The 72,089-nt window shown below is 37.1% G+C and overlaps 5 protein-coding genes across 8 annotated transcripts in view; 2 read left to right on the forward strand and 3 right to left on the reverse strand.

Annotated features, from left to right (window-relative positions):
- Positions 1-451: 451 nt before the first annotated feature.
- LOC134664492 (thiamin pyrophosphokinase 1) lies at positions 452-13,359 on the reverse strand. Of its 2 annotated transcripts, XM_063521167.1 has the most exons (7): positions 13,108-13,359; positions 12,460-12,616; positions 11,805-11,971; positions 11,155-11,241; positions 2,600-2,876; positions 1,600-1,722; positions 452-1,418 (listed from the first exon to the last, which is right to left on the reverse strand). In XM_063521167.1, the coding sequence occupies exons 1-7, from the start codon at positions 13,195-13,197 to the stop codon at positions 1,411-1,413; spliced, it is 909 nt and encodes a 302-aa protein (XP_063377237.1). In that variant the 5' UTR covers positions 13,198-13,359; the 3' UTR covers positions 452-1,410. The 2 variants fall into 2 exon arrangements, with proteins under 2 accessions (XP_063377237.1, XP_063377238.1); XM_063521168.1 differs by lacking the exon at positions 452-1,418 and having other exon boundaries at positions 1,604-1,718.
- Positions 13,360-13,578: 219 nt separating this feature from the next.
- LOC134664495 (charged multivesicular body protein 5) lies at positions 13,579-32,302 on the forward strand. The gene is made up of 5 exons (XM_063521171.1): positions 13,579-13,770; positions 16,158-16,309; positions 16,630-16,795; positions 29,422-29,545; positions 30,431-32,302. Exons 1-5 carry the CDS (start codon positions 13,702-13,704, stop codon positions 30,598-30,600), a joined length of 681 nt encoding a protein of 226 aa, XP_063377241.1. The 5' UTR covers positions 13,579-13,701; the 3' UTR covers positions 30,601-32,302.
- Positions 23,972-24,944, reverse strand: LOC134664494 (uncharacterized). Its single transcript, XM_063521170.1, has 2 exons — positions 24,462-24,944; positions 23,972-24,090 (listed from the first exon to the last, which is right to left on the reverse strand). Exons 1-2 carry the CDS (start codon positions 24,864-24,866, stop codon positions 24,085-24,087), a joined length of 411 nt encoding a protein of 136 aa, XP_063377240.1. The 5' UTR covers positions 24,867-24,944; the 3' UTR covers positions 23,972-24,084.
- A 255-nt stretch (positions 32,303-32,557) lies between the features above and the next one.
- On the reverse strand, positions 32,558-49,963 carry LOC134664497 (synaptic vesicle glycoprotein 2C-like). 3 transcript variants are annotated; one of them, XM_063521174.1, is made up of 11 exons: positions 49,769-49,963; positions 42,623-42,676; positions 41,097-41,258; positions 38,670-38,832; positions 37,597-37,718; positions 37,023-37,264; positions 36,551-36,756; positions 35,772-36,031; positions 34,640-34,799; positions 33,853-33,980; positions 32,558-33,031 (listed from the first exon to the last, which is right to left on the reverse strand). In XM_063521174.1, exons 1-11 carry the CDS (start codon positions 49,770-49,772, stop codon positions 32,976-32,978), a joined length of 1,557 nt encoding a protein of 518 aa, XP_063377244.1. In that variant the 5' UTR covers positions 49,773-49,963; the 3' UTR covers positions 32,558-32,975. The 3 variants fall into 3 exon arrangements, with proteins under 3 accessions (XP_063377244.1, XP_063377242.1, XP_063377243.1); XM_063521172.1 differs by lacking the exon at positions 49,769-49,963 and adding an exon at positions 42,798-42,994; XM_063521173.1 differs by lacking the exon at positions 49,769-49,963 and adding an exon at positions 42,792-42,994 and having other exon boundaries at positions 42,623-42,670.
- A 17,307-nt stretch (positions 49,964-67,270) lies between these two features.
- LOC134664568 (proton-associated sugar transporter A) overlaps positions 67,271-72,089 on the forward strand; it is a 21,928-nt gene continuing 17,109 nt past the window's right edge. Inside the window, exons 1-3 of the mRNA XM_063521282.1 lie at positions 67,271-67,513; positions 69,298-69,560; positions 70,042-70,281. Of these exons, the coding sequence (XP_063377352.1) occupies positions 67,311-67,513; positions 69,298-69,560; positions 70,042-70,281 (706 nt within the window). The 5' untranslated portion in view covers positions 67,271-67,310. The remainder of the gene's footprint in view (positions 67,514-69,297; positions 69,561-70,041; positions 70,282-72,089) is intronic.

Below are 72,089 nucleotides of genomic sequence, written 5' to 3' on the forward strand. Positions count from 1 at the left end.
TACTTATGTCATGACTCACTAACCAAACCAAACAAAACAAGCACAATGTTTCTGGCCCCTTAAAAAGTATGTTTAGGTAAAACACTTAGCTAAAGCCCCTTTTGAATGTATTGCATGTATGTGTAGGTACAATATATTAGATTTATAAATATATATCGATTATATTAATTGGCAGCTGTTCATGTGAAAAAGGATTGATCAATCTTCTTAGGGTCACTTGCACCATTCACTAATCCGGGGTTAACCGGTTAACCCTGGAGTTACCAATGGTTACCAGTACAATTTGATACTGGGTTAACGGTTTAACCGGTTAACCCCGGGTTAGTGGGATGGTGCAAGTGGCGCTTAGCAAATTCATTTAACCATGTAAGGTGTATCCAAACACTTCACTGCTACATAAAAGAAGGGCTTGAGCCAAGTTTCTTACCTATAAATTATCACTATTAAAACAAGTATAAGTTAATCATAATAAATATTGGTTTATAACTTGTCATCAGCAAACAGAGTCAATTCGTGTAACCGAGACTATATCGCAAAAACGAAATTTCACCTCTCTATCGCTCGAATATTCAAGAGCGATAGAGGCAGATATTTTTTTTCGATTTAGGGGACAGGCCCTCTATTTCTTCAACGATTAAGGTTTCGAAAAAAGCAAATTGGTAAAAATAGAGTTAACGTCTCAACTCTAATCGTAAACTGATCAGTAAATCGCATAACTGTTTGAGGTTTTGAGCTTTGCGTTTATCTTTCGTAAAATAAAGCACCTGTACGTAAATTACGTATTAACTACGTATACAATTCAAGATTAAATTATATTAGCTTTGGTAGTTATTGTGAAACAGGAAATTATAGGACTCAGTCCAAATACTACCCGTAACTATACTAACTATATTTTATGATGCATTAACTATAGTCTGTATCTTTAGGTATTTAAATAAAAGTAAACAAACAATTTGTAAATTTTCGGGTAGTTATAACATTTATTGGTTAACCAATCAATTACAAAACCGCCTGATGGATCAGTCACTGAACGACCTGTCTTTAACCTACATTATTTGATCGTGTAATGTTTTCATCTACCCTCAACTGGTTTAAGGAGCCATTTGAGCAGATCTTGTTTACTTTTATTTGAATACCTAAAAATACAGAGTTACAAGCCACAACCCTAATAATTTTTAATTAGACTATAGAATAAAATTACACGAAAAGCATAGTATAAATAATATACCTATACTTAAGGGAATTTATTTATGTTCTGTAGTCGATTTACTCAATTTGGTATCTTCCATGAATCCTTATGTACTTCTACTTTGTACTTGTAACTAAAAATCTACTTTTATATTATAACTATTTATTAGCACTTTGACATTTGTTCCTTTACTAATTTCTTTTCTATGTTAATGTTAAGTTTCAAGAACCTGAAACAGAAGTTATAATGTAAGAAACTTAGAGTAGGTGCAGTCGCCATCAGATATATCGGAGCGGCCAAGGTGCTCCCAAATATCTGAACACGCTTCTATAGTCAGGGCGTTATAAGTGCGTGTTGAGATATTTTTGAGCATATCGGCCGCTCCGATAGATTTACGTGTAGGTACTTACTTTGTAGACTGGGCACTTTCATAGACCACAGAAGGGGGTGGCTGCATTTGACCGTCACTGTGTCCGATTCCGTGAACGTGTTAGACGAGCTGACTAGCTTTCCGAACGCTAAGATCTGACTGTCTGAAACAATGGATAAAGTTAACTTAACAAATGCATCAGACATATACATATTGAAAATTGGAGTCAAAGATATGTTTACATTTTTCGCCTTATTACAAAGGGGGAAGGTGCAAAAGTGTAAACATATCTTTGATGTCGACCGATAAAAAATACAGAAAAACATCATGTGAAAATTTCAACTGTCTATCACGGTTCATGATGCAGCCAGACAGACAGGCAGACGGACAATGGAGTCTTAGTAATAGGGTCCCGTTTTTACCCTTCGGAATCCTAAAACTTAGAGATCTGACTGATCAAAACTTACAAACGTAGAAAATTAAACGTATAATTTTTCGGACGTACAACTTTTACGTTACTCACCCAAGTACCACGCGTTCGTAAGAAAAATTCTACAGGAAATAAAGGACACCAAGGTGTCTTAGCGCGCTGGTGGCCTAGCGGTAAGAGCGTGCGACTTGCAATCCGGAGGTCGCGGGTTCAAACCCCGGCTCGTACCAATGAGTTTTTCGGAACTTATGTACGAAATATCATTTGATATTTACCAGTCTCTTTTCGGTGAAGGAAAACATCGTGAGGAAACCTGCATACATCTGCGAAGAAATTCAACGGTGTATGTGAAGTCCCCAATCCGCATTGGGCTAGCGTGGGGACTATAAAAGCCCAAGCCCTCTCGCGCTCGAGAGGAGGCCTGTGCCCAGCAGTGGGACGTATATAGGCTGAGATGATGAAGGTGTCAAATGTTTCTTTGGCTCTTCTGGTACAACTATCATGTGATCACACGGAGACATTCAAGATACATTCATCAGGGAGGGACATGTTGTGAGTGCCCCACGATATAATAAGAAGACCCAATACATTGACTACCTACTGTACTCACCCAAATTCCATTTCAGTCCAGTAGAAGTAACAACGCAAGGCTCTCCAACAGGCACCAATGAACACCAAGCTCTTTTATGTTTCTTTGACTCCTCAGGTACAACTATTACATGATCTCCCGGAGAGAGTAACCAAGACACAGCATCGTCAGATATCAGGTACAGTTTGGTTGTGGGGCTGAGGAGCTGGTTCTCTTTAGCCAGGAACAATGTTTGTACGTTGCCGAATATCTGGTCTATCCTTCGGGACGATTGCGCTATTGCTATGACATGGTCCACCTAAAAGAAAGACTGATTTTATGTGTAAAATTATCAAATTAATGACAAACAGCATATGACATCAGGCAGGTAAAAACAGCGGAGGTTTCCTCCTCTCATCCACATCGATACCCAAATCTTCAGTAATTGGGGATGGATTAACGGAGATCGTAGCCCATCAGGACTTCAGCAATAGAATTACTAAATAACTTCTTAGCTACAGTCCAAAACGCAGATGTCAGATTTAGTTTAATATTATCGTTGATAAAATAGGAAATAAGGATGTAAGGCAGTATTTAATTAAGACTAGTTAATTATTGCTCAAAGTAATGTATTTATTATAGCGACAACTACAAGGTTTAGAATATGAAAAATGGTAGACATTATTTAAGTAATATATTTATATAAGCAGATTGTAAGTAAAAGTATATTGTAGGTTTACGGAACAATTAATCGGCTTTATTATCACATCATTCACAAAAATATTATTTTATGCGTAATAAATATTGGTGGCTTAATAGTTAGTACTGGCTACCTTAACGTACACACTTGGCATAGTTTAAAATAGTAATAAAGATCGAGCAATAAGCCACATGATGTATTACACCGTAATCAGTTGGAATATACGTTACATAGTAACTATTAAAAACTCATCAAAGGGTTATATTCACATTAAAGATTGTAACGTACATACCATCAGACTATAACACAAAGAAAACATACAGAAATTTATAACAAGTCATAAAAATCACAATTAAATAAAATTGACACTTAACTTCGTTCGTCGTCGTAGCTCTCCAACTGAGAAGTGACCCACAACTGTCAGACACCCGCTTATATTCGATTAGACTTCACCCCTTCTACCACTTCTTGGTGGGAATAACAAATAAGATGTTTCCTGCACATCCGGTTATTATAATAATTCAATTCAACAAATGTATTTGCTGCATTTAGTTTAATTTATTATAGAATAATTAACGCAAACTAATACAAATTTAATATCATGGCTTATTATTATAAAATACTTTATTTACCTTACTTATGTTCTGACAGTTATGGTCAAGAAATATACATGGAGGGTAGTTGTGTTATTGAACAGCAGTTCTAACTTATTATTTCGATATAAGTACGTATTAGCTTAGCAAAAGTGAACCATCTCGTAAAAATGTAAGTGTGATCTTTGTTTTTATACTACGTATCTCACACGGCCATACTGACAGGTGCTTCGTTCTCGAAGTACCTTATTTCTATATTTATTATTATTTATTTATTATATTAAACTTAGTATATGCAATGACTATTTTTTATTAGTCAGATACTATATCACATATCACATTAATCAAGTGAGAGCTCGAAGGCTCGGCAGCAATTATCCTACTTACAATCACCATACTACTGTTTCACTTATCACATCAAGTGAGCCTCAGTAGCATGTATCACCCTAGGTTGGCTACTGGTCCACTTATAACATCAAGTGGGGCACACAGGCTCTGCAGCAGGTCCCTATATTGCTACTTTTTCACTTACATCAAGCGAGAGCTCGCAGGCTCGGCAGCAATTATCCTACTTACAATCACCATGCTACGGGCACTTATCACATCAAGTCAGCCTCGGTAGCATGTATCGCCCTGAGTTGGCTACTGGTCCACCTATAACATCAAGTGGGGCACACAGGCTCTGCAGCAGGTCCCTATATTGCTACTTTTTCACTTACATCAAGCGAGAGCTCGCAGGCTCGGCAGCAATTATCCTACTTACAATCACCATGCTACGGGCACTTATCACATCAAGTCAGCCTCGGTAGCATGTATCGCCCTGAGTTGGCTACTGGTCCACCTATAACATCAAGTGGGGCACGCAGGCTCTGCAGCAGGTCCCTATATTGCTACTTTTTCACTTACATCAAGTGAGAGCTCGCAGGCTCGGCAGCAATTATTAATCGGTTATTATTTTGTCAAATAAGCTTTTTAACTACACTGGAATGATGTACACTGGAAGTTCTCAATCGATCGATAATCAACTCATGTCTCATTCACATAAGTAAACTTTATAAACTTTTTTTTTTTTTTCTTTTTTTTTTTTAATACATAAATTACCTTAAGTCTATAAAACTTCTTAATCCTAATAATTTTATAAATTAACCTGAATCGTTTAACAGAAATAAACATTTATCATTTTTTTTTCGTTCTCTTTTTTTTTTTTTTTTTCATTCCATTAGAACTTCCTACGTTGGGCACTCCCATGAATTATATAAACCTAATGTAACAGAATTTTAAACTCCGTTCGGCCATCCCACAAAACAACTATTTTAAAAGTCAGTGATCAGTATTATCTATAATGTATTCAATATGTATAGATCTATCTTTTATTTAGCTGAAGCTTCGGTGGCAAAATAAAAATGTGGTTACAAATAATAGGCAACGTATTTCTTTTTATGAAATGGTATTTTGGAGCTTCCATCGTAACTGTCCTTAAACCGCAGGAGATAACGCGATATTCTTCTAGTTGAATCTTAACTTATCGTACAAAGGCGGATTCATCTTACAAAAGTTGTTCTCTAGGATGGGTCTAGGATGTTTTGGGCTTCTGGGTAGGACACAATTAATTCGAAGACATATTATTTATATCAGTCATGCTTCATTATGGCAATAGGTTAGGTATAAATAAAAATAAAAATTGATGTTTGCTAAATACTATAGAATCAGGATTATACGATTCGTTTTATTCCTGAACAGCTCACTCATAGCAACAAGTGGCACCAAAAGGTTAATTCACCTATCTACCTTCCACTTGGCTTTATCAGTATTCCGGTGGTCTTATGTTTTCTTGTATGTACCAAAATTAAAACAAACATTAAAATGAACCAGAAGATCATAGGTACAAAATTGCCATTGTTATAGGCATTTTATTACCGCAGCATATTTAATTACCGCCAGACCAGGTAAATGGTGGTACATATACCCAAGGGCTTATGCGAGTTTACTACGAGAACTGGTAAAGTATATAACAGTTTAAAATATCGTATATACATGGTGTTCACAAGGAATGCGAAAGACCTTAACCACGCATTTCTGAGGTCAAAAGAGAGAAAATAATGTAATATGTGTATAACTGTATATGTCAATTTCGCCCAAAAAAAAAAATTTTTTTTTTTTAATGTACTTGTACATTAAAAAGTATATGTTATTGGTAAACATGTCACTTAAAATGCATTTTTACAAATTTTTTTTTTCGTAAATCATAGTTGTTGCAAAGTGTTACTTGTTACTTTTTGACATCTATCGATAAGGATATTTAGACTACGTCCCATAGTAGTAACATCGTCATCAAAAAGAAAACTAGTTTTTTTTTTTAATTTTTTTTTTTTTGTATTTGTATTAAATGAACTCTGAAACTAGGCGAATTTCAAAAAGGTTTAAAGGACTTTGTCTCTAAATATAATCAGGAATACGCTGCTAAAACTATTCGGCCCCCCCATGTTACACCGTGTATATATTTTTTTATATTCCTTACAGGTAGGGTTGCTAACCGTACTATATTATATCGTATTGTACTATATTTTGGCTCTTTGTACTATATACTTTTGGAAAAATATATAGTACGCTAAAATACTATATTTCCGATAAAAAGTATATTACACTCATGTTTAGTATTTTATCTAAAAGTACTATTTTTTTTTTTGAAATGTACTATGTTTTTGATGCCTTATTCTGGAAAATACTATATTCCACCAAAAAAAAGTTGGCAACCCAGTTACAGGTCACCTAGATGAATGGTCCTAAAGGAATACGTTTACTTTGTACACATTTATTGTACTCTATGTTGTATATTTACCCCTTTTTTTTTTTGTAAAGTATTTTTATTACCAAGAGAATATGTGCTTTTTATTTACTGACTAATTTGCATGTGCAAAAATCTTTCAACTTCACGGTTTCAAAACATAATTTACTAACACGGGACTTGAATTACCTCTGATTACCACAAGAATAATACTGACTAGTCTACTATTTTGTATGACGTAATTGTCTAAGGTTGTCACTGAGATATCCTTTTTTTTTTAGTCATTTAATATCCATCAATCAGTAAATTTATCAAATTGGAAGCATAGTTTCAAAAACGCTTTTATGCCAAACGCGTATTACTATCTGTACACAGAACTCGCAATAAGCACTGTAGGTGCAAAATTGTAAATAGCCGTTATTACTATTTATGAAAGTATCACGACTACCACCGACTGTTTTAATATCGATAAGCTTACGAGGGGCTTGTAACTGAAAACCAAAAGCGTGTTGACTTTATCCTTTACAGTTTTAAAACGACCTGACAGTTTAATATTGTTTACTGTTTTATACTTATTGAAATAGTTCCTTGATAAGATCCTGATCGGTGAGATAGAATCTTTAAGATATGTGCCTTCGATATCAGACTATTGAACCTAAGTAACTGGTGTTATATAAATATTTATTCGTATCAATCGTAACAAAAATAAGAAATAATGTGACTAAAAAAATTCAAAGGACGTATAAGGGTATTTCCACTTAACTGTATACCGTTAACGGCCGGTTAGGAAAAGTCACAAATCTGACGACAAATATCATAACCGCGACAATTAAATTAAGTATCAAATTCGTAACTAAACCGACAGCTGAACCTGACTTGATAAACGTACCTAACTTAAGACACGCGGTAAGTTACAATTAAAATGCCCATTGTTATTAACCGCCTAAAATTTCCAACGTAGTCTTTAATGCAGACCTCAAAATCTTATAATGAGATTAGAGTTGTAGCTAACTGATCACGATTAAAATATTTATCCAGGCCATAAATAACGTTATTCCAACGTTTGGATACTTATTCAAACCAAACTGCTTTTCTAAAATCCAATTTCACAAATAGCTTCTTTTTTTTTTTATTATTATTCGATTCAGTCATTAACTAAGTCGTCATTTAGAATAGTATAGATTAGAAAATATTTATTTATGCGTCATTATGGTTACATAACAGGTTATGAAAAGGACAGACGTTTACGTTTATCTAACTCTGTAACTATTCGATGTGATTCGATATCTAAACATACCTATACAGTCCTATTTTTAAGTGTAACCAAATTTTAACATACCAGAAACAACATCATTCATCAGTCATCCTTCCAGACAGGCGCCACTCCGCAGCGTCTCACAGGTGCGGCAGTTTCTGTTTTGCGAAGTACTTTTGAGCTGCTTGCTGCGGTTCTCCATAAAAAGCATCATGCTTAGTATACCAAATATCTTGTTTCACCTGGGGTTTTCACTGAAAGTGAAACACCAGTGTCCTTGTGTCCAGGATAGCGCGGCTTACAGTGTCTGTTTGGAGTTGGATGGCGTCCCGCTGTTGACTAGCATAAGCAGTCCTTATACTCGTACTGCTCCTGAAACATTAGTTTTGTAGGCATAGAATGTGTGTAATATCATCCCACTTCTGATGTCAGATTTAGTTTAATATTATCGTTGATAAAATAGGAAATAAGGATGTAAGGCAGTATTTAATTAAGACTAGTTAATTATTGCTCAAAGTAATGTATTTATTATAGCGACAACTACAAGGTTTAGAATATGAAAAATGGTAGACATTATTTAAGTAATATATTTATATAAGCAGATTGTAAGTAAAAGTATATTGTAGGTTTACGGAACAATTAATCGGCTTTATTATCACATCATTCACAAAAATATTATTTTATGCGTAATAAATATTGGTGGCTTAATAGTTAGTACTGGCTACCTTAACGTACACACTTGGCATAGTTTAAAATAGTAATAAAGATCGAGCAATAAGCCACATGATGTATTACACCGTAATCAGTTGGAATATACGTTACATAGTAACTATTAAAAACTCATCAAAGGGTTATATTCACATTAAAGATTGTAACGTACATACCATCAGACTATAACACAAAGAAAACATACAGAAATTTATAACAAGTCATAAAAATCACAATTAAATAAAATTGACACTTAACTTCGTTCGTCGTCGTAGCTCTCCAACTGAGAAGTGACCCACAACTGTCAGACACCCGCTTATATTCGATTAGACTTCACCCCTTCTACCACTTCTTGGTGGGAATAACAAATAAGATGTTTCCTGCACATCCGGTTATTATAATAATTCAATTCAACAAATGTATTTGCTGCATTTAGTTTAATTTATTATAGAATAATTAACGCAAACTAATACAAATTTAATATCATGGCTTATTATTATAAAATACTTTATTTACCTTACTTATGTTCTGACAGTTATGGTCAAGAAATATACATGGAGGGTAGTTGTGTTATTGAACAGCAGTTCTAACTTATTATTTCGATATAAGTACGTATTAGCTTAGCAAAAGTGAACCATCTCGTAAAAATGTAAGTGTGATCTTTGTTTTTATACTACGTATCTCACACAGACATATTCGCAGACAAGTGGCCGAATTTACAACATAATATCAGGATGTTTTTAAACTCAACCTATGTAAATTAGTATAGTATCAGGATTTACAAAGTAGTTCTTTTTTTTAACTCTACGAGCACCTATGTAGATTAGTATAGTTTCAGGCCTTTTTTTAATCTCTACATATGTAAAGTTAAATAAAGATCCTAGAGATAGTTATGACTACATTGACTACGAGTATGTATTAAGAGTATAAGTGTTTTGGCATATCTAGAGCTGTAAACTTATACTTGTATTTATTTAAAGAATAAAGAATCAGTTTCTCTTATACGATGTTATGCAATTTATTCCAATTTTCATGGCAGCATGAACTGAGGGCCTACCGCGAACCACGTTTGACGTGTTGCCTCTCTGTCGCACTTGTAAATTCGTACATAAGTGTGACAGGGAGGCAACACGTCGAACGTGGTTCGAGGTAGGCCCTTTGCTTTAGAAACTTTAATGTTGAGTGTGATGCGGACCTAATCATTCCAGCGCATTGGACTCTCCCCTTATATTTCTCCCTATTGGTGTATAGAACCCATAATACATAGTGGCCATGTTTTGAATGTTGTTCAAATATCTATATCAATAAACACTATTTCATGGACAAAACAGCAATTTAAAACAATAGGCTATTTCTTAGGACTCGATTCTCAAGCAATATGACAAGTGTAATTAATTAGAGTCAGTATTTTCTACATACAAAGTGTGAAACAGTAGAACACGATTCAATTGCGAGACTCGGGAATGTCGTGAGCATATAATTACGTCCACATGAAGCGATAATGGCTGGAGGTCACGCATTGGATATGTTGTCGCAAATGGATCTCAAATCACTTACATCAATACCACATCTATTTATAATATACTTATACACAGATGTACATAATGTTACGACATAGTAAGTACATTTAAGCTTACCGTACGGCCACAGTAATTCTTACACCACGTGATAGTTTAGTTTAGGCATTTCATCCATTGATTACATCACACGCTTAGAGGGAGGGGTACAAGAAAATGTAACATGTTGTGACAAGGGGAGTCAATTCTTGAAATTCGTGTTACGTATAAAGTATAGCGCCATTTACTTTTCACCCTCTCAAAGATAATCAATATACATGCCTAGAAAATAACTATAACTTTCATTGACCGAGCGAGCGTAAAGCGTCTCCATTTCAGCTTGGTTTAAACTGGTTTTCACTTACTACTCTCTAATCGAAGTGATTAATCAGGTCACGATTTAATTGACCATCTCCGTTTAAATAGCTTGAACTGATTTTACTAACTCAAAGAAGCTACCAAAATATTCATAAAACCACGATGTGTAGTGATAAAGGACCATGGGCAACATTGTATGGAGCCTGGACCCAACGCCAACAGAAATGAGAGTAAGGTCATTAGATAGGTATTTCTATGAGTACTTCATTTTGTTCTATGGGCACCAAGCGGAATTCCATTGCAGAACTGAGATATTGGTAGTTTAGCCAAAATGTCGTCACCCTTATTGCCTATGCAATAGAGACTGAGTAAGTAAATTAATTGCTACCGCCGCTGCAGGGTAGATGTTCGCGCACCGCCGGGCGAGCATGTTGAATAATTTGCCGCGCTCGCTCGGCGGTGAACTCTATTGCCTAGGTAATAAGGGTGACGACATTTTGACTAAAATACCAATTACTCAGTTCTGCAATGGAATTCCGCTTGGTGCCCATAGAACGAAATAAAGTACAGAGAAATACCTATCTAATGACCTAACTCTCAACTTTGTTGGTTTTGGGGCCATTTTGACGCATAGTCCTTTGGCATTTTGCATGAAATATGTAATAATAAATGCTGCACGCACATCTGTGTTGGTTTCCCGGCAATGCGTGAATAATTCCATCAAGGCCTTGGTGAAGTCCGTGTGGTTCTGGTCTGGCGTGTGTGCCACCTGCAAGACAATGGCATGTTAATTACGCTTACAATTGATGGTGATTGGTAACACATGTTGGATTTAATTACATAATTTAAGAAGTTTGAATACAGAATGAGCAGGAAAACATATCTAAAAAGAACTTGAGATTTTATTTATAATTAAATATTGGTTTAATATTGAAAACTTCGCGTTTTCAACACATAATAACTCACATTTATAGATGGGTCTATCGTGAATTTATTTTAACATGTCGGTAAATAAAGATTAAATTTGCAGTAGACCCATGATAGACCCGTATATAAAATGTGAGTTAATGTGTAAAAAGTGGATGTACCCATATTTTATAAAAAAAGAACTATATGATAACTATAGACTTAAACATAATAGGTATTTCCTAATCAAATGACTAGGATCTTGAAAGAGTACCTTGTCCTATTGGTCACCTCAACTAATATTGGTCACCCATTTTTTATGGTGGCTGATGTTAGGGAAAGAGTTAAGGAAAGAGTAGGCACACTTTTTAAAATAAATAAACATTCAATAAATTAGTAAGATTATTGTCTTAATAAAAGTTTCACCTTACAACCTTTCTTTCTGTATTTCTCTAAGTCATCTTGAGAAACTGAATCAAAGTCCCCTGTCACAAGGTCTGGTAATTTGATGTCATTTTGTATTTCTTCTGGACAATTATTTATAAATGACTCCCATTTCTTGATGCCGCCATCCACAGTTATTCTTAATTTTGCTAAAAATAAAGAAGTTTATTAGATTATGTTAACTTAACATTTTGTTTAACACTAATCAAAGAAGGCTCTGTCAATATAAACTGTATTTTTTTTTTTTTATCACATTCATCAAGTAGATTATATCAATCAACCCAATACAATTTTTACATTTCTTCAGGTAGACCTACTATTTTGCATTATAATCAAGATTATATTTGAGGATATATGTAAAAGTGAATTTACAGTACATATGGTTTTACTTTCCCACACTAGTGCAGGAAACAACACTTTCCATGTATATGTCAAAAGTTTAAAGGGCCATGTCCTGTAAAAAGTTTGTATGATACACATGCAAATAGGTAATTCACAACTCGTGCCAATTTAATCATACTTGTATCATAAATAACTATTATTGATTAAGGTAATCAAACAACAGGTGAACTAAAAATTAAATAAAATAGATATGAAACATGTTCACACTGATAATTTTACAAATTGCATAACTTACCATTATTCCATAATTGTGTGAAAAACATCTGACTCTGTGTGATTGGGGTATTAAGTACTAGGACCGCATAGGTGACTGGTTTCGTGTGATGTATGATGGGGCTGACATCCCATTTCCAGCACTGTACAGGATTGCATTGAGAGTTGCATGGTTTATGCTGAGCATGTAAAAAAATTGATTAAATCAAAATCAAAATCAAAAATCAAAATACATTTATTTCAGATAACTAAGATCCATACATTAATACATTAACAGAAATTAGATTCAACTGACTTGTGACAAGAGTTTCATAAAAGAACTATAAGCCATAGACAGCTTAGGGTTCAATATAACAGACAATTCATTGTATTCCATAGCCATATTAATTAGTTCTTATAAGACTAACTCCTAAATTCATTCATTGGAATTTTGAAATGTATGCAGTATTAGTATTGTAAAGAATACATACATAGGTTACATAGATATATTCTAAGCATGTTTACGTCCTACACGCACGTGGACTTACGCTAGTGGTGGTAGTAGCTAGTAGGTGGTAAGGTAACGTATGTATGCTTAAAAGTACTTAATTTCCCAAGTGTTTTAAATTTATCCTCGTTTCGATAATAATACCATAAGAACTACCAAGACAAGGTGCTAAAGAGTACTTACTACACCATTCACTGTTACTCCTCGGAGAGCCATGCCAAAACGTTTGCGTATTACGCACGCTACTTCGCGCACTGCAAGTTTCTGTATCATTAAAACAATTACAATATATTTAAGTAATAAAGCTTGATAGTATATCACCTTTGTCACTCGTAAATTACGATAACGGATATCAAATATAGGCTTATAATTTATAATCCCTCGATATTTACAATTAGTAGTTCCAAGTATGAATGAATATGGGCCGGTTATTGTTTTGACTTTAAAGTGACATATGACATTGACACTTGTTGGTTAAGTTGGCTGCCCTGGTGCTGGTGTTTACACAACAAAAATATTTTTGAAAGGTAATGTTCGAAAACTAATGGCCATGTAATGGCCTCTCTAAACGTCATCGATAATTCATGCGTATCACACTTGGTTTATCTCGCTGTACATTATTTGGCTGGTCATTAAACAGACTACGGAAATGTCAGTGTCATTGAATAGGATTTTGTTGTCGATTGTTGGTTGAGTGAGATCAGGGAAATTTTCGTACTTAGTTACTTTGTGACCAAGAATTTATCTCAAGGAAAGAGTTCTTGTAAACTAAACAACATGAATAGAATATTCGGCAGAGGAAAACAAAAGACTCCGGGTCCAAGCATAACAGACTGCATTGGCACTGTAAGTAACATTAATAAATTTGTTGTCTTGAAGGTAGGTCTTAGTACTCTTGTTGATGATTCATGCGCCGTCAAAAACAAGTTATTATTGTTAAATCACTCACCAGAGTTAATATTATAGTATCAAGCTTTATTTTTGATAGTTTCATACCAGTTATGGACAATTTACACAAATGTTGCATCACAAAACAAATTACCTACTAGACTTATACATAACTACATAATATATATGTTTGTAAACTTGTAAAATGCATACTATTATATTTCGTAATTTCTATAAGAAAATGACCAGACAAAGAAAGGATCATGTTTTTGGACAACTAAGGTTGAATAGATAATGGCTTGATAAACTTTAATGTAGTATGGAGCTATTGCTATTAATGTTATTAATCACAAACGGGCCTATGGCAATATATAATCTCATTGTTTTTGAAATGATGATATGAAATGAAATGATATTGCGGTAGACCTGTGTAATTTTTAATAGTTTAGTAGATAGTTTCACCTTCACCTTGTGTGAGCCAAATTTCTTCTTTCTTTTTTTTTTTTTTAAAGTGGTTTTGTCACGCAGTGACAATGTCACCCCCGTAATGAGATCTAATAATAATAATGATGTAGTAGTGAAGTATTACCTACACCACTACATCACATTTAAATATAGTTTGCACATCAAACCTGGCCTCGTCTGATAGTGGCGATGCCAGGACGATGTTGCAACTACCTATGTTGGTGGTTTTTATAAATGTCATGTCACTCCTCAGCGCCTCATTACGGACACATTCCATCAACACATGGTGAACATCTTCTATTTTATCGCACTCTTGGCAATTTGGTGAAGCCGCTTGTTTCATCAGGTGCTTGAATTTGTTTGATGGAATGTGCCCGGAACGAAGTCTGAGGAGTGATACTACCTGTTTCCTGCTTAGCTTTTTATCAAACCACGGGACCTGAGGGGGCTGACATTGAACTGTTCGGTACCAGATTCCTTTAGTGAGAGACCGCTTATCAAAGTATTCCCTCCACATCTGCCTGCAACTAATCCTAACTTTACCTAGTACTTCGTTGTGTACTGGTAGACAATGATATGGAATACCGTCGGTTATTGCAAGTTTTGCTGCTCGGTCAGCCTCCTCGTTACCCACGATACCAACATGAGAAGGTATCCACTGTACAATTACTTCCCTATTTAACGTACGAAGTTTGTTGATGGATTCAAGGATGGTGTAGGCTATCAGAAGCCCTCGACTGCTCGAGGGTAACCGAGCCAAATGTGAAAGGGCGCTCCTTGCGTCTGACAGAATTACACATTTGTTATGGTCTATAGACTCTACATATGACAACGCTTCGGCTATGGCAATAAGTTCACAGTGCATAATAGATATATCAGCTTGTACGTTAAACTTTCCCCGGAAATCCACCTGAGGGTCAAAAAAAGCCGCCCCACATCCTTGTTTCTCCTTGGACCCATCAGTAAACACCTTATAAAATGAGCTATACTTACTTTCTAAGAGATCATTACATAACCTATATAAATCTATTTGGTTTACATGTTTTTTGGCGGTCTCTAAACCCTCTACAAAAACATATATATTATTTGATAAATTATAGCTACTTATCCAACTATTCATTGAGTACATAGGTAATTGCTCATGTGATTGTACTGGGAGGTTACAGAATTGATTATAAGTTTCAATGAGTGCCGGCTTTTTCTTTGTTCTCCAATACCTATTTTCACATGCCCTATTTAGTTCTTCTAACACATGTATTGTAGCATTATGTTCCAAGCATTTGGCTCTTAAATAGAATTTAGCCGCCAGGTACTTCCTCCTTACAAAGAGAGGCTGTATGCACAGTTCACTTTCCATGACATGTATTGGGGTATTTCTTATAAATCCGCCAATAACCCGCATAGCTTGGTTTTGCACTCTGTCCAGTTTGCATAAATGGTTTTTAACACTAACATCGTACAAAAAACAACCATAATCCAGTCTACTACGTAGGATAGAGATATATAGGCGCCTAAGATGGATTGGATGGACACCCCACTTTGCTCCAGCTAAAACCTTAAATACATTTAGGAATTTCAATGTTTTATCACGTGTTTCATTTATGTGTCGTCCCCATTTTAGGCTTCTATCTAACCACATACCTAGATTCTTCTTTCTTGTTTCCTCATGATTGACGGCGGCTACCACAGGATATTGTTTTATGCACCAAGGCTCTCAATTCTTCGTTGTGAGCTAAATTGGCAATTTAAAAATAACACTATGTAAATTGTATCCCCCTTATGGATAAGTTCGCCCTTGTACTATATTTATGTTCTATCTGATGTACCTGTATTCCTCTCTTCCGTACAATAAAGTGTTACTTACTTACTAAAATTCACAGGTGGATGGTCGAGCAGACAATATAGAGCAGAAGGTCAATAAGTTGGAGACAGAACTGAGGAAATACAAAGACCAAATGGCTAAAATGAGGGAAGGACCGGCAAAAAATTCTGTCAAACAAAAAGCTATGAGGGTTTTAAAGCAGAAGAAAATGTAAGTTATGATACACAATATTGTTTATTAAATATTATGCTAATACTTTATCTTTGGATACATTCAAAACCCAATTTGAAAATGAAGGGTTTTTTTTTATGTATCTTTGAAATTGACACTTGTAAAATCACTTGTCAGTTTATAATCTTGCTAGTTAAATTATAAACTGACAGTAGAAAAATAAAAACTGCACTATCTTAGGGTGTTGTATACATTGTCATTGAATACCCACAAAACAAGCCAAAGCCTTATTGTGGGATTATCTTAAAATTGTGTTAAATTGTCCTTTTTTTATTGATTTTATTATTAATTGAATTCAGGTACGAACAACAGCTGGAAAATCTCCGAGCTCAGTCATTCAACATGGAGCAAGCAAACTACGCCACACAAACACTGAAGGACACACACGCAACCGTCCAGGCCATGAAGGATGGCGTCACTCAGATGAAAAAGGAGTTTAAGAAGATCAATATAGATAACATTGAGGTATAGTGTGCTAGAATACTATACAGATTGGATTTTATATGGTTTATAAAGGGCAGCTGCAATATACCGTGATGTAAAGATGCTTTCCTAACTTTCTTTTTATGACAATTGGTCTTTACAGAAAAAAGCAGCATTGATGTTGATCAATCTTATGTATATATATCCAAAGTCTTGAAATCCTTATAGACACATAAAGATTAGGGTACTAAAAGCTAGGGTAAGAAAAGCTACTTTTTCAATGTATTATCCTTTAAGATACAAGTTTGGACCAATACTTCATTTTTATACGATGTTGGTGGCATACGCGTTTATCTATCTATCTATATAATATAAATACAAGTATCCTGACTGACTGATTCATCAACGCACAGCCGAAACTACAAAAGCCAGAAAGTTGAAATTTGCACACCAGATTGCATTTATAAAGTGTACAAGAGATAAGAAGCGATTTTGAGATATTCAACCCCTAAGGGGGTTAAAAAGGGGATGAAAAATTGTATGGGGTTAAAGTTTTCTTTCAAGCTAGGAATTTGAAACTTCGTAAAAAGATATATTATTAAAATACAAGAAAACTAATTTCAGCGTTTTTGAAAATTCATCCCCTAAGGTGGTGAAAAAGGGGTTGAAAGTTTGTATGGATATCAAAAATTTTTTCGAGTGGTGGACTTGAATCTTTGTATTTAGAGATATTATTAAAAGATAAGAAAAGTAATTTCAGCGTTTTGTAAAATTCATCCCCTAACAGGGTTAAAAAGGGGATGAAAGTTTGTATGGGGTTAAAGTTTTGTTTTGAGCTATGAATTTGAAACTTCGTTAAAAGATATATTATTAAAATACAAGAAAACTAATTTCAGCGTTTCTGAAAATTCATCCCCTAAGGTGGTGAAAACGAGGTTGAAAATTTGTATGGATATCAAACATTTTTTCGAGTGTGGGACTTGAATCTTTGTATTTGGGGATATTATTAGAAGACAATAAAAGTAATTTCAGCGTTTTGTAAAATTCATCCCCTAACAGGGTTAAAAAGGGGATGAAAGTTTGTATGGGGTTAAAGTTTTCTTTTAAGCTAGGAATTTGAAACTTCGTTAAAAGATATATTATTAAAATACAAGAAAACTAATTTCAGCGTTTTTGAAAATTCATCCCCTAAGGTGGTGAAAACGAGGTTGAAAGTTTGTATGGATATCAAACATTTTTTCGAGTGTGGGACTTGAATCTTTGTATTTAGGGATATTATTAGAAGACAGGAAAAGTAATTTCAGCGTTTTGTAAAATTCATCCCCTAACAGGGTTAAAAAGGGGTTGAAAGTTTGAATCAATTACAAATGGTTTTGAAACTTCTTAGAAAGGCATAATAGCCGATTACAAAAAAAAGTAATTGCGACGTTTTTGGAATTTCAACCCTTAAGGGGCTTAAAAAGGGGATGAAAGCTCGTCTGCGGGTGCAAATTTTATTTCAAGCAAGGAACTTGAAACATTGTAAAAACGTTTTAAATTAAAATACAAGAAAACTAATTTCCGCGTTTTTGAAAATTCATCCCCTAAGGTGGTGAAAAAGGGGTTGAAAGTTTGTATAGATATCAAACATATTTTCGAGCGCGGGACTTGAATCTTTGTATTTGGGAATACGATTAGAAGACAATAAAGGCTCCGTCACACATGAGCGTTTTCAAAGCGCGGCGTGAGCGGGGCGCGATGCGAGCGCGTCGCGCGCGCGATCTGCGCTTGGACGCAGCGGCCCGCCGGCGCGCCGCGCGCGCGACCCGCTTTGATCACGCCCGCGCAGTCACACAACACAGCGCGTGTTGCGAGCGGTCACTTGATTACTGGACGTTGGAAAGCATGATCATGGACGTTGAATTGTTTCACAAGCGTTTTGTAGCCTGCAGCAGTATATTGCGACAATACTGCCGACTGCATTACTGCCAAAAATGTCAAAGTTGATGTATTTTTAACCGCCTTCAAAAAAAAGGTTCTCAGTTTGACCCGTATGTATGTTTGTTCGCGATTATCTCGCGTTTGGCTGAACCGATTTTGATGCGGTTTTCAGAAAAGTGTTTGTTACATTCTGGTGAAGGTTTTAGTATACATAGATCTGAGCTGATGCTGAACCCTGGCTCTACCTAGTGGAACTCAGGTTTGGTGCAACATAGGCCCACTCTATTTTGGTCATCCGTCACATTTTGATAAGCACTTGGGAGAGCAGTACCCGAAATAGAGCTGATGCTGAACTCTGGCTGTACCTAGTGGAACTCAGGCTTGGTGCAACATAGGCCAACGCTATTTTGGTCATCCGTCACATCTTGATGAGCACTTGGGAGAACAGTACCCAAGAAAGAGCTGATGCTGAACCCTGGCTGTACCTTTTGGAACTCAGATTTGGTGCAACATAGGCCAATGCTATTTTGGTCATCCGTCACATCTTGATGAGCACTTGGGAGAGCAGTACCCAAGACAGAGCTGATGCTGAACCCTGGCTGTACCTAGTGGAACTCAGGTTTGGTACAACATAAGCCCACGCTGTTTTGGTCATCCGTCACATCTTGATTAGCACTTAGGACAGCAGTAGCCAAGATAGAGCTGATGCTGAACCCTGGCTGTACCTAGTGGAACTCAAGTTTGGTACAACATAAGCCCACGCTATTTTGGTCATCCGTCACATCTTGATGAGCCCTAGGGACAGCAGTAGCCAGGATAGAGCTGATGCTGAACCCTAGCTGTACTTAGTGGAACTAAGGTTTGGTGCAACATAGGCCCACGCTCTTTTGGTCATCCATCACATCTTGATAAGCACTTGGGAGAGCAGTACCCGAAATAGAGCTGATGCTGAACTCTGGCTGTACCTAGTGGAACTCAGGTTTGGTGCAACATAGGCCCACGCTATTTTGATCATCCGTCATATCTTGATGAGCACTTGGGAGAGCAGTACCTGAAATAGAGCTGATGCTGAACCCTGGCTGTACCTAATGGAACTCAGGTTTGGTGCAACATAGGCCAACGCTTTTTGGTCATCCGTCACATCTTGATGAGCACTTGGGAGAGCAGTACCTCTCTTTAGCGTTGGCCTATGTTGCACCAAACCTGAGTTCCATTAGGTATAGCCAGGGTTCAGCATCAGCTCTATTTCAGGTACTGCTCTCCCAAGTGCTCATCAAGATTCGACGGATGAGCAAAATAGCGTGGGCCTATGTTGCACCAAACCTGAGTTCCACTAGGTACAGCCAGGGTACAGCATCAGGTCTATCTTGGGTACTGCTCTCCCAAGTGCTCGTCAAGATGTGACGGATGACCAAAATAGCGTTGGCCTATGTTGCACCAAACCTGAGTTCCATTAGGTACAGTCAGGGTTCAGCATCAGCTCTATCTTGGGTACTGCTCTCCCAAGTGCTCATCAAGATCTGACCGGATGACCAAAATAGTGTTGGCCTATGTTGCACCAAACCCGAGTTCCATTAGGTACAGCATCAGCTCTATCTTGGGTACTGCTCTCCCAAGTGCTCATCAAGATGTGACGGATGACCAAAATAGCGTGGGCCTATGTTGCACCAAACCTGAGTTCCACTAGGTACAGCCAGGGTTCAGCATCAGCTCAGATCTATGTATACTAAAACCTTCACCAGAATGTAACAAACACTTTTCTGAAAACCGCATCAAAATCGGTTCAGCCAAACGCGAGATAATCGCGAAATACGGGTCAAACTGAGAACCTTTTTTTGAAGGCGGTTAAAAATGGTTTTTTTTTCTTCTAAAAAATGACCTTTTTAATATTTCCTGTAATAATGCAGTAAACTACGTACAGAAGGTATTAGATTCGATTAAAAAACTATTTTAGGCAATAATTGCTTCTTTAGAAAAATCGGTGCTGGCGGGTTGTTAGCGCGGCGCTGGCGGGCCGCGAGCGTGATGTTGGCGCGACGCGCGCGTTCCGCCGGCGTCCGCAGACCGCGATGCGGGCGGGACGCGAGCGGCCCGCCAGCGCCGCGCGCGCCGCTTTCATCACGCCCCGCTCACGCCACGCTCGCAAAACGCCTATGTCTGACGGAGCCTTAAAAGTAATTTCAGCGTTTTGTAAAATGCATCCCCTAACAGGGTTAAAATGGGTTTCAAAGTTTGAATCCATTACAAATGCTGTGAAATTTCTTAGAAAGGCATAATAGCCTATTACAAAAAAAAGTAATTGCAACGTTTTTGGAAAGTCAACCCCTAAGGGGGTTAAAAAGGGGATGAAAGTGCGTCTTGGGGTGTAAATTTAATTTTAAGCTAGGAACATGAACTTTTTGCAAAAAAAGGTATTAAATAAAAAACATGAAAACTAATTCATGTATTTTTGAAAATCATTCCCCAAGGTGGTGTTATGTTATTATTGTTAATTAAAACAATCACTGATATTAAAGACATTTGTATTCATTATTAAATGATTTATAAAGTACAATTAGCACAGCCATGATTAGCCGGAAATCATAGAGAGAGAGAGTTGTCAGTCCTGCCACAGATACTAAACTCACAGATAGCATATCTGACATCCCCCTTTCAATAGTAAATCAGGTTGAGTTATTAAGGTACATAATCACTCAGGTATCTAGGTTTCTTAATAGCTCTTCCTGATCGTGACCTTACATCATTATTATTTATACTAAAATTATTATCATTAGGCATATCAGCATTACCTATATTTTCATTATCATTAATCATTACAGGTTCAGTTTCATTATCATTTACTTTGTTCAACACATTCTCATTCTCCTCTGTTTTAAAAGTTACATGTTTACTAGTCAAACTATAATTTTCACTAGGTGACCCTCTGAACACATGATACCTATTTCTTTTGATTATAGAGTCTCCTGTGTCTATCATATAATTTCTATAATTATCTTCATCTGAAACTATCCTTCCCTTTAGTTTTTTATTATAATTTTTATCATGAAAATATACATTTTGTCCTTTACTAAAACTATTAATTTTGCCTCTATTTTTCCTGTCATGATAATATTTATACATTTCTCTCTTTTTCTCAACTTTTTGTTTAACATTATTATAATTAACCTTTTTATATCTGTCTTTGGTAGGTAAGAAAGATGTTACTTGTCTTCCAATCAGCAACTCATTAGCAGATTCTAACTCTTGATCAATAGGTGTATTTCTGTATTCTAGTAAGGCCAAGTAAATATCTTTCTTTTCCTCCATACATTTTTAAAACATCTTTTTTATCGATTGTATTTGTCTTTCAATAAATCCATTCGATCTAGCATAATAGGGAGAGGAAGCTATATGTTTAAATTCCCATTCTCTACAAAATTCTTTAAATTGCCAACTTCTATATTGAGATCCATCATCAGTATACAATATTTTAGGTATGCCCCAACGTGCAAATACACTCTTTAATGCCCTTATATGACACTCTGAACATTGATCCTTCAACTCGACAAGCTCAACATATTTAGTTAAATAATCTGCAATTAACATGTAAATTTTATTATTCATAAAAAACATATCAACTCCAACTATGTCCCAAGGCTTATTACTCAATTCTCTTAACATTAGTGGTTCATGGGAGTGATTTCTTTGATATTTTAAACACAAGTCACAATTTTGAATTAAATCCTCTAATTCTTTTATCATAAATGGCCAAAATAGCAAACCTCTGATTCTACTTTTACATTTCTCAAGACCTAAGTGACTGTAATGAATCTTTCTAAGCATTTCCTTTCTTAACGACTTAGGTACAACAACTGCAGTATTTTTGAAAATTAATCCGTCTGAAATATATAGTTCATCTTTTATGGAATGATAATATTTTAATTGCAAAGGAATTTCCTTAGATGTTGGCCATGCACTTTGAATGTATTTTATTAGTAAACACAAATCCTGATCTTTTTGAGTTTCCATTTTCAATTTATCCCATGTTTCTTTACTTAAATTTATGCCTTGTTTCACTAAACATACATGCAATTCTACTTTTTCATCAAGTTCTTTGTTACATATGGTGTCACTTACATAAGCTCTAGATAAAGCATCCGCTACTAATAGTTCTTTACCAGGTCTGTATTTAATTTCTAAGTCATATCCTTGTAATTGAAGTCTTAGCCTCTGTAATCTTAATGGAGTCTCATTCATTGGTTTTTTAAAAATATGTTCTAACGGTTTATGGTCTGTCTCTACATGTACATGTCTACCATAAATATATTGGTGGAATTTATGGCATCCATATACTACGGCTAAAAGTTCCTTTTCGATTTGAGCCCATGACTTTTGAGTTTCTGTTAAAGCTTTAGATGCATATGCTATAGGAGCATTATTTTGAAGCAAGACAGCGCCTAATCCTGTGCTACTGCTGTCAACGGATAGAGTTATCGGAGTATTCATATCAAAGTATTTTAAAACTGGTTGGGAAGTTAACATTTGTTTAAGCCTTTCAAAATCATTTTTCTGTTTATCACCCCATAGAAATTCAGAATCTTTTTTAAGTAGTTCCCTCAATGAATAAGTTACATCTGACAAATTAGGTACAAACTTCGCTACATATGTTACTATTCCTAATATTGTTTGCAATTGTTTTTTACTCTTGGGCTCTTCCATACTCACAATAGCTCTAACTTTCTCTGGATCAGGTCTAATACCGTCACCACTCAAAATATGTCCTACATATTTCACTTCTGTTACCCCAAACTGACATTTATCTTTATTAAATTTAACACCCATTTTCTCTGCCTTTTCTAATACCATATTTAATCGTTCATTGTGTTGTTCAAGCGTTTCCCCCCAAACTATGAGTTCGTCAACATATTGCTCTACTCCTGTAATTTCTTTGAAAATATCTGCAAAATATTTGCTAAACACTTCTGGAGCTGAATTTAAGCCAAATGGTAATCGTTTATAACAATATCTCCCAAAATTTCCTGCATTAAATGTTGTATATAACTGACTGTCCTCACTTAATTTAATCATGTAAAATCCCTTTGATGCATCTAAGACACTAAAGTATTTAGCAGAAGGCATTTTGGCTACTAATTCCTCAAAAGTGCTCATTTTATACCGTTCTCTAATTATGTATTTATTTAAATTCTGAGGATCTAAGCAAATTCTAATATTACCACAGGGTTTCTTTGTAACTACCATTGAATTTACCCATTCCGTTGGCTCACTAACTTTTCTTATGACACCTGCATGCTCCAGTTTGTCCAGCTCGGTTTTAACTTTTTCTTCTAATTGAAATGGTATTTTCCGGGGTCGCTCAGCAATTGGTACATTATTGTCTTGTAATTTTATTTTATATTCATATGGAAGTTCACCTAGACCTGAAAACAAATTATTATATTTTTGCACTATACTTTTTACATTTTCATTAACTATCTCTACAGGTATTACAATTCCTAATTTCACTCCACTGTAATAGCTTAAGACACCTGTTCTACAACAATTTACTACATAAAAGATTGTGAAACATTCCTTATCCTTATATTTTATTGTGCCTTTACATGTTCCTTCTGTTTTTATTGGTGAACCATCAAAATTATGTAGTTAGTCCCTCATCAGGCCTACACACCTTCAAATTCAATCTACGAGCAATATCAAAGTTTATTATATCAACTTGTGAGCCTGTATCAATTTTAAAAATAGTTTCGACATTATTTAATTTTAATTTCATATACCAGTCTTTTTTACTTACAGAGCCACACATTTTGTTTAGGCACATAGCCGCAAAGTGATTGTATTTGCCGCACTTCACACACTTCTTGTTGAATGCTGGGCACTTCGCATATCCGTGTTGTCTGCCACACTTGCCACAAGATCGTCTGGTGTTTGTTTGATTCTGCTGTCTGCCACACGACTGGTCTCTGGTGTAGGCTTGACCCTGCTGTCTGCTATAGGACTGGTCTCTATTGTACGCTTGACCCTGCTGTCTGCTATACGACTGGTCTCTGGTTCTGCTCCTGGAGGGCTGCCTTTTATCACTGGAGTGCTCCTTTTTCATGGTTCTTCTTTGTCCCGCTCCCACTTCTACTCTTGCTACTTCATTTTTGTTCTTGATGGTTTCCATTTGAGCTTTTGTAGTTTCAGCTGCTCTGCTCATATTTATGCATTTCTCCAAGGTCAAATCCGTTACACTGAGTAGGTCTTCCTTTAGTTCGTTGTCAATTAACCCTATTATAATCTGATCCCTAATTAGTCCATCCTTTAGTTTTTCAAAATTACAATCCAAACTCAGTTTTTTAAGTGATGTTACATAGTCTTCTATGTTTTCCCCAGTTTTTTGCTTCCTATTAAAAAATATGTGTCTATTGTAAGTCTCATTGCTTGGTGGACTACAGTGTTCTTCCAATCCCTTAAGTATTTCTTGATAGGTTAATTTCTCTTTATTTTCTAATGTGTTGTATACCCTGAGGCCTTCATCGCCCACGCTGTGCAGCAGGAGTGCACACTGCTGTTTTTCCGATAGTCTTTCTGCCGCACCACTCGCCTCAAAATACAGTTGAAATTTCTGTTTCCAATCATTGAAAGCTTGTTTAATGTTGTTTCCTGAGAGGTTCAGGGGTGCTGGTGGTCGTAACATGTCCATTTTTATGATAGAAAATGGCGTCCCATACAAAAGTTTTCTCTAGTCCCAATAGTTTTATTATATTTGTCATACCGTTGTGATTCTTATGTCCGCAGCGCCATGTTATGTTATTATTGTTAATTAAAACAATCACTGATATTAAAGACATTTGTATTCATTATTAAATGATTTATAAAGTACAATTAGCACAGCCATGATTAGCCGGAAATCATAGAGAGAGAGAGTTGTCAGTCCTGCCACACTTACTAAACTCACAGATAGCATATCTGACAGGTGGTGAGAAAGGGGTTGAAAGTTTGTATGGAGATCAGATATTTTGTGAGTGCGGAACTTGAATCTTTGTATAAGGGCATATGTACCTATTATGAGAATACAAAAAAAGTAATTTCTGCAACCAACATCAAAATCCACTTGACTTAAAACTTCATACAACGTGCTAAAAAAGAAAAGTACTTAATTTCAACATCGCTTGGACATGAAAATTATAGGTACTAAAGATGTAAAATTTTGAAGATAAGATTCCACGCGGACGAAGTCGCGGGCAACAGCAGTTACTTCATACCTATAGGTTATCGATTTATTATATCCATCAAACAGTGCATTGCTGACCCTTTTAATAATTTGCGCTTTCCTAAATTATCTTTATAGCTGTAACTTAAGGCTGATGCTGTCAAAGCTAACTCTGTATATACCTACATATATATACATATGTCAACGATATCAACAACTAACTCTTGTTTCATACTGTCCAGAGCAAATTAATGATTAAAATTTGATTAGGTATAAATATTTTTTTACAATAACCACCTATCGAACCAAACTATATTTCAATCAATCAATCAATCAATCAATCAAATTTTATTTCAGGCAAAAAATATACCCATACAAAAATATTAAAATAAAAATAATTACAATTAAAAATATTATCATATTAAAATTAAAATTAAAATCAAAATTAAAATTAAAATTAAAAATACATGTCAACAAATTACATTAAAATTAAATTAAAATCTACATATTTACATTAAATTATACACTGTGCCTCTGGATCCCATATGTAGGTCATTCCAGTGCCTCCAGAGTGAACCAGCAGGATCTCCAGGAATGAGCTGAAGCAGACTGTTGGAACTGTCACGTACCCTGCGCATTAGGGAGGCGGTGCGTTTACGGATTATCGCAATGAACGCGTCCACTCTAGCCTCCGCAAACATCCCCGAGGCGCTACAGTAACGTGGCAGTCCCATCAGCATGCGGAAACCATTATTGTATTGGACACGCAGGGCATTGAGGGTCTTTTTTGTGTAATTTGTCCATAGGCTGCACGCATAAAAGGACTGGCAAAAAGCCCTAAAAAGGGTCTTTTTGACATCCCTGTCACACCGTGCAAACCTACGTGACAGCATGTTGCACCTTACTGACAATGCCCTGCGCTCCCTTTCTATGTCAGCATCATCCTGGAGGTCCTCGGTGACCCAGTGCCCGAGGTACTTGAACCGTGAAACTCTATTTAGAGGAACACCACATAAATATACGGCAGGAACTGACGTATACTCCTTTTTGCCTGCCTTGAAAACGAGTAGTTCGCTCTTCTTGGTGTTGTACATCAGGCCATGGGTCACCGCATACTCCTCACAGATCTTCAACAGTTTGACAAGAGCGCTGATCGCCGGGCACAGCAGCACCATATCATCTGCATAGCTGATATTGTTAACAATGGTACCGCCAATTGAGCATCCAATACCAGTGCTGCTGAGCCTAGCGATCAACTCATCTATGTACAAGTTAAACAACCTGGGTGAGCTGAGACCACCTTGTCTCACACCACACGTTAACCTGTACACGTCTGAAAACGCTCCCGCCCATCTGACCTGGTTGGTTTGGTTCCCGTACCAATAACGGAAGAGGTTAACCACCCCCCTCGGAGTACTCGTACAGCTCTCAAGTTTGTCCCATAAAATGTCATAGGAGACCATGTCAAACGCTTTTGACAGATCCAAAAAACAGGCAAATATAGGCGTTTTATCATCGTTGTAGTACTGGACGGTATGCTTAAAACAGAGTATCGCACTCTCCGTTGATACATTAGGTTTAAATCCAAACTGTGCATCGTGCGATTGGACATGTTTTGACAGTAGGTTATCAAGCAGTCCGTCCAGCACTTTAGCGGATACCGTTGCTAGAGATATTGGCCTGTAATTGGATCCGTCAGAAGCATCTCCAGTTTTATTTTTGGCAATAGGCACCACAATAGTCCTCATGAGATCATCGGGAAGGTAACAATGGCTCATGCATAAGTTGAAGAACATTTTGAGTACCCGTGGTAGGTGACCACCTGCATGCTGCAGATGCTCAATGCTGAGACCATCGTGTCCCGGTGACTTCCCTCTCGTCATCGACTGTATCACACGGTTAACCTCTTTAAAAGTGAACTGGACAGGCATCTCATTCGAAATAACCTCAGCATTGAGCACCCGCGACACATCTCCCAGTGGACTTTGAACTCTAAACCGGTCCTTAAACGAATTAGCTATATGCACCGGCTCGCAAACGCCATCCACACTTGCAGGGAGACCGGATTTAGGACCTATTTTACCTGTGCACTTCCAGAAACTGTTAAAGTCTTTGGCTTTATGGTGAGTGGCCAAGATATCCATTTTAATCTGATCTTGGTTATTTTGACACCACTTAAGCTTGTGCTTGAACAGCCTCCGAGAAGCGCACATGTCTTGAAAAATAGGTCCCGCGGATGGTTTTCCACATACAACCCATTGCTGAAATTTGAGTCTAGCAAACGCATGAGCTTCTTTTACATGTTTGTTCCAGCCAATCACCTGCTTACGCTTATTACGCTTTCCAATTGACTTACTCACTCTAGAGGCCGTTTGTAAGGTAGTAATAATGTCATTATACAACTTATTCAACACATTACGATGAGATAGGTCATTACAAAAACGATCACAACAGGATTCTAATTCTATGGGAAAATCTATACATTTTAACCTATCACAGCAAATGTCATAAAACAATTTTGTTTGGTCATTATTCCTTTCCCCCCATTTAAAACTATTAGCTGCCTGTAAATTATTATTAGATATATTTGATTTTAATTTATTACAATTAACATTACATTTATAAATAATTGGGAAGTGATCCGACCAAAAGGTGTCATATTTAACTACTACATCCACGACAGTTAACCATGCCGACTCAGTGACCAAACAGTGGTCAAGCCACCTACTACTTCCGTTAGCGTCGCTTATGAAAGTATATGTCCCCGAGTCACTGCCTAGCCACTCGACGTCAGCACATCGCCAGGACTGTTCCACACAAAAATCATACATCTCAGTAAAGAAACGCTCCCCCGGGTGGGCATTGAAATCGCCAAGTACAAAAACACAATCAGCACTTTGCGTTTCGATGATTGCGCATACCTCACTAAGGCATTCCGTAAATTCGGGTAAATTGTTAATGTCATCAGTCGGCATGTACACACAGAATATCAGAATCGAACGCCCTCCCGCACTTACGCTGATCGCAGCCAACCGTACACTACTACACTGTACCACTTTTACCGACGTGAAAACACCTTTCCTCCACATCAAGGCGACACCCCCGTAGGGCCGTCCTCTCAAGACGCCAAGCGAAGAATCCACCGCCGACTTACTCGTATAATCGAAGTCAGGATCGATCGTCCCCACGTATTGTATATTATGTTCCATCAGCCAAGTTTCCTGGAGAGCTATAACGTCGGCTTGAGTACACAGCTCTCTGATACCATCCACTGACCTGGTGACCGACTTACAATTAAAAGTAGCTAGAGATATATTCGACAAAAGTTGGTCAGACTTATCCATCACACTAAGAATTATATACCTGTTCAGACCTTTTTAATTTCTCTTTTATTATCTTCCCCGATTAAAATCCACAAAACGCCTAAACGAAATCCCGTCAGGCCAAAAATTGTCATCCATAAAAATCGCAAGTTTGTGCCTAGGAACCAAAACTTTATACGAATTATAGTCCTTCGCGTATTTCCTAGCGATTAACTCGCAAAAAGTTCGCATTTCAGGATGTGAACGACGATTTAGCAGACATGTTGGAGCAAGCCGACGAGGTGCAGGAGGCGCTGGGCCGCCAGTACGGCATGCCCGAGATCGATGACGACGAATTAGCTGCTGAACTTGACGCCCTAGGTATTATGTTTATATTTTTCGTCAAATTTATGGAAAGAATTTTTGAAGTACAAGTCTGTAAACACCTTAGAGAATATAACCAAACGGAGTGGTCATTAACAGGCGTTCCCCTCTGTCGAAAATAGGTGGTCAATGGACAACCACATGTCAACCACATGTATGGACTGACGTTTATCTGACATGACGTACCTATACATTTGATGTGCCCCTCCCCCGCAAAAAACGGCAGACTATTTTGTACCGAAAATTATAGACATGGCGTCTCCGTTGGTTCTCCAACTGGCCTCTAAGGTAAACACCCAGGGGGCCTAAAGTTACAATAGTTATAAAGAAAACACCTACTCCTATCTTACTCTCATCCCTCCCATCTTAAACACTAGCAACGCGCTTACAACCACTTTGGTGTTGCGGGTGTCCGGGGGATGCATGCAAATGATCAAGTGACTTCGTTCGCATTTGTTATTCCGATAAACGTTTACTTTTCGATTGGCATTTTTCGATAAGTGATTGTAATCAGGGCTATGAGTTACAACCCTATAGTTCGTTTTTTTTAGCATTAGAAAGAACTTGAAAGAAGGTAAGCGAATTTGTGATGTCTTTTAATTTAAAATCGCTTTTTAAAAATCAATAACTATTACTTATGAAAGCAGAAGAATATAAATGATCGTATTAGATTCATAATTGCTACATATTTGTCGTAACTTATTTTTAAAAGGTTTTTTTTTTTTTCAATTAAAAGACACATCAAGATTGTTTACCTTATTTCTAATGCTAAAAAAAACGAACTATAGAGGTGAGAAAGAGTTCTACGTATCGCTCGGGTGACCTAAAGTTCTGCTGCACTTTTTGAGAACACATATCAATTTACATATTTAATATTTCCAGGCGACGAGATAGCCCTGGACGACGACACGTCGTACCTCGACGACGTGGTGAAGGCGCCGGCCGCGCCCGACAAGGAGCCCGGCGCGGACAGCGTGCGCAACAAGGACGGAGTCCCCGTCGACGAGTTCGGCCTCCCGCAGGTGCCCAGCGCGGCGCAGACCTCGCGCTAGGACAAGTGAGCTGTATACCTTGCTCTTGTATTTCAGGAAACGAGTGAAGGGTGCGTACAGATCTGACGAATGCGACGCAAGCGCAATATTCGCTCGCGCTGTACGTACGTACAGATGTAGTGCGGTGGGTGAATCAATTTTTTCTTGTCACTAGTTGCCATGGTTACGGTCTCCTGGGTCACTCTTAAAATACTAGTTAATTTGTATTTAAATGAATCAAACTTGAATTTTTTGGTAGTTATAAGGCCTTTCCATAATGGGACATCTACTAAGCACGTTTGTAGAACATGGTACAGCAGCCTCGGAAACGTTCGTATTTGTCATGCTACTTCAGTCAACCTCAGTACTTTTTGTAGTTAAGACTGACTGAAATAGCAAGACACGTTCGTACGTTTCCGTGAAAATACGAAGGAAAACAATTATGTACTACATTTACTTACGTATATACCCTGACAAGATTTTATTTAGGCTTCGCCATGTTGCGGATTTTCAGTGGTACTAATTTACGAGAATCTTTGACAGGTGTTGCAAGTCATCGAATGTCTCCAATGTAAACAATAAACGATTTCAGAATTTGATGCGTATTGTCATATTTAAGCTACTTGTAGCGAAAATATCTCAGGCCTAAATATAATATTGTCAGGCTTTCAGGCTTTACAGGAAGCAGCTCACCACAAACTGCCTAGGAACAGTTAGTCGCAAATAACGCGCGAGCGGCGCATTCGTCAGATCTGGACGGACTTTAACCAAGATAGACTTTAATATGATAATAATAAGAGTTGAAGTCAACTAACACCTCATTGAAATGCAAGACCCGCCTGTTTCATTTGCAATTAGCCTTCACTGATAATCGTTTTCGTTGTCATTATTAAAAGAAAGAAGATAATATAAACATAACCTATGAATGCAATCTGTTAGTCTTGCTACTAGGACACAACTTACAATCATTTCAGTGAGACCTAATAAGTTTTTATACTTAGTCCATAATAATTCAAAGAAAATTATTATAACTATTAAGTTACTCGTTCAAATGATGGCTTTCTTGTATATGTTTAAGTACGTCTTATACACGTTTATTCAGAAATAACTTTTATAAAACAGGGAATAGCTATTTTGGCACATGCTTGCATATTACTTGGCTGAATGGATTCAGTTATAAGACTGTTTTAGTCTTATACTTACAGCACCATAGAACCAACCAGGTTTTGCACCTCACAAATGAAATATGTATGTAGTATCACATAAGAATCCATCGAACTTAATAAGTTGTGCTAATTTAATTTCACTCATTAGAAATTTATTTTCTGTTAACTTCAATATCAAGTGTAGTTAATCTTTATATACGTAATAGCTTCATTTATTGGGAGCAGATTTTTATCCTACTTATTTTGCTTATGTATCATTGTCGATTCATTTAATTAACCATTCATGAACCTTATTCCAACGATTTAAGGTCCACAGATAGTTAATTATGCTGCTCTTAGTACTTTACTGCATTCGTAATCAAGTGCTCGGTAATATCGCTCTGGTAATCGCCTTTTACAAACATGTTGCGATCTTACGTCAAAAATATTTAACTTGATTAAATTGTATGTAATATGTTGAAAAAATAAAGTTTAATTTTGTTGCTGTATGTCTGATTTTTATAAAATATTGTGTAATCTAATGTATTTTAAATAAATGTAAGTTGTTTAATATAAAAGATACTTTTAAATGGAAACATAAAACCTTATTCCTTCGATTCGATAAATCCTTCGATTCATCGAATTTGTACACCCTTTAGCTTTTCATTGAGACATGGTTTTATAATTTGGTTTCCTACAACCATGTTACAATAATCAGGCTATTAGGTGGAATATTTTAATTAAAAATAGACTTTATTATGTCTGTGTTAAGGTAGAAATTCAAATTGACCTTGTATGCATTGAAAATAGGGATAGAAATAAAAACTAAAATATAATTATAAGGTAAATTGACCTTTAATAATAATAATAATTTAAGGGCACTGTAATATCAGTCAACTCTAAAATACTGTTACGTTCATTTCATACATTACATAAGGCATTATTTTAAATACTGCATTCAATCACAGTAGTAGGTAACGAGCGTCGGATAGGTACCCATTCGAATCGCGACACAATATTCTAAGTATCTCGATAATAAATAATACTTAAGTCCTCAATATTTACATCCTAATTGATATGTACACTAAGGTCCTTCCCTGACTTGTCGGTATGCCGCGATTGGCCAAATCTGAGCCAATCACGTGTCAGTATTGTACTGTTTTCTTACTCGCAAATCAGGAAAGGGCCCAACTCCGGAGTGGTTTCTACACAGACAGTCTAAGTCACTAATTGATGGCACTCGTTGGTAGTTTAGTCCAGTGCCTCTTGGCCTGTCTTTGGCAAGAAGAAGCAGAGGATGGCAGCCACTGTAAAAGAAAAAAAAGTTAATATTTACATATATTCATTGCAGTATTATTTAGCAGTAAATATACTTAAACCATAGACGAACGAATAGACGTGCAAAATGAGACAGGAATTCATGACGTTAGAATTCGTAATAGCTTAACTAAATAAATGCTGCAATTTTTTTTTTCAAATTTCAAAGTGGTGTAATTTTCAATCGTTGGCGCTAACCGAATCTACTACTACGGGCATAAAGGTATCTGAATAAAAAATGAAATGAGTCGCCGCGCCGCCCCATTCAATATTAAGGAGACCTAGGTACCTACTTATGCCAGACTGATTTGTGGAATTTACTATACAAATAAATACTCAGTCTAATCTGAAATACCGTAAGTCGCTTTGGACCTTTAGACTTTTTCTGACAGACTTAAATCTCGCAACACAGTGTATAGTACTGTGGTACTGGCACTAGTCGCACTGGCAACATAGAGTATAGTAAGGCCCACTTGCACCATTCCACTAACCCGGGGTTAACTTGTTAAACCTGGCGTTCCCATGGTTACCAGTACAATTTGATACTATGTTATCGGTTTAACCGCTTAATCCCGGGTTAGTGGAATGGTGCAAGTGGACCTAAGTGTATTAACTGACACTGATTCTTTTATTTAATAACATATTCACAGAGTTGACAGATAGAGGTCGGGTTTGAGCCACTCACCGCTCGCGTTGGAATGTATGCGTACCGCGCGTAAACCCAAGGAAATCGGAGTTATGAAACTCGGCTAGCGACATAATGTATTCAACTCTATGGACATAGTGCTGTCTCTTGTTAGCTGATACTTACTGAAGAGTAGGAATGAGAAGAGCGCGATGGGCACCACGCAGTTGATGTCGATGAGGTACCCGAAGGAGAGGTTGCCGATCAGCCCGCCGCCTCGGCCCGCCGTCAGAGATAACGCGGCAGCCATTACCCTGGGACAAACGGTTTTGATTATATTGTCTATAACTAAAACTCAATAATTACTACTCACCACAAGTTCAAGAGTCAAAGTGAGTACTAGTAATGAACAACACGTATAACCACAGAATAAATAATAGTACTACCGTATTACAGAAAGAAAACTTCCTACAAAACCGAAGTTTGACAGCGGTTCAGGGTCGAATCACATTGTCCTTTTCTAATATATGACACTATCCCTTTCGGCTATTTAGAGTTGTCAAAATTGAAGCCATTATCTTATCTGTGGTCGTGCACGAAAAGGGACGCCAAGTTGTATCAACCCTAAAAATTGCTCGGAGCAATGCTGAGCCGTACGGAGCCGAGATTGCCCAAAGGAAGGAGTTTCGCAGCCCTGGTGCAACGTCTGACGTTATGGCTCTTCTACACGATGGGCCAACGCCGGCCACTCCAAGGGACGCAGCCATGCGGTTGAATGAGATAGCAATATCACTTGCTCCCTCTAACGCATAAATGCGTCCATCGTGTAGAGGAGCCATTACAGAAGATATACATATCATGAGCGCTTATGCTGAGGCCCAAGTCATCCCCAATGCTTTTATAGTCTTTTTTATAGTAAATAGGTAAGTATGTCTTTAAAATCTACAGCCTGCGCTTCTTTTTAATAACTTACCTAAGGTTCGTAGGGAACAAGTCGACAAGCACGCAGAAGACGAGCGAGATGGCGAGCGAAGTGAGGGCTTCAAAGATGCAGGACATCACCAAGTTCTGGGTAGAGTTCTGCACGTAGTACATGGCGACTGTCACGATGCCGGCGACCGTTAAACTGAAGACTGTAGGGTAAAATAAATAAATAAATAAATATTGGGGACATCTTACACAGATCAACCTAGCCCCAAACTAAGCAAAGCTTGTACTATGGGTGCTAGGCGACGATATATATACTTATATAGATAAATACATACTTAACAACGCTTAAAATAACGCGTTAATTACGTTTATACAAATACAGGGTCATTTTTGCACCATTAGCTATATTGTGCGAGGTGATTAGGTAGGTCATATTGAAACAACTTTTTCTATGTGACCAACCCCGAAATCCCAAAAAAATTGGCCTTCTCATAGAATACGTCGACATCCACTCGACCAAAATGTATGAAACGGCCAAAAAACAATTGTGTGATTTAGGAGATATATGGCTAACGGTCCGTAAATGACCCTGTATAACAGTTTAAGGTGCGTCCAGATATGGCGAGTTTTTGTGAAAGGCCTGCTAACTGCGCGCGTGCATTATGGCTCCTCTACACGATGGGCCAACGCCGGCCACTCCAAGGGACGCATTTATGCGTTAGAGGAAGCAAGTGATATTGCTATCTCATTCTACCGCATGGTTGCGTCCCTTGGAGTGGCCGGCGTTGGCACATCGTGTATAGGAGCCATTACGCATAGGGTGCACAAATGGTTCGCAAGCGGCGCATTCACCAGATTTGGACGCACTGTGACGTTCAGTTGACACAAAAACATGGTTACGGGCCGCTGAGAACGTGAGATTTGACAAAAGAAAAATAGGTAAGATACCATACCACATAGGTGTTTTAATCTAGTTTCAAAGTTGCCTGTTGTTTGGATCATTATAGATATTATTATTTAGTCATACCTGAGGTACCTAGTTAAGTAGGTACCGCCAATTTATAGGTGTTATTCTAGGTGTCCTTATAAGCTTGCGGAAATTCCTCAATTAACTTATCAAGTAACGAGCAAGAAAAGTATACGAATGTACGAGCGTATGCTCAGGCGATACTCACTCAAGAAGAATTTAGCTCCAAGCTTGTGAACGCACAGAGGCAGCCAAAGCGACGTGGGTATGCACGCCAGACCGACGATCAGAGTGTGCATGTACACGCTGGAATCAATGGTCTTCAGGCAGTCGAAGGGATCGTCGTTGGCCTCCTCGGTGACGATGCCGGACACATCGCAGACGGAGGCCGACACGTTGGGGAACTTGTGTTCGAACTCCTCGTAACGGTTGAACAGCTCGGGGAACCAGACCATGAGGGTGTAGTAGCTGGAATAGATGACGCAGTTAGATGATTTGTACATGGATAAGGTCGACGTCCGAGTGCTCGTCACTGTCCCAGTAATTTTCGTGTTTTATCTTAAAAGGTACGTCATTGGCAATAGAGGTGACAACATGATGGCATATATTGAGATGGTTAGGTGCCTTACAAGCGTTTGTTTTAAACCTTTGTACTGTGAGTTAAAACCTGTGGGTAGAGTATGTTACTTATTATCAACACACTGAACATCGCAAGTTTGTTAGACAGCGTAGCACTTTTGTATGATGGCGCTCTGTGAAGTCGAGACCCAAAGCTTTCGACTAGATTCAAAAGCAACTAAAAATGGGCTAAACAGTGTAGATCTGCTTAGTCCGAATTGTTGTTAGAATCTGAGCCCACCATTATTTACTAATATTTTCTTACCATAGAATGTTTACTGTTATATTAGTTGGATAGGTTAGGTTAGTTAGTGAAATTCTTTCACACTTTTTTATATTTTACGACTGTGAGAAATAGCATTAACTTACGCCGTAGTGAGGCCGAACTGGATAAGGCAAGTCAGCACGGTGTATTTGAGGTAAGGCGGCTTGCAGAGCGCCTTGGTCTGGGCCCAGATCTCGCTGAACAACCTCTTGAGGTCCTTGGGTTTGCGCATGCTGAGGCTGCGCACAGACTTCTGTGAGTGCTGGGACGCCACCGATATGGTTCGCACTTTCTCCTTGAGGCTCTTGATCTGGAATTGAAAGACAGTTACATAATTTACATTTCTTCGTGAATTGAAGATCTCTTCGTCGTCCCCTCATGAAAATCATTAATAGTAATAATTCTCTCCATGCAACGAGGTCGAAAGCAATGTGAGCTTTCGGCCTCGTCAACACAACACAAGCCTTCCTGATAGTATCAGACCCACTGTCGGTATACTGAAGCCCGGCTGTATTGAGGTGTGCAATAAAGAGATAAGATGCTAAATGGAAAGCTAGAGAAAGTAATTTAACTCACGGGATAGTTATCGGGGTCGTCGCCGGTGTTCTGCTTGTAGACGCTCTTGAGGCACTTGAGCGCGTCATCGTAGTCGCCGCACTCGATCATGAACTTGGGGCTCTCGGGGAAGGTCAGCAGCCAGAAGCCCAGGATGAGGGAGGGCACGCCGCAGGAGGCCACGAACCAGTTCCAAGAGTCGTACGAGAAGGAGCCGCTCTCGATGCGGATGCCGGTGATGGGGATGATGGCCCAGGCGATCACTGTGGGAGAGGAGTTCATCGTAGGTGAGTAAATCTTTAAGTAAGGGTGCTTCAGACTTCAACTTCAGGTAGGGTTTTCTGCATCAATCCACATAAATTATAAATACATGGATTTTTTAGTCTTAGTAATAAATATGGCGTGTATATAAAAGTTACAATTGTTCGAAAGTAGGTTTTTGTTTTAAAACCGTAAAATTCGAAACTATTCATTGTTTTAAATCATTAAATACTTGCATTGCACATTGTTCAAAATATGGATTTATGAAATAACAATCCTGCAATATTAACGCCCCTTTAAAGAACACACGTTATAATAATATATGTATACGTACAAGGAAGCAAGATGACTCCTAGAGTCCAGAACATTTCCATCCAGCAGAGGATCTTCTCTCTGTATTTAGTTTGCTGGAACTCTCCGAGGTACGGGAAGCAGATACCCATGGCGCCGGCGACACTGTAATAAACCAGAAAATTTATTAGGAAATCAAATAGGTAGGTATATGACTCACACCCTGGAAAAGAAGTCAGATGTAAGATTGTTACGAAGCATGATAGGCTCACTAACGGCACGTGAGAGTATACCCTTGTGACCTAAATTAAGAAAATTTGGTAGGTATTAAAATTCGTACCTAACGTGTTAATCGCTTTTGTGAAGTTATGAAAAACGCTTTGGACATTATACATTTTTAGCGGCCACGATCGAAGGATGTCGATTTTCAGGTGTCACAGACTCGTGTACAGTCAATGCTCAAGACCTATATGTCATCTCTATTCCCATTGTTTTTCCTTGATGCCATCAATTAAAAAAACGACGGTCTATTATTTTACGATCTATTAGTAATGGTCGTGGGAACTTCGAGAGCGATGTTCAACAGAGCAGATATGACGCGTGAGTGTTCCCATCGCTCTCTGAATACGTTTGTTCAGTCGTAACAATATAAGTAGTATCTCGAAATCCGTAACAATTATGTGCAATCGAGGATCACATAATAGTTCCTCTGAGAAGCTCTTAGCCGTTTGGAACTTGCAGGCTCATCATTGTTGCGAAGTCTCAAACGTGACATTTTTATCACACTTAAGCTTCAGTAGGAAATGTCACGTGTAGATCTATCGATGCTACCTACGATGCTAAGTTCCTAATGCTATGACGCATTTTCTGCGCCGCATTTTTGTGTTTGACCCAATGGTTGAATAGCCACCAAGCTGCATCCCTAATAAGGTCGTCTTAGGAACGGCTTAGATACGATCTACCCGATTTAGCTTAGTATAAGGGTAACATTCCATTTTTGACCGCAGCTGCACTACTAGTACGAACGCATCGGTGGTGTAGTGCTGCTGTCGCTGGAAATGGACTGTCACCTTTAAGGAGGTTAGTAATGCAAAAAACTTTATTAAAAAAACATACGCAAAGCCGTTGATGAACCGGCAAGCCATGAAGATGGAGAGGACCTGCACGAAGGACGAGACGATCCCGCAGAAGCCGTCCAGCAGCAGCGTGGACACCAGCACGATCTTGCGGCCCTTGGTGTCGGCCAGGCAGCCCCAGAAGTACGAACCGATCACCATGCCTGCAATACAGTTATACAACTTGGAATAGCTTTATATGTCTTTAGGTAGGCCACCCAGATGCTACTCATTGCTCAGCAATTTTAGGACTTGGATAGACCTATGCACTGTACGCACACGATCATTCGCGCGGTTGTATGCGACTGTACCAGAGTTAGACCAAGTCTACAGCCATTTTGACAGCCCACACAGTGCAAATAGTGCAATTATTATTTTTACGTCATAATTTCATAATATTCGTCTTTTGAAATAACGCTTGCACTGCGCGTGGGCTATCAAAATCGCTGCAGACTTTTCTCGGTCTAACTCTAGATATAGCTCTTAGAAGACGAAAAAGACATGTAGATATCTATGCCTTTTTGAAGACCTCTGTTTGATACGATTTGATATGACGTTTAAAAATTCAGGCTGCGACCACACTGGACTATACCTACCTACTGGTAAGTATGCCATAAATAATTGATATAATTTTCTTCAAAAGTACATAAGTAAAAGATCACGGTTTTCACGACTCCGGAAGAATAATCCTCTAAATTCGCATTTCAAATCTCATTTGCAATTCAGATTCAGGCAGAGATGGGCATTAATCGATTAACTTTTTAATCGACTAATCAATCGATTAAAAAAGTTAATCGTCAAAATTAATCGGCGATTAATTTAATCGCGATTAATTTAGTCGACCTAACATACGATTGAAATTGAATTAATCTTAATATTAATCGATTAAATTTCTCGATTAACTCTCGATTGAAAGTAGACAGGACACTGGTGGTCATTTTTGTATGTAACTAAAAATCAAAACTTCTTGCGTACACATTAGAAACCATTCCAGTGTTATAAATGTGCTTCAATAGTATAAGATGGTTACATTGGTTACTATAATAATGCGGATAACTTAGCGCGGCATCTCTAGGTAAGGGTTTAGGGCTTGTAGCGCAGGTATAAAAATTAGAAAGAGAACGACGTATGTGTATGAAAGAGCAAACACATTACTTACCTCTTATCAGTTGTTTTCTATAAGGTTTCAACTTGTCAATGCAGTAATTACTTACTATCGAAGACGGTCGAAATTAATAGTCTCCAAGTGAACATACATAAAAAATCGTCTGTTACTTATATTATTTATAAATGTTTCAGACGAATTAGGCACCTCGTCCTTTTTTTTTAAGTCGGTTAAAAAGACCATATGTATTGCTAAAATTAATCGAGAGAAAATTAATCGAACTAATTAATCGATTAAAAAAATTAATCGCCGGTAATTAGTCGACGATTAATTTAATCGTGACAATATTAGTCGGAGCTTTTCGACTAAAATTAATTAATCGTCACTTTTAATCGTTGCTCGCGATTAAGTCGGTTAATTTTAATCGTTAATCGTCAATCGATTACATTTTGCCCAACTCTGGATTCAGGTACCTACATTATGCAGATTTGTTCGCGCGCTTCAAATAAGACTGTAATAACCAAAATATAACCTATGTAGGTACATATATTATGTTTTAAATAATTACGGACGTGTCAGTAGAACACTTTGGCTTTGCCACAGATGAGAATACATTTGTATCTATTAGTCAAAGTCTTGACTAGGATATGTTGCTGATGACGAATTTTTCTTGTCGTACACTGAATTACACTCGTACACTCTTGTTGACAATAATTATTAACAGCTTAAATGTGCAAATGTAATGATTTCACTAGATTAATAGAAAAAGAAGTCCTTACCTCATATCTACCTAAAGGTATGTAGATAAGGATCCAATCAGGAAATTAGGCTGTATATATACCCTTTAACCTTGTACATATATGGCCTCAAGAGAGACCCCACCGAACCCCGACCGTCTCTCCTACCTACAGAGGTATCTCCCTTCTTAATCGCTCCCCCATTGCCGAGGATCGTGACTCCACTTGCGCTGTATGAATTGCCTCCAACTATTTCGGTCTGTGGCTTGATGGAGGGCGGTGGTAACAGGTAGCTCCAGCTATCCGGAGATCTGGTCTGGTCATAGACTAGGAATCTTCTAGACCGAGCATAGTCGCGCTACCCCCTCTGCCACACATACGGTAATTTTACTCCATTTTCGAGTCGAAAGTGTCTTTGTGTGACGTCCGTGTCTTTGAACGGACCAATTACGGCACGGGACTTCGCTCACCTCGTCCCGCGCACCCCCGCATTTTTGGCATTATCGGTTGCATGAAATAATTGTTCTAAACTAGGATTTAGGAGGATTCCTAGTCTATGGGTCTGGTATAAACAACCGGCACTCACCCAACATGGGGGCAGCAGTAAGCCAGCCCTTATCGGCGGATGTCATGCGGAAGTCGCAGGTGGCCGCCGGCAGCACGAAGGACACGATGGTGATGCCGATGGCCGTGTTGGCGTAGATCAGCCCGGTGATGGCCAGCAGGCAGAAGTGGAAGCGGCCGAAGCCTGGCCAACAAAAAAAATACGCTCGGAAAATACCTTTTTTGTGAATGAATAATTGAGCATGAACATATAGAATTGCCACGGAAAGTGAAATATAGTTGGTCAAGCAAATCTTGTCAGTAGAAAAAGGCGCGAAATTTAAATTTTCTATGGGACGACAACCCTTCCTTTAAATTTGCCGCGTTTTTCTACTGAGAAGATTTGCTTGACCAATTATAGGTAAAAGTACCTATGATAAACAGGGTATTAGGTTTTAACTACCTACTCGTACTTATTGCTGAAATAGGATGGTTTTAAAAGTTGGTAAGCTTGAACACACTAAGGTAGGTACATGTTTTATTTTTTGGCACAATGTATTAATGTAACTCGTTGGAAAATGTTCACCTATACTTTTGAAACTTATTACTTACCTACCTATCAACTACTTATTATATTACGAGTAGGATAAGACTTAGTTAAGAGTTTTGTTAAATGGACATTTATGCTCAGCAAGGTTCATTATTTACACGAGGGCAGTAATCGTTACATTGTAGAGACTGTTTAGAGACAGCATAGATGATACAAGCCTTATAACATAAACCTATATCATATAGGTATATGTAAAATTACCGGGATATGAACATTATGAATCCAGGACCATCGGCTTCATGAGTTACCCACATTGTGTTTGATACTTACATAAACTTGAAGGACCCACTACGATTTGCGTTAACAAAGTACAAAATAATAAATATTCAGAGAAATAAACATAATATTCCGTAAGACAAAAAGACAATAAGTATGTAGCCTCCAGCCGCATTAGTTTTGGTAGTAGGTAGACCACCTCCGTAAACATCGTACATTTTCTTAAGAGTAAGGTGTTAATTTAGCGTTTTCTTTATCGATAAATGTTAAAGCGGATTATATATTTATTATAATGTCTTTATCACATAGTGATTGTTCTTCGACAACAGGAAAAAAATGCAAAATTCACCGGTAAGTAGATCTATGATCTTTTATTGAGTACAGTTTAATTGACGCGTTAAAAATATTGTATTACACAGGCGCGCTCATTCTTTCTTCCGTGGTATTACACGTCTTACCATGATATTACATCTAACTATTAATGTACTGTTTTGTAACTATACATAAGAAATAAAACATGTTGCAGACAACAATAAACAAAAATAGAGTCGGACCAAGAAAATACTGCAGCGGATTTGATAGCCCACGCAGTGCAAATGTTATTTATACGTCATAATTTCATAAAAGTTTGACGTTTAAAATAACACTTGCACTACGTGGGCTATCAAATCCGCTGCAGACTTTTCTTGGTCTGACTCTAACCAACAATGTTTTTTTTGTATGTAATATCGTGTTCAACTAACCTGTTGCCGAAATGGCTGCCTCGAAGTCCGCCCCATGTTCTAAAAAGTCTAGACCTGTAAGAAAAAAAAACAATTATAACTTACTGCCAGTACGAATTCAGGTTAACGATACGATTAATGTTAGTAAGTTTATGGAATACGGGTGACAGTATTTATTTAACACCCGGACACTTATCTACTAGAATTGGCTTGTCAACGTATGTAATCACAGTGGTCACTAACTCCTCTCTCATTTTCGATTGTAAATCGCACATTCATGATGCGGAAATAACACTAAAACGCCCGATCCAATCGATAGCTGTAAAGTTATTAAACAAAACAATTCTCGTTGTACATTTATCGCGAGTTGTTGTTAAACTACACTTCATCCACAAATAACTAAATAATTGGCACGACGCTTCGGAGTGCTTCGAGTTTTCTTACAGACAATATACGATGACACGAAATAATTAGAATTCCGCACAGCAACATACGCCCTATTGTATTGTTATAACGTCTGCTTTTCATCAGCTAATAACCGGACTAGATATTTAAAAGCATCTGGGGGTAGGAGTTTATCAAAGCAAATTAAGCTTTGTGGGGGTTTCCAAACAATTTCACATAGCTGTACCTAACCATGACGAGAAAATTTCTATACTTAGTTACTTCGGCATAATTGGGAAAGTTATTTTTAATTGCTTTTAAAATTTTACAAAGTGTATTTTTAGGTTTAAAGAGAACAAAAGGTAAACAATAATTCTATTATCTTTTCCAAGGTTAAACAAAGACAGTTGAAATGCAAGAAACATACGAGATTTCTCCGAAATCTATGACAGACTGAAGAGAGACTGAAGTACCTATTTATGTACTTAAAATTTATCTTACGGAGTGTAGATAATGTCATTGTTCACGTTACGGATAAATATTTATCTTTTAGCCAAAAGCAGAAAACGCCATCCCTTAGCCATTCTACCTGTGTACCAAGCTATCTCGTATAAACAGACAAGTAAAAACACTGGAAAATATCAGATCTAGAGTAGGTAAATATAACACATGTAATGGATATTATAACCTTCTGGAAGAGAATCATACATTCATCATTGACTTATTTCGAAGTTACTGTTATCTAAACATTGACTAATGTATTGGTAATGACCATAAAAATTATCTGCCAAAAGTATGCTATTAAGTACATACTTATATATGTTGTTAGCCCAAAACTATAACAAGGAAAATACTTACAGAAAATATAGCCTAAGTACTTACATATTTAATTAAACTTCTGTGGTTAAACCAAAAGTAGGTTATCTCGTTTAATTAAAGTTATTAAAAATAAAGCCTGTGCAAATATGTATAAACTTATTAATGACATGCGTACTACACTTATATAGGTAGGTACTTGTACAGCTTCTTCAACGCTCTTATCTTATCTTTACGAAAATAAACGGTAGCGGTATTTACAATACGGAGTGCATGATTAATCAATTTTAAAATGAATGCGAGATGGGGCTTTTGGCGTCGTAAATAAGTCAGCAGTGACATGTCTAAACACGGGGTGTTATCAGTATGGTAGTGCGTGCGCTGGCAAATATGCTTAACTGACAATGACACGACCGTGTGGCATTGTCAGGCTAAGGTTACCATTTCGAAATACTGCGGAGTGATAAGGAATAGAGCAGGAAAGGCTCACGTTAGGTTCCGTGGGTGACCGTGGCGGATCCGTATCTAACAGATGATTTTGACTTGGTAGATTCATCAGTTAAGCCGGGAAGAGCTCTAATCTGGAGTAACATTTAGTGGTTAAAGAATGAGAAAATTTTGTTTGTTTTACTTGTTACAAGCCTTCGTGAACCGGCCCTTGATGGTCAGTTTGCCACCTATCACTAGAAATTACCCATAGAAGGTTAGCCATGTCAACTTCTGCCTCTTTCTCGAGTCAAATTGGGTTTCTAAATAGTTTCGAATCGTATTGAATGTGTTCTGTTTGCAACTGTTTTTGCACAGTTGGATCCGGCACGTTAGCAGGGCAGTTAATGTTTAAATTACTTATGTATGTAAAAGTATGTATATGCATTTTGCAACTTACCACCCGCGTTCAAGGTGAGTCTAGCAATAAACGGACCAATACGGGCGCTGAATGGGTCATCATCATCAGATAATTAATTACAAAGTACCTAGACAACACGTGAGATCCCTGTAGCGCCATCTACTTGTAGCCTTAAGGACATATTTAGATTGTAAGTACGACTTTAATTTCAGATTACATTAGAGGCGCTAGCTTAATAGCTTGTATGACTGATTATGGTAAAAATGTCAATACATCAGCCAATTTATATATCTGATTTTAGGTCATATTACCACACTAGCGACCTGCGGCTTCGTACGGGTTAACAAATAATACACCTAAACTTTTCTCAAGAATCACTCCATTGATAGGTGAAAAACCGCATGAAAATCGATTCAGTAGTTTTTGCGTTTATCGCGAACATATTATACAAACAAACAGACAGACGCGACGGAGGACTTTGTTTTATAAGGATTAAGGTGTAAGAAGTGATAGTGATAGGTACCTAATTAATTTTTCATTTCAGTTTTCAGTGTTAATTCTTTATTATACTGCTGAAATAAACGGGCTCATGTTATATTTAAAGGTAGACGTCCACAGAGCCGCAAGCCACGCATTGGACGCATCGCACGCAACGGATTTTAGTACTCTTTTTATTAGGAAATAATAGAAAGTCACTCCAGTGCGTCCGTTATCCGCCCGTGGGAGTAGTGTCCCACCGATGGGCAAAGGCCTCCCTCCTCCACGCGTATCCCAGTCTAGACCCGTCTCCCACCAGTTCCTATCAAAGGTGCCTACGTAAGTGGGTACGTTGGTTGATAACACATAACAACACTTCTTTGTTTCAGTACTTTGCCTGAAGGTTCCCTGTTTTTATTATTAACATGTCTCTGCCTCGGATATAAATGATACAAATGACGGCTTATGGTTCTTGATTAGCTACGGGGTCTCGTGACAACGTAGGGCTTTGCGCTCGGGTTGGGACAAACACACGCAATTCAATGGACAAATTAATTTGCAGTCTCCTTGAAATAATTGACGCTTCTCAGAGCTTTAGGGCGAGTATGAGTAGGATCATGAGATGACTCAAACATTAATTGATACAGACTCTGACAACTAAGGCGCACCACACATCACACATTCTGAGTGATCTACAAGTCGATATATGTAGATATTTACTGATTCCTAAACTGGATGCTGCTAAGCAATAGTGTGTCAACCCACATTAATTTTTCAATAAGTTTACACTCAAAAAAATTATGCTATAAGTTGATATTCTATAGCAAAATGAATGTGGGTTGACACGTTTTTACTAAACATCATCTAGTCTAGCCTCACAGTAAGCACTGTGAGACTGTGAATAAGTGAAGAGTTGAAAATAATCTCTAAACCGTTACTTATAAGTGTGTTCATGTAATTATACTTGGTATTAGTTTCTAGTTTTAATTTATTTTTATTTTACAGATAAGTTAGTTTACTTTTCTTTTTAATGTGCCTGAAACCTGAAACTCAAAATTAAATTTAAAAATTATTGAAATATTGTGTGTTAATTAATATTAATAAATTGCAAGTGTACCTAAAAATTGGCTTAAATCGTTCTTGTAAATAATTAAGAAAATATGGGCTAAAATTATGAGAAATTATTTAAGCACGGGAATTTCTAAATTATGTGCCATAGACAATATTATGCATTTATTGATTTTATGTCTTTTAGTTCGTGTGTAATCTGTAATGCGCCTAACGTATGGTATGTACGCGCAAGATCTTATTATTTTAGGCTTAACGTCACGGACGGATTAAGACAAATTAGGATTACATGAATACCCACATACGTTCAAATGAATAAGTTATTTGGCACGATAGCTGTGAACAATAGTTTTGCATATGAATGTAAAAATTAATGATATCTCATTGACAATTAGCAACGACGTTTTTGGGTTTTGTACGTAAACTTGATTGATGCGGCAATAATTCGCAGATTGTTCATGGCAATGAATTTCTTATTTGGCAATGGTTACTGCTTTTAGTAAATTACAATTTATAGATCATAGAAATAAAAATCAATGAATCAAAATCTAAATTCAATACAATACAAAAAGCCACATCGAGGCACTACGTCGTTTCAATAAGTTTATAAGTTTTTGGAAAAATACAATAATTATCAAAAAACGCTTTTAAAACCTTCATGTTATTTTTAAAAACCTATCCAATGATGTGCCTTACGTTTTAGTTACATGTATGGAGTCCCCCTCTAAAAATATATTTTACAGTAGGTACTCATGGTGCTACTTTCCCGCACTAGTGCTAGTGCCTATGTCGAAAGTTAGGGCCATATGTACTGTAAAACGCTGTACGATACACGTGCGAAAAGGTAATTCGCAACTCCTGTCGATTTTCCTGCTTTCCGCACTTGCATCGTAAATTTTAACTTCTGAACTAAGTAGCTGATTACAAAATACACTTACGTGCTAAATTTCATTAAAATATATCATAGTTTATGAGTAAAATGGCTGTGACATACGGACAGACAGACTGTCAGACGGACGGACAAGACGAAACTACAAGGCCGTCGGCAGATTATTCATCTCACACCCTCTAGAACCTGGGATGTTATCATGTTACACAACACCCCTGGAGTTGCAGGCGTCCATAGGCTACGGTGACTGCTTAACATCAGACGGACCGTACTTGTTTGCCACCGACGCAGTATTAAAAAAAGGGTTCCATTTTTGCCACTTTGGCTATGGAACCTTCAAAATTCTTCATGTATCACAAACTCTATTTATGTAGGTACATACATATATATGTATAATACGTAATTACGAACGCTAGTTACAGGTAGACACTTAATAGATAATTATTATCAATTTCGTGACAAATAGCACTTAATATGACCCATACGAAACGGTTTACCTGGTTCTAGTTTAGGCGTCCTATTTATTCATGTTGGTTTTACCTTAGTACCTACAAATATAAGTTTTTACATTTACCTAATTATTTATTAATATCTGGGAGACAGAGTTATGCTCGGAAAATATACAAAAACTCAAAAATGCGCGTTTTTCCAGAGATAAGACCTAGCTAGATCGATTTATCGCCCCAGAAAACCCCCAAATAGCAAATTTTATCGAAATCGTTAGACCTCTTTAATATAATGTAATTTTTTATTATTATTTTATTTTTGTATGTATAGTTGATACATTGTATAATAATATGTACATCCTAACATGTGATTAGTTCTGTCTAATGTGTTGAAAGTTGCGGTGAAAGCATATTTCCTGTTACAGGTGAATACATTTTAGAGTAATTATCGAGAGGTTAAAATTTATCATTAATTCATTATATTTGGAATATAGTGGATTTATAATGATTTAATATTAATATTCTGTGTTATAGATATCCAATTATGTCCTAAAACTTGTATCTACTTAATTTTGGCTGACACATGAAGACAATATCACTTCCTCAATGCTGCATTGTTCTTTAGCAAAAAATTAAGCTAATGCCATGTTTCAAATCGAAACAGGTGTCAATTATTATGAGGAACAGTAAAATTTCTGTTAACGTCCAGAACAGGAGATGTCGCGTTGAACGACAACCGAGAAATCGTATTCGGTACCATCGATCCATTGAACTTGCTTGACTCACCATGTAAAATTAATTACAATTTAAAACTAAATCCTGTAAGCCCCGAGCGAGCAACAATCGACTTTGTATCTATAAGATAACGTCCAAAGTTAAGAGACAAAATGCTTGACACGAGGAAAAGATTTTCCTGCTACTGTTAACCGTGCTAGACATGAACTGTTGGTGTACAAAAGCCTGGAAAATGGAAAATGATTGTATTATAATTGCTTTGAACTTTTTTAAATGCTTATGGTTGGAATATAATATACGTGATTCTCTAAGCGTAGCTAGTTATTCATCAGAACATTGGTCATTTGAAATGGTCAGGTAGATGGATATTGTTTGAAAATCACACTATAGACTAGGTTTAACACGTTCCTTGTCTGAAATGAAGCTCCTTAAGCTAGTTGAAAATATTACATGATCAAATAATGTAGGTTAAAGCCAGGTTGTTCAGTGAGAGATTCAGGCGGTTTAGTATTTGGTTGGTTATCCAATTAATGTTATAACTACCCGAAAATTTACAAATTATTTGTTTACTTTTATTTGATCACCGATTAGCCGTCGCGGTCTAGCGCGAGTCATCCTTAAATCGCTACTATTCTTTGGTCTGTACCATCTTTTGTCTTACATTGTTTATTTCACTTAATTAAATTGGAACTGTACTAATTTTGAGGCAAGACATACATCCTAAATGAATATTTTTTGCGTTTTTACTTAAAGGCTGATTTAGACAATGCGAGAACTCGCATGAGAGTTTCATACCATTGCGGGTTTTGATTGGTCGGTTGAATTGGACGTAATCAACAGTCCGGAATGTAACTAATATCGCATGCGAGTTCGCGCGCCGTCTAAATCAGCCTTAACTCACAGTTTATAAAAATAACTTTTTACCCTGCGAGTTCAAAACGCGAAATTTAAATAATGAATGAAACTTTCAAGAGTTGTTTCACACAATATGTTAACAAAATAGAACTTGTCCCGTAAACTTAGAACATTAATTTAGATGAAGGTGATGTTTGTCGTATTATGTGACGCTGGAAAACTGGCATCTATACAATGGCGGATTAATATCTATTTATACGAATGACCTACCCTCATGATATATTTGCATTGACCTACCCTCATCATGCTTAATTAGTTTAACCTGTTTGTGACCTTACACATAACGATATTTTTGATGGAAACTCGCTATTCGCGACGCATATTTGCGTTCACCGTCATACAAGTTTGTTCCTAATAGGCCACGCCCCCTGGCAGTGAATGCGTTAAATTAAGTGAGAGTTTTTCGGTATGTGGGTAGGGTACCAATTCCAATGATAAATATGGAATTTTGGAGGTATCGTTTATTGCTTTATATGAATTTCGGAGGTACACTTCAAGATGTTAGTAAAATAATTAATATAAATTTATGAAAGTGATATATATATATACGCGTTTCTCATTAAAATGTGATAAATTTATAGACTGCTTACCCATTTTGATTCACACGTTTCACTTCACTTTTATAAACGTCCGATATGAGATCACGTAATCGAGATATGTCGGCACTACCGTTGTATCATCATCACCCTCGCTACATAAGGATGCGCGTACGCCGGTACCTCGAGAGCCTGCCTCAAGGGTGCGCGTGCAGTCTCCGCAGACTGTCCTATGCGAATGCGTCCCGAGCTACCGCGGCCGTCCAAGATTCCTTCCACACGTGATAACGATAAGGCCCGATCGCTCATCTCGCTTATCTCGACGGTGACCATCGATCAGCGCGCTGACTTCTAGGCCGACATTGTAGCTGTGCTGGGCTGGCTGTTTTCGTAACGTTGCGTAACGGTGACGTCACATACCCTCCCGACATTTTATCCTTTGAGAGCTTGGTCGTGACCGTGACAAGGTACGAGTAGCTGCAGCAACCTTTGTAAACGTTCAGATACCAGCATCAGAATCAAAGAATATAATACTCACTAGGAGAAGAACGGTAACTCCATACAAAAAAATGTCCCCAACCGTTTATACGTTTATAATACTGGCGCCCTCGATGTGTACCAATGGAACTAAAGTTAACAACCGGTTTAGCCTGGCGGGTATTGGTATTATAGGTATATAGTAATTATGTTGATAAACATATTTGTTATCTTCATATCACGAAATATATGAAAGATGCAAATATTACCCCTTGTTTGTGGTATGACTATTGATATAAATAAAAGGCATATTTATGTTTATAACATTGTATTATGTTTTACATATAGAAATATACACTGAAAAAAACCCTGACAACTTAATAAAAATAGACATTAATAAAGCGCATTCACAAAGTTTTCAGTATTATACAAATAACATTAGGCATGCCTACCTATTACACTTTACACACAGATACACTACACTTTACACACGGCATTTTACACAGATTTCTAACTTGTATTCATACATCACATTTGGTTGTGTTTCTTGTATTCTTCACGGTTAATTAATACGCTTTCCAGATGCGTTATGACTCGGTTCCTTCTGAACCCACTAAAGCTGTATAAATTTCACTCTGGCTGCTTCAACAGCCGTTGCTCCGCATTTAGCACATTTTCTATGTGCATTGCTGTAATCTATGTAGGTACAGACTTACGGTCTTAAGTGGTTGTACCGCTACGTTGTATTTATTATTTAAAGATTTAATAAATAAAATGTTCGTTATGAACTTTAACCACAGCAGTTGGACAGAGTCATTGACAAATATATTTTTTTATTATGGTGGGTAGACGTACCTACCCTCCATATATTTTATGAACATTGATAAAGACAGTTGGAAGCAAATATTCATTATAAAACTTAATCGGGTGTAATTAAGTTTTAAGCGTTTTAAGTCCCGTTTTATGATTAATGATGTATAAAATTCGTGATAATTTAAATCAGAGTTGGGAGCAATGTTGCTGTAGAAAAATGTTTTTATTTTTATTACTCGCAACTTTTTCTCGGAGGCCAACGCACACATAGAAGCTTCAGGCGCACACATGCGCAATTATTTGGGGACATAACTTTCTTAGGAAGTGAACAGGCCTTGATCAGAATCAAAGAATATAATACTCACTAGGAGAAGAACGGTAACTCCATACAAAAAAATGTCCCCAACCGTTTATACGTTTATACTAGTGGCGCCGTCTTTGTGTACCAATGGAACTAAAGTTGACAACCGGTTTAGCCTGGCGGGTATTGGTAGGTAGTAATTCTGTTGATAAACATATTTGTTATCTTCATATCACGAAATATATGCAAGATGCAAATATTACCCCTTGTTTGTGGTATTATCAATTGATTTAAATAAAAGGCATGTTTAGGTTTATAACATTATATATATTATTTATTAAAAAATGTTTTACATATACAAATATACACTGAAAACTGGCAACTTAATAAAAAAATAGACATTAATAAAGCGCATTCACAATGTTTTCAGTACCTTTTATACAAATAACATTAGGCATGCCTACCTATTACACTTTACACACAGATACACTACACTTTACACACGGCATTTTACACAGATTTCCAACTTGTATTCATACATTTCTTCACGGTTAATTAATACGCTTTCCAGATGCGTTATGACTCGGTTCCTTCTGAACCCACGTTAAAGTTGTAAATTTCACTCTGGCTGCTTCAACAGCCGTTGCTCCGCATTTAGCACATTTTCTATGTGCATTGCTGTAATCCATGTAGGTACAGACTTACAGTCTTAAGTGGTACGTAGCGGTACACGTTGTATGTATTATTTAAAGAGTTAATAAATAAAATTTTCGTTATGAACTTTAACCACAGCAGTTGGACAGAGTCATTGATAAATATATTTTTTATTATGGTGGGTAGACGTACCTACCCTCCATATATTTTATGAACATTGATAAAGACAGTTGGAAGCAAATATTCATTATAAAACTTAATCGCATGTAATTAAGTTTTAAGCGTTTTAAGTCCTGTTTTATGGTTAATATTGTAAAAAATTCGTGATAATTTAAATCAGAGTTGGGAGCAATGTTGCTGTAGAAAAATGTTTTTATTTTTATTACTCGCAACTTTTTCCCGGAGGCCAACGCACACATAGAAGATTAAGGCGCACACATGCGCAATTATTTGGGGACATACATAACTTTCTTAGGAAGTGAACAGGCCTTGATCAGAATCCTCTAGCAATTTGGCAAACCAATCAGAGAAAGTAACTTTTGTAGTACTTACGTCAGGATATTACTTGTGTATTGTAATGTTACTACTCAGAACAGAATTGCGAACCAGTCAGTCGCTGCTGGACGACCAACAATTTTTCGCACATTCTAATTAAATTGGAAATTTGATTGTCCCGTCTGGAATGGCCTTTCGAACCGTGAACGTGTACATTGAATTCCTAGTATCTGTTTAGGTAAAGATTTTTAACCTTACGAGTAAGTCCTCTATTTAATCGATGAATTAGTACCTACACCATGTTTCATTTAAGTTTGATACGCCTGAGAAAGCACTTATACGTATAGGTACCTACGTAATTTATTCGTCAGAATCATTCGAGTGTTGACTATGTGCAAATGATTTGGTGATTACACGTATTGGTGGCAGCTAAGCCTCACGGGGAAAGATAAATCTCAGCTTGCTATAATTTTCCGAGTTTAGGTATAATTTTTTTTCTTCCTAGTAAGTGCAAGCTTAGCGTGGCCGGAGTCTAGGTCCTGGGCCCCTGAGGCGAACGCTCTGCGCTTAGTAGGAGATCCCACATATGGTCGACCTTCACCATCACCAATCTGTCTGACGGGTGAAACCATCATTTTGATGTATTCAAGCGTCAGACAGATGAGTGCAATTATCGATATAAAATCACCTCTTTAAACACGACAACCACATAATAGTGACCGGAAAAATATAGGCAACCTAGATGATTTATGTCGTACAAGTTGTATACTTTCCATTGAAACTTATTTCGTTCATTTCAAACATTTATTAAAAATAGCCTTGACCATATTTCTTTAGGCAACCCGATTTATTTATGTTCTGGAACATATTTTCTTTCATATTTTCATAGTTTCATCCGTCAGACAGATAGGTGAAGGTCGACGGTATATGTGGGATCTTAGACCAGCTCTGTAAGCTACGACAATAACAACCCCGCTGACGTTGAGGGCTCGTTACAGCTGTCGGCAGCTTCAGATTGTTATTTTCCAGCGTCGCTCCCGGGGGCCCTCGCCTAATGAACCGCTCATAAAATCCTGCGCTAAGCTTTCTTTCAATAGGATTGAAAAATGCTGGTCATCTATTTAATTTAAGAGCGTTAATTTTGATTAGAAAACGTTTTAAAGGCAGATTGAACGTTTCAGATTTTATAATAATATATAGTATGTAAATCTAAAATTGATATTGGTCAAGATGGCTCCTACAATAGTTGCCTTAAGGATGACTCACGCTAGTCCGGGCCGAGGCGTCCGTGATATCATTTTCTATAAGGGCTGATCGGTGATCACGTGATACTTTCCATAGGAAACGAAGCGCTGGAAGCTCCGGCCGGCCCCGGCCCGGTCTAGCGTTAGTTAGCCTTTGTATCCAAAAAGATATTTTTGGCGAGGCGAGCTTTAGTCATTATTTGCATCGCATAGTTACAAATAAAATAACAAAAATGCATGGCACTTCTTTTTCTACTACAGTACACTGCAATACAAGATTTTGAAAACAGTTTTGTTTTGTGGATATCCCGTAACTTAAGGCTATTAAATTCGATACCATCACGCAAGCTGGCTTACTTAAATAATGGAACATACTTGAAGTGCCACTTCAATATTTCAGTATTAGTGCTAAGTCTTGTCAAAATGCACCCACTAATCCCGATATGATAGTGTGCAGCTATTATCGTGTTTCAAACGTTGCCGTTTTATCATATCTTTGACTACTTCGTTTGAGTGGCGCAGGCAAAGTTGTTCCTGATCGTGTATCAAGCAATCGGGACGGACGTAGACAAGTATGGACAGTTTCCTAGCTTGGCCCTGCGATAGGACAGACGGAGTGCAAAAGCTTTATAAAATCGCTCCCTGCAAAGTCTGTCGGCCTACTAGGTTGCCACGTGTGTAATGCGATTGGGGCAATTTTTATACTGGTCCTTTAAGGTTGTGGTATATAGGCCTCCGCTGTGTCACAAGGTAGTTAAATAAACCAACTGTGTACTCATGTAGGTACTCTGCCAACCACCCGTTCGCCATAAATTTCTCAACGGAGAGAAGCTGGCGGGTAGTTTTCATTGTACCCTTATTTTGTATACGTCACAGAGGTCGTCATAAGATCGCAACACTGGACGTGTTTTCAGCGTGGCGTTCGCAAATTGACGATGACAGGTGGGTGTGTAGTGAAATCCCGAAATCGCACCTGAGCGGCTACCGCCAAAACCGAAATTCGCAAATTGCGGGGATCTTTTCTTTTACTCCAATGAAGGCGTAATTAGAGTGACAGAGAAAAATCCCCGCAATTTGCGAACTTCGATTTTCGCGGTCATAACCCTGATATTGGCTCTGCGTGAGGTGAGCACTCACTGCGTGAGTGAGAAATCAAAACAAACTAACGTGTTAAATAGTTGGTAGGTATCCTAAGCTTGGTATTAACATATTGTTTGCTGTATTTTATATGGTACCTTTAGAATAGACAGGCGGCACTAAGAGTCAAGTGTTTCCGTACACAGATAAATATACCTTATCAACTTGAAGTCTGCTTACCTGTTTGCTGACCGATCGATCACAATGGTGTGTAAAATAATAAAGTCAGTGATTTGGATAGTACAGTACAGTCAGCAGCAGAAGTTGCTAAGCGGGCTAGGTGTTCACAATGATCTTGACGCGACTTTATTGTTAAAAGAAAGAGCGTGTCAAGGTAATTTTGAACACCTCGCCCGCATAGCAACTTCTGCTGCTGACTGTACGTGCAAGTGTTATTTTAAACGCCAAACTTCTTTGAAATTATAACGTTAAAATAACGCACAGTCGATGCTATCAAAATCGCTGCCGAGTTAGCTTGGTCTGATTGTAATACATTTTTTGATATGGCCAATATCAATATTATGAATGCCCATTACAATTAAACAGTTAATCAAGCAGCAGCTGCACCTTGAACTAAAATGATAAGGATAGGTACATATAGTTCAATTTGAAGTGAGTAACGGGAGTGCCGCTAAAGGGGCCCACTGATTAACAGTCCGGATGTCACGGTAACCGGCCTGACAGTTAGAACAAAATTTTGACAGTTCCCAACAACTGACAGGCTCATACCGTCCGGCAGACTGTTAATCAGTGGGCCCTTTAAGTTGCCGCCGGCCGCGTCACTTATTTCTGTCAAATCCAGTCTTACTTTGCAACCATCGCAGCCTGCAGTTCGATATGGATTTTATGTAAGTATTTAAAAAGAAAGACACAGTTGATAGAAAAGGAAACAAGTGAATTATTTCAAGGTACCGTAATTTAGAATAGCAAATAGATTGACCCGTAACTTATCCTGTGCCACGAAAACATGATTGTGTATTCAGAACGTCACTTGTATGGCCTTAGGGGGCGATTACGATATTTAATGGAATTCTTTGCCCAAACCTTTCAAGCTACAGATCTCTTGGTCACTAGATGATGTACGACGACTCGCATGCACCACAAATTGGTACCTAATCTAGAAAGTATGAGAGACTCGCCAATCGCTAATTATAGCGCGTAGGTAAAGAAAAAATATTAATGAGATTCGGTTCTAGAGATAACCATGGAATGTTGTAGATGTAGAATAATATCGCGTCTCTCGCCGTAGAACTTTACAAATATGTACCTGGGTAAAGGGTCCGCAGTCAAAAGGAGCGCCAATGTGTCTCATGTGTGTTCTTCAGAATGGGAAGTCTATTGGCAAGTAATCTATTATTTTACCTCGGCAAGGTTCGGTGAAGGTTAGGTTATGTTAGGTTACAATAAACTTATAAACTATTAGCTATTTTGAAAAGTTTTGACTAACCCGACAAACAAATTAGTGTATCTGTGCAATTAATTGTTTAGCAATGCTGAAAGGACTTCAGTCTAAAGGACCTTTAGAACACTGTGTGAGGGTCTAGAGTCTTTGCACACTGCTTGATAGGATAGCGAATTCGGGGTTGGTCTCATGTCATGGTAAAAGTGGCTCAGTAGGTATGACCTATACTTCACTTCCCAAGAGATAAGTGTTAAACGAACACCCTGTATAAAAGTATAGTTTAACATTGTTCCGACGATGCCTATAATATGTAGACCATTCATCAAGATATCACAATACATTATCTAACAAGAAACCACGTAACAGAGGGTCGCGTTCGCGGTCGCCTAAGTTCGCGCCTCGAATCAATAATTTGATTTGAGGAAATACATCGGCAAGTGTAGGCCTCGACCTCTTTGCATAATATTACCAAGGAAATAAAAATGACTTATGGCCCACATAACAATTGACAATATCTTCTTGTTATTTCGAGAATGTAGAGTAGGGGTTGCGAAAATAAACGTACAAAATAATGTTGTTCGAAAGATACGAGTACTGAGTAGGTACTTACGTAAGTGTCGTAGTTAAGTACAAGAAAATTAAAGATTATTCGCATTAGGTGTCCACGCAGTAGGCACGCCATTGCACCTTGGACTAGTGCAGAAAAGACACTTAGTTTAGTTTGCGGCCATTGCCAATAGTATCGCAGAGTGAATTAATGTCACATATTTGAGTAATTGAGCATTCCGCTCACGTTTCCTCAGAAATTTGTCAGTAAACATAACTCGATAGCGTTGTTTGTGCACAATACAATGTCCGCAAACAAGAGACACAGAGTTCCGGATAGTTTCCTGCACTGACCGGAAACCGTACTGGGTTGTCTATTTCCGGAATTCGATTGACAAGTAAAATCGCCATAAATGATATGGCGGGTAATAAGGACGTGATAACTTTCGTGATTTATATATTTTTTAATAGCTTTTCAATAAAGGTGTTAATTTTATATAATTATGTTGAGAACAGTGGCATGAAACCTGCAAGGGCGCAGGAATTATATTAATAAATAATAAGTTGTATGAGAAGTATGCTAAAACGTATTATTCAGTTTAAAATTCACTTACAATCTTATTAAAAATGCAATTGAATGTCTTGATAATGGAGCTTTTGTTCAGATATTTTTCAACATTGTAGCGGCACAGATTTTTCTTCTCATCAATTAGGAAATACGGAAAATCCAAAGATCCTACGATATTGGTATCTTAGATATTTCCGACAACTTAGATATTTCCGACAACATGACAGATAATTTGTCACTGACGTCGTCTTGAACATCGAAATTTTATCCTTATCGCTTTTGAATAATGTTGGCCTGAAATAAAATCAAGATGTAGGTACATACCTATTATAGGTAGGTAACGTAAATTAATTTTCGTAGGAGTAGAGTCGTTGCCGAGGTTCGATAATTATATTCATTTATTTTTAGCGACTTTTATAACATAATTATTAATATAATAATATATTTCATTCATTCATTTATTCATTTATTTATATCTATAACAATATGATATTGTGTTAGAAAAATCTTACAAACTAATACATGCACATAATTAAAATTATACAATAACAGCGGGACCGGACATGTCAATAATTAGAATTCCAAAAACACACTTAAACCAACAAAAAAAAGTAGGTACAAATAAAGTAATAAAAATGTCATCATTAAAAGTGTAAAGTTACATGCATGATAATTTTGTAAAAATCAGTTTAATTTGCAAAGATCTCGTCAGTATAAAAATCTTTATTATATTTATCTTTTACAATTTTAGACTTCTTTACGATTACGGTGATTATAACGGCATCACCCCAAATATATTTGTTGTTGGTTGCCTACTCCTATTTTTTATAAGCACTACTTGTATCAAAGTTCGGCTCAGATTTTACTATTTTCTAATTAAGTATTTCATAAGAAATCCTTTGAGTGTCTTAACCTACCCGTATATGTACCTACAGGTTATGTTCTAGTACAATTTGCATACATAAGTAGTAGGAGACGTGAGTGACGTCGAAAGCCGAGTTTAGCCGGGTCTGATGAAGCCCCGCGATCAATCCTATTAACACGCCATCGCTTAGCTAACTCTGCGAGTAAAGCCGGTGCCTTAGCGAAGTTACGGAAATTGAAGATTGTTTAAATGAAATATTTCTTTAAGAGAGACGTTAAATCCAGAGGTGGGATTTTGAGCGTGGCGAGCCGGCGAGAGATTTATTGAATCAAAATTAAAAAACAGCATATTTATTGAATTAAGTTTCATTTAAGATTTAAGAGCCAACAGGAGTGGTCATTTCTCCATACAAACGTACTCGACTGTTTCCTCCGTGGGCTTTGATGCTAGAGCAATGATTTATTCAACACACATTAATATTGTCAATATCTGTTTTGCTTTTTTTGATATTTTTGTTTTTAAGGCGCTAGAGCCCTTCAAAACGGGCCAAAATAGCCTAATTGACTATGCCGCAATGAGAGAGGCGTTGTATTCAAAACTGATATCAATTAGCCAAAAAAAAAAGGTCAGACACAGATAATTTCATAATCATTTAGATTTCCAAATTTGGTTACGATTGGTTAAGTTTTGGAGGAGGAAACCGTCGAGTACGAAACCTCGATTTTTGAGATTTTTACGCAGGATTTTTCGCCTTGTCCTTATCGCACTAGTTTTAGGAGCCGCTTCCGTTAGCAAGACGGGTATATTTATCTAAAATATTTAAAACTCAGCTCCTGTTTCGTCTTAAGTACCTACTTCATCTCGCTCTACATACTATATTTGCTTTCCATTTGCAAAAGTATGAAATTCAAATTGATAAGTAAGTATGTTCTAAAAAGCAAATATTAAAACAGTAGACATTATAATGAATTGCTGCTTTAAAATGTTTTTCTCTTAAGGTATAAGTATTTCGGGGTTTTCAGTTTTCAGTTAGTCATTATGTTGTGAAAATCCGTACCTATTGACGGACAAGATGAGAGATAACATTGAGTGTCGCTATACAAGTATGTTTTATCTAGGTATATGTATTGTATTTACCGTATTAGATACTATACAATATCGTGATTTGCTGTCAAAAAGGTTTGCAGTTTTTTTCAATGAACTATACCTACAAATGCGGCAATGCATTTAACTAAAAAAATTAAAAATGCGAAGCGTGATGAAAAATTCTATACTTTGCGACGAAAAAAGGTCTCTGTGTAGTTTGCGGAAAACTGTAAAAACTTATTTTCTGTTATTGTAGTTTTATTTAAAAACTAAGTACCTGTGGGTTTTTGACACAAGTTGCATGAAACCTTAAGTACATCGTGACGTCACGGTCAACTCACCTAACTCTAATAATTATTATCACACCGAAAAAAATTAAGCATAGCTGTGGTGTGGTGTGGGTGTGGTGTTTTTTTAATCCTGAGAGAAAAACGGGATATTTGTAAGAAGCCAGATATTCGCCAAAGTATTTTTTCGCCAGGCTCATCAGTTGATCAGGAGCCCTAATGGCGTCGTTAGAGTAAAGTCTATTTCAATAGAACTTGCTAACTATGTAAACAAACCGCCATATTGAAATTGTCTCTGAATGATCAATTTACTAGTGATGGGCAAGACTCATACTTACTACTTTACTAATGTCAAACCATATCGAATAATAAAATACCAAAAGTAAAAAACAAGTAGTTACTTATTTTTAATTTGTTTAATCACGATCAGAAGACAAATTAGTACTTAAGAATGATGTATTGATGTATTTTATAACCGTGGCGGTAGGTACAGAGCGTGAGTTGGGTAGTGTGTAGCGGGTTTATATTACAAACTTTAGTCACAACACTACCCATCATAGACAATTGTAGAATTTAAAAGAAACAAAACCGCCATTCCATCAGGTCCTAATAACCTAACTTATGAAACCATTTTAAACCTTTAATTAAATATCCAAGATACAGTTACATATTTATGTATTTTACGGAACGGGCCGTTTCAATAGTGTATTTATGTGTATGGTTTCAATGGTATTTGATGAGGTGGTGTGAAAATTCAAAGAGAAACAGTGATAAAATAAAATTACGTTGTTTGTTTACATAGTTAGCAAGTTCTATTGGAATAGACTTTACTAATTAATATCCCCGAAATGAACGAAATATACCTAACAGGTAAAATACAAGCTAGTTCCAAATAAATCAAAAGTAATAAGGTAACATTTTTATTGTCGCTTCTCAGGTATCCGTACCACTGAATAAATGGCCTTTCGTAACTGGATATATGCCTAAAAGCACAGAACACGAGAAATACAAATCTCTGATCTGCTTCGTTATTTTAACCTACTTACCTACTAAATGTAAACTATTTATAAGTTTATTATAATATATATTTATTATTATACGCGAATAAATCCCGTTTAAGTAATTAATAATGTGTACATGTAAATATTGTGAAAGTTTAAATCAGTGTTTAAATAGATATTTGTATTAAAAGTCGACAATTCTTGATAGGTATCTTTATGAATTAGGTACCGTAGACCGGGGTGACTTTGGAAAATTTGGGGTTACTTTGATAGATTTAAAACGGCCATAGAATTAACATTATTCAATATTTACTGAAAATGTTCCTGTAACTAGTTAAATTACTATATATTCATATTCACCTGCTGTAAAAAAATCTCGCATAAATATATATTATGGCTTAAAAACTAGAATTTTAAAGTCGCCCCTGCATTTGAAAGTCACCCCGTTCTACCGTACGTGGCCTAAGATAGAATACAAAATATATTCAGGCACGTTAGAGAGAGTTATTTATGCATACCGGAAGCTTTATCAAAGTTAAAACAAACTTTAGCTGATCTCGCTGACGTGACGTTTGATTCGCAGAATGACAGTGACGTGATACACCGTCGTGATGACAATGATGACACAAGTACCTAAAGTATAAAACTGCTGATATGTACACGGGTATATGATCTCACAAAAATCTGAAGCGAGCAAAAGAGAACCCATCGAAATACAGAAGTAGGTACCTTCATGTACAGACGCCGTCAGGTCTTTTGGAGTAGCCGGGGCGTTCACAAATATCTAAATACGCCTCTATTTTCAAGACGTTAAAGTACTTGTTCAGATATTTTTACTAAGTTTTTTTCTAATATATTTGTCGGCGTTGATTGTACGTACAGGATCATACACTACATTTGTATTTTCTGTACAGTCATCAGCAGAAGTTGCTAAGCGGTCGAGGTGTTCAAAATTACCTTGACACGCTCTTATTTTCTTAACAATACAGTCGCGTCAAGATCATTTTGAACACCTCGCCCGCTAAGCAACTTCTGATGCTGACTGTACCTACCTAAAAGAGCAATGTTTCTATTGAGGCAAATTAATTCAGCTATGTACCTTGATCCATATAATCTTAGAGAATGTAGGTCGGTATATAAATAACCTAAACAATTAATTGAAAATATTTTATATGTATGTATATATATATATATATATATATATATGTATGTATTATTAATCTATATTTATGTATTAATGCCATATTTATTAAAGAATCGGTGATATATGTATGTATGTACATTGTATATATTTTGTTTCTAGATAAGTTCTCTTCTGGTTTTCTAATGCACCGCCTACAATATTTTCTGCTTGGCCTTAAGGTTGACTGGTAGAGAATGCCTCATGGCATTAAGTTCGCCTTTTGTACATTAAGTTATTCTTTTGTGCAATAAAGTTTTAAATAAATAAATAAATAAATAACAATGTCTATTTTAGTATCTTTAGAGAAATTAAGTTTGAATTTCCCAAGCCCTTTTTAACTTTTTTTCGGGACTCGTGTAACGTCTTTGTTTGCATTAAAGGCTTAAAATATCTACGTAGCAAAATTATTGGGCAGTGCTCCTCCCTCCCTATGAGACTAGTGGTTCTAGGTCTAGGTCCAAATCATAAAGATTTTTGCGATCAGCTGAGGATATAAAGTACGAGGCAAGTACAAGTAGGAGAAGTACGAATGCGTTGCTCGCACAACGTCGTGTATTACGACTTATTGCTCTTGTATACTTGTACACCATTTTTTATACAGGCCCAGACGGAGATGGTAGGACGACTTAGACGCCTTCATCAGTAACTGGCCGGAAAGCGTAGCAACGGGGCCTGTGGAAATCAAGGGGAGAGAGGCCTTTGCCCAGCACGGAGCAAAGGCCTTTCCCCTCTTATATCGGGCTAATTAAAAAAAATATGTGCAAGGATATGGGTCTAGAGTCTAGAGAAAACCGATTACAATTGAGTTTACGATATTACGGAACTGTTTTTTGTCATTTGTGACATTGTAAATAGGTGAAATGTAAAAATAGCCTATTCCTGAAAACGAAGACCTCTTAAAAGAACAAAGAAAAGAAAACGTAGAAAACTGGACTCATTAAATGCAAATAATATATTGGAAGCATCAAAACTAAGTGTAGGTTTTATCTCAGAACGAGTTCAGTCGGATAAGGCTGGCGTCGTTATCAGTGAGATGTTTTTATAAGAGTTACAACCGACTGTCACCTGTCGGCTTGATTGATACACGAGGACGGATGATATGGAAATAACCGCAGGGTTGTACTGGCCTTGAAATTTCACTAATCTTCCCATTATCTATGGTATGCTGCTGATTGTTTATTGAGCCGAGTGAGCTTATGTAGATCATTATTATATAACATCATACCTACTTTTGCTAGGTAGGTACCGACATTTATTCAAAATAGGTAATAAAACTGTTTTTCAATACAAAATACAACTTTATTTGCTAAGTAAGTTTTAAGTAGTTAATTATTTGCGTACCTATGCCTACCATACCTATGAGCATAAACAGTTGGATTTGGGATGCGCTGCACACGATCGGTCTCTGTGGTGATCCATTTAAAACTAGGGTGAAAGAAGTAATGAGACAAGTAGGTAAGCACATAATAATTAACATTACAAGCTACTGTGACATCCCCACTGCATAAAAAGTAAAAATATTCACTTTTTTGTAATACCCATGGTATTATCTAACTTTAGCTATTTAGGAATGCCCTTGTCTTGTAGGGTCATATCCATACGATTTGAAATTGATGAAAGTATTACTCCTTTGACAGCAATAAATAAAACTGAAACCTTCAATACAGTGCTTGTTATTATTAGGTAACCACTTCTATAATTAGTTGACTTTGTTCTTCCGATTTTTCAATACGTGACCACAGCCTTTATCTCATACAAATTCAAGGTATAAAATGTCAAACGAGACTGAAATTAATCAACTTTTGTAAGAAAACCGCGTAAACAAAATTTGCATCTACGTAAAGGTCGTAACGAATGCTGAATGCGAATTTAATCTATTTCAATTTATCAGCTCGTGCGTTTGCTTGCGCATTTCCTACTCTAGAAGCTTCTGTCGGTGTTCCTCACAAAAGTATTCAAATGAGTTGTTCTCTGTCTTTTTGTGTGTGTGTCACGAAGCCGTGCAGTGGGCAGCCTTGTCACGTTCGCGTGACACTCGCGCTTCGTAACCCATTGTGACACCCTCACAATGTTCTGTTTATTTTCCTCACTAAACAAATAATATAATTTATTAACGTCCACATTAATAGCTATTTGCAACATGATATTTTGAAATGGGAAAATATGTGTTTTCTGATATCATTGATTTAAACAATGGTATGTGTGCTTTGGAGATTAGTTTTACCAATATTATGATGCCGGCCTGGTGCCAGCATAAAAATACCACAAAACGAAGTAGTACCAGTTTTTAAAATAGGAATTTTGATTGTTATTTTCTCATGCTTAAAATACGTACCTACTATATAATTATAACATACCCATTGACAAGATACAGCGTAGTAAATACTGATTCTATTACAAGATCAACAGGCGGAAAACCGATTAAAGTTCCATTTTCACGAAGCACATTGGCACACAGCTTAAGCGAGAGCTTTTCATGGGGCTTACTCGTACCTATTATTACGAATTTGTCAAACATGTCAAACAATACATTACATTTAATATAAGTGGAAATTACTTTTATATGAATACAGAAAATAACTTAATATAAATTAAATTGCAATATGTAGGTATATTGTATTTATTCTAAGCAGATTGTGTATTAGGCAGTTATGCCTTTACACAAAATCAGAACCAATCGCGCACAAAAGTCGCCCCGTAAATCGTTTACGTACATTACATTTGATCTTACCCAATAAAGCGTGGATTCACATTTGATCGTGTCAAATGGGCCGCGAGGGCGTGGGAGTAATAAGACGATCTGTTTGTTTATATACGGTATCGGAGGAAACAATCAGCTGCGAAAAGCGTCCTGGGACGCAATAAGCGTAATCCCCGAGGCGGGCTGCGCTGACAAACATAGATGATGCAGAAGTGGCTTTGTAAAGCTTGTATTTTTATTTCTCCCTAGATAGGATCACGGGGCCATGCAAGCGGATGTCGAAAAGCATGCGACGTAAATAAAAAATGTATCGAGGTAGTAGCTAAGGATGAATCAGAGATAAAACCTTAGACAGAAATAACTCAATTTCATTTTATTCGGGGTGACTTTCATGCTTAAAAAGTATGTAGGTACATATCTAGTAGGCGGGCGAATCAGCTTTTAGACCGACACTTTTCACGTCTCTGGAGTTACAAAAAATGTCTCCGGATTTCCAAAAAATCACATTTCCAATTGAATATTTGTCTAAATTTTAGGTCTATCCGAGAGCAAATTCCTTGCTTTAAAGTATAACTATGTACCTACATTTATTACGGATAACTAAAAATTAAAATACATACTGCGTATCTTTAGTTTTAAGAGAGTTATTCGGCTGTCTGTGTTATTATTATTATTCGATTTCTTATCGTCAATATCTTTATCTTTTACTAGTCAAGTGTCTAGTATTCTTGACGATGATGAATGTTGTAGGAAGGCGCATATAGATTGTATATCTATAGGTAGGTACACAATTTATACGTAGGTACCTTTAGTTAGGGTACAAATAAATCCAGATAGATATTAGAAATTATATGATACGACACCCGGTTTGACGACCGGTCTGGCCTAGTGGGTAGTGACCCTGCCTGCGAAGCCGATGGTCCTGGGTTCGAATCCCAGTAAGGGCATTAATTTGTATGATGATACAGATATTTGTTCCTGAGTCATGGGTGTTTTCTATGTATTTAAGTATTTGTATAATATATATATCGTTGTCTGAGTACCCACAACACAAGCCTTCTTGAGCTTACTGTGGAACTTAGTCAATCTGTGTAAGAATGTCCTATAATATTTATTTTATTATTTATTTATTTTTATGATACAAAGATATCATTTATCAGTGTTATTTCTACGAATCATAGATATAGGGAAGGTACAGTCTGCGGTAGAAGTTGCTAAGTGGGCTGTATGTTTAAAATGATCTTGACGCGACTACGTAACTGCGTGTTTATTAATATAAATTACTAAAAGACATAAACAGGCATATAAAACTAAAACTAACTACTATTAAAATAGTAGTTATTTTATTGCGTGTTGTTATTGTATGTTGTTCCTATACTTAGTAAGAAGCTTACTGAAAAATGCCTGAGAACCAAATTAGTTAAAATAGCAGCAATGCCCAACACTCAAAAAAAACTCTTCTTTTTAAGTCCCATGTCTTAATTTGGGTATATGTTAATAGCCATAAAACTTAATAAGCAGTAAGATAGAAATTAATAAAATTGTCTGTTAAAATTTACAGATCTTTTTTTTACATCAGAAATTTTATACTTAACCTCAAAAGTAGTGGTAATATTTTTTCCTCCAAAATTAATTCTGAGTAACGGAATTACTTAAATGTACTGAATTAGGTAGTATCGTATATTATTGTACCGCACTACACTATTAGATATCAGAGGAACCCTAGCTTTTCCGAAGAAAAAGCAATTACAATTACCTACCACAATTTTTTTGATTCGAATAATTCTAATCTATAAAACAAAAAACGGGTATACAACACGGCTAATAATGGCAAGGTTATTTGAAATTGTTGTACGGAATCAGTAAATAACAACATTTAAAAATTAAGTCACCTTCAGCCCCACTGAAAGGCGATTTCTCGGAGCTCGTCTGAAAGCGGAAAGATGTAAATAACACAAATAAAGCCTATTCACGCGCCGAGATTACTTTGTGGAATATTCTTACACATTTGTGCTCTACAAACTTACCTTTATTCTTCAAATAAATTATTATTACAGTACATATGGTCCTATTTTTCCGCACTAGTGCGTAAAATAGCACTTTTCGTGCGATGTCAAAAGTTTAAAGGGCCATATGTACTGTAAAACGTTGTACGATACACGTGCGAATAGATAATTCGCAACTCGTGTCGATTTAAAACACTCCCTTCGGTCGTGTTTTAATTTATCGCCTCTCTTTTCGAATTTTCTCTTTTACGCACTTGTATCGTAAATAACTATTTTCGCAGTAATGTACCGTGACCTTTTCGCTTCATTAATTAAGCAAAAAACTAGTCATTTTTAGATATATCAAGTCAGCAACTAAACCAACATATTATAACGGCTATAGTTTAAATAACATGCTATTTAAGCAATATTCCGTACCTATATGTACCTGTGATACGCATAACTCTCGCTATATGTAACATCTTCAAAAGTGAGAAATCATTTTGGAAGTTACATGATATTGACTACAACTAGGTAAATACGTTAGTATTTGCATTTAAAAGTTGAATCTCGAAGTCTTTTCCAGTGCACTTATACATCTTTTGTAGTTGTCGCGCAGGGCGGGCGGTCGGCGAGGGCGGCGCGCGCGCTCCAGTCCACTTCCGCTCGCCGGCCGCGATAACTACTGCCCACTGCCCAACTAAACTACTACTACTACTAACTTACCTCGTTACCGACTCCAAGTGTTATCAAAACAACAGTTATCTTCCACAAATAAACACCAAATGGTTCCAAGGTTTTAGGGACATTGTGTTGGAAATTCCCATTTCATGAGATAGTGAGGACCAATTATGGCTGATAAGCTACATGAGTATCAGGGTGTAACAGGCCGGCTGCACGGGGTCAGGGATAAGTGTAAAGAAAAGTGGTCGCAATGGAAAGAGGAGCATCCGAAAGGAGTGAAGGAGACTTTTAAGGATTCTCTGTTTGGGATCCCTCATTCTGAAGGCCCAGGGAGAGTCTGGCAGGAAAGCGTGTATAGCGATATATTTAGGTAAGTTTTATAAAAACTCTTGCTAATTTGATAACCATCTAGAAATGCCATGACCTATACATCTACTATTTATTATCTATCCTTGAGTTTACAAATCATATATTATATTATATTCTTAAAAAATATACAGTGAAACTAAAACGACGTTCTATTCCACAATAAATTAATTTAATACAAAAAATGTCGTTTCAGTTTCAGAAAGTAAATATTATATATTTCGCAAGACTAAAGTCATTCTATTGAAATCAGAACAAACATTAATATAGTTGAAGAGGTTTGGCGTTATGCTGAAGAACATTTAAGGCTCTGGAAACTCGAATATCTCTGTTTAAATAAACGAAAAGCAGAGTTAACTCTTTAATAGAAGAGAAACGTTTCATGTGCTTATGTGGCCCATAACCTGTGAGCCATTTTTGTACCGAAGGTTGATTTGTCGAAGGAGTCGGTCCCCCTTTCATACCTATAATAACTTTGCAAATTGACTGAGATTGATAGCGGAACCTGAGAGCACCCGGGAGGGAGTTTTATAAAAGTCAACACGTTAACTCTCCGAAAGTCGGATATTACACAATTGCACTATTATAAAAGCAACCTTGTTATCTGCTATATAAAATTCACGGTCTAATGCAGATAAATTATTGATGCAATAGTTTTATAACGCCTATAATAAAATATTTATTGTAGGTTCTTTGTTATTTTCTGTTATTTTCGAGTGGAAAACAAAATTTTAAAATAATAATAACTAGCTACCAGTTTAAAATGGAGTATTGCTCATGTTTATAGGTAATTTAATTTAATCATGATTTAAGTTTGCAAGTGAATAAATGTAATGTTTCAAAGGTGGCTTAATACTGTTAAGTATTTGCTTGTTTGGTGTGACATTGCGAGGACCGTTTTCGCCTTTGATACACATACACCTACACAATAAGTTGTCAGATATGTTCTGGCGGTTCTGGTATTCACCTTTTCAGACTTATCTAGAAATACGCAGCGCAAATACAGCGTAGTCGCAAGATTGAGTTACTGACAAACTTATGAGATGAGCGCAGCGCGCGTTTCAAGCCTATAATCAGGTTTTTAGCTATCTCATTACTTTCATTGCCTGAGATGACGTCTAAAAGGGTTCCCGCAAATATAAGAGACGATATCGGTAATACATAATAGTAGGTAGACAGGTCTACCACTCAATAATAATTATATTGCTGAGTAAGTAGTACCTATGAGAAAAACAATACTTCGTCGGCGGAAGGAGAATGTGTAAATAATTTAAGAACCAAGATTTTCTTCTTAATAAACTCATCCGTCGTACCCGAGTCCTTCCTCATGCATGTAGGCAGTGGTTTGTCAGTGGCTTTCTCTGATGTACTTACTTGTAAGTGACGCATTCAGAGAAAAATAATAACTTTATTTTGGCTAGGGACTGTCTCATTTCAAACATAGACTCTGTCTTACGCAAGTATGTACTAGCACCCAAAAAAGGGATGGTATAATTTTTTTTTAATTCTTATTTACTGACCAATTGAGTTTGCCAGACTTTATAAAACAAAGAAGTAAGTAAGGTGTTTTTTTTTCAGAAACGTGTTAAAAGGAAAATCACAAGCTTAACTCTTAATCTATTTTTTAATTTTCATAAAGTAGGTACCTACAGTAAGGTACAGTTCTACTAGGTAGTTAAGCTTGTGCTTAACTTCATTTTGATTAAAACTTTTTTTAGTTGTAATAGTTGTAACTGTAAGCACCTGAAACACAATGTGGTACCTAGTTTGTGAATGTCTATTATACAGAAGGAAAAGTCGGATCGAGCTGATGAGAATATCAGCGGCGGTCATGGGCATCGAGTTCTCATACGCCGGCGAGACCGCGTTCGTCTCCCCGACCCTCCTCCAGATCGGGGTGCCCCACCAGCAGATGACGCTAGTGTGGGCCCTGTCCCCACTTGTGGGCTTCTTTATGACGCCGCTGCTGGGCTCCATCAGTGATCGGTGTCGCTCGCAGTTCGGGAGGAGGAGGCCGTTCATTGTTATGATGTCTATTGGCGTTTTATTAGGTAAATATTTTGTGTTCACTTTCCGCTCCGGCATTTTGTGTTTAATTTTTGAAGTATCAAGCAGTACACCGATGACATGAAAAATGTCGTGGCTATGTCATATTAGGTAATGACATTGAGATTTCACATCTATGCACTATATAGCAGTTAAAAACCTAGCAAATCGTTAAAGTTTCGAGACCTGAATAACCCAATTAAAAAAAAACTGAAATTACTGTCCTTTGATTCAAACAAAGGCGCATTTTTAAAGTGAAAACTTCTTTAGCGGCGCTGTGCACTTTTTGTGATGGGGAAAAAATCTTAAACTCGCGACAGGTCACGTGACCGTAAGATTCGTAAGGCGTAAGACGGACACGTGACCTGATCGAAAAACTGTTACAATGTCATTGAGTTTTTACTTCTGCCGGCACTCCCGGAGAGCAACCCGTTGTTTTTTTTTTGGCAGTATGCTTTTACTACTATAAAATCCCGTATTTTTCAGGGTTAATTTTAGTGCCAAACGGCGAGGCCATAGGATACGCGCTTGGCGACGAGAGGCCGGCCAACCGCACGGAAGCACCCTCGGTTCTCGGCCCACGGAGTTCCATCCTGGAGTCCACCGACACCAACTATCATCCTTGGGGTGTGCTATTTACGGTGCTTGGAACGGTCTTTTTGGATTTTGATGCTGATGCCTGCCAAAGTCCCGCGAGGGCTTACTTGCTGGATGTCACGGTGCCAGGTATGTATGAATATTGATGACTTGATGAGAAATTAAAATGAGGACGTTATTTTTTTATTTAAAACGGTTCCTATAAATAGGCAACACTTGTTTTATGTATGGCATCGTCTAGAAAATAGAATTGGATTATTTGATTTTATAGTAATCAAAGAAAATCTATTAAAACTAACACAATGTTCTGAAAAATCCAATGCACTTCAGTCAACAACCAGGATGATTTGTTCTAACATTTTATTTAAATAGTACCTACTTACTAATACCTATTTACATATAATATAGTAAGTTTTACGTATTCACGTACCTCAATCGTATGTTAGGTAAGGTTCGTTTTCACATATTATATCATTCACGATTAAATTTAGTTAAGTCATTGTTTATCTCCTAAGGATTTTCCGCCTCGTTCAGTTTTCTCAGTAACGGAGAGCCTTATAATACTTATACCTAACACTGAGTAGTACCTAGTGCTTAAAATAACCCACTTGATAACAATATTATAGATAAAAGCGGATTACTCACGATTCAGTAGTGCCACTGACACTGCTTATACATATATTTAATGTAGCTACCTATTACTTCGATAGGTCTGGAATTATATCAACGCCCCACATAGGGGTAATTCACTAGAAAAGCTGGCCAAAATGATTTATGTACATTTGTATCAGGAGTTCTATTGTGTGAATCCAAATATGCTATTTTAATTTATTTTATGCAACTTTTATACATTTGCCGGTTGGTGTAGTGTTGTATCGTTTATATACCGGTCAATAGCAGAATAAAACATTCTTCAAGTTTTAATTATTTGATAAACAGCTACTATCTGATCAATCAGACGACCCTTCTGTAGTAGAGTGTAAAGGAACCTTAACAGATATATGTGTAACGCTGCCTTAACAGGACTAGCCTGACAACACTGCATCTAGCCCCGCGCTCTTCCACTATTGACAGCTACAAGGATAGGAGCTATTCGATTTAACTGAAATGTAATTAAATATAAAGTGCCATATTTTTATAAAATATACCATCATTGAAGACCACAAATATTGTTTTAATAAATAACAATACATGGCGCAGTCGGAGAAGAACGATTATGAAGATTAAACTTGATTAAAATAAGAAGACACATGGCGTACGCCGGCCGGCATAAGTCAGTATTAAGGTAATCGTACGAAGATTTATTAAAATAAAAGAAGAATCGACAATGTCAGGCGACGAAAGTAAAGAAAAGACAGTGAAGAAAACGGTGAAAATGGACACATCCGAAGTAGACAGCATGACATGCGCGGTGGAATACAAAATGCCGCAGGGCTTGAACCTAGACGATATCGGTAACTGTTGGCCGCAATGGCAAAGGTTTAAGCAGTCTTTCCGCATATTTTTGCTCGCCGCTGGCTTCGAAAGGTTAGCTGAAACTAGAAAAGCTGCCATACTTCTTAATTGTATTGGACAGCAAGCGCAGGAACTATATTTTAATGTCTTACAAACTGATGAGAAAACGAAATTAGAAGAAATAATTGAATTATTCGACGAACACTTCAAACCGAAGCAAAACGAGGTGATTAACAGTTACAATTTTAACAAACGGGACCAAGAAGATGGAGAAACCTTCGATGCATTCTACACAGCCATCCGGAAAATAGCTGAAAACTGCAACTACAAGGAAAAGGACAGGATGCTGCGAGATCGAATAGTCATCGGAATCAAGGAACAGCGGACTCAACAGAAGCTACTTGAAGTGAAGGAACTAACTCTGGACAAGGCGGTGGACATCTGTCGCTCTGCTGAACTCTCCAAAGAACACATGAAGGCTC

This window comes from Cydia fagiglandana, chromosome 5 (genome assembly GCF_963556715.1).
Source record: "Cydia fagiglandana chromosome 5, ilCydFagi1.1, whole genome shotgun sequence".
NCBI lineage: Eukaryota > Metazoa > Arthropoda > Insecta > Lepidoptera > Tortricidae > Cydia > Cydia fagiglandana.

Bases quoted from the DNA above. Each gene is read 5' to 3' on its own strand.
- LOC134664497 (XM_063521172.1), bottom strand. From the start codon at position 42,876: ATGTGCGATTTACAATCGAAAATGAGAGAGGAGTTAGTGACCACTGTG. The intron at 38,833-41,096 runs GTGAGTGCCGGT...ACTGTATTGCAG, and splicing joins TACTGCTGCCCCCATGTTGG to GCATGGTGATCGGTTCGTAC. The intron at 37,265-37,596 runs GTACGTATACAT...CCTCTCCCACAG, and splicing joins AGGAGTCATCTTGCTTCCTT to TGATCGCCTGGGCCATCATC.
- LOC134664495 (XM_063521171.1), top strand. From the start codon at position 13,702: ATGAATAGAATATTCGGCAGAGGAAAACAAAAGACTCCGGGTCCAAGC. The intron at 16,310-16,629 runs GTAAGTTATGAT...AATTGAATTCAG, and splicing joins GTTTTAAAGCAGAAGAAAAT to GTACGAACAACAGCTGGAAA. The intron at 29,546-30,430 runs GTATTATGTTTA...TAATATTTCCAG, and splicing joins TGCTGAACTTGACGCCCTAG to GCGACGAGATAGCCCTGGAC.
- LOC134664492 (XM_063521167.1), bottom strand. From the start codon at position 13,197: ATGATACAGAAACTTGCAGTGCGCGAAGTAGCGTGCGTAATACGCAAA. The intron at 12,617-13,107 runs GTAAGTACTCTT...TTACATGCTCAG, and splicing joins GAGTAACAGTGAATGGTGTA to CATAAACCATGCAACTCTCA. The intron at 2,877-11,154 runs GTGCGTGCAGCA...TCTTTCTTTTAG, and splicing joins GCCGGGAAACCAACACAGAT to GTGGACCATGTCATAGCAAT.
- LOC134664494 (XM_063521170.1), bottom strand. From the start codon at position 24,866: ATGAGCAGAGCAGCTGAAACTACAAAAGCTCAAATGGAAACCATCAAG.